The following is a 72089-nucleotide window of genomic DNA, read 5'->3' on the forward strand; positions in this document are numbered from 1 at the left end:
TAAAATTTTACAAATAATAAGGATTTTGAAAAGGATATTTAACCAGCAAACAGAGCATCAAACAGTAGCCAAAAAGTGAGATAAGCTAAAGCCAAGTATATTCCGAGTCAGCAGTATCTAGAATCACTTATTGGATAAGTTTTTTCCCGCAAAAACAACAAACACTACACAACCACGGCTTTTTTTCTTTAGTGGGACCCACACGTTCCACTTTCTTTGTATAAAACCAATGCTAACCCCAATTTCATTTCTCATTCCAAATCATAACTAATCCTCATAACGAACTTTTCCCATCACAAACATGCTTTCTTCAATATCTCTCCCTTCTTCTCTCTACGCTGCCGGTAACTTCACCGGCACCGCTGTGACACCACCGCCGTGCCGTGTCAGATCGAAGCCGATAGTCATCACCGCCAGCGCTACAGCAACCGCGGAAGCTCGCTATACATGGACAGAACAACAAAGACCTTCATATCTTAACATGAACTCTTCTTCTCACTCTTCTCCAGCATCACTTTACCAGATTCTCGGTATATCAGCGGGTGCTTCTAATCAAGAAATCAAGGCAGCCTACCGGCGACTTGCTAGAGTCTGCCATCCTGATGTGGCGGCGATTGATCGGAAAAACTCATCGGCGGATGATTTCATGAAGATTCATTCTGCATACTCTACACTCTCCGATCCAGATAAACGTGCTAACTATGATCGGAGTCTTTTCCGGCAACAACGGCGGCCGTTGTCGTCGATGGTGTCTTCCGGCTACTCGAGTCGGAAATGGGAAACGGATCAGTGTTGGTAGTAAATTGACTAACAGATGAGGAAAGTGCAGTTATTAACAAAGCATCATGCCTCAAATGTAATTTATTAACTAATTACTAATTAGGGATAGTAACTACTGTAGTAACTAGTTCTTTTCACTGAAACTATATAGTGATTGGTTAGCTTTCAGATTTTGTGATTTTGTATATTACAAAGTAAAGTAGTATATCTGAAAATATTTAAATATGTATTCTGGGGAGTTTTTGCACTGCAATACAAGAGAAAATTACTGACCAATTATTCTTGTAGTATACCTTACTATATATAACCTGTCTTATCCAAATTTTAAACCTCATCAATTTTTGTTGATCTAATTTGGATCTCTTTGTCGGTCATAAGCAAGTTAATTAGATTAAATAGGTCATCTATTATTAGCAAACTCACATCCTATTTGTACTCCATGAAACTCACTTCAATCAAAACAACATTTCTTGAGCTTTCTCTTTCTCTCCTCTAATGGACTTTGTTATCATTTAGGCAATATTTTAAATATCATGTTGGTTAAATTTACTCTATTAGTGATCAATATAAAATCAAATAATAAAGATAACAGTCATGCAAACAAATTACCATAAAACATTTGTTAAGGATTTAAAAAAGGGTCTTGTTAACTTGTGCCTTAAGGGCACATGTTAAGCAATCCTAAAATAGAAATATTCAATTAATATTTGTGCATTCAACTAATTAAAAGTTAACAAATTAAATGCAATATACAAATTCCAACAAAAAGTTTCTACATTTGACTCATTAAGGCACAAGTTAACATTTCCCTTTCTTAATAAGTGTCTTAACATTTCCCTAAAGATAATAGTCTATGTAAGTATAATGAGTGGTGATACATGTACACTCTCATGTGACAATACACCTCTTACCTCCGCACAAAATTCTGACATGTGGTAACTTGGACCCCACACAAATAGAAGAGAAAGTATGGTTATGAGATGAATTTACCAAAATGTTCCTAGTGCCTGAGGTGTACAATGGAATGTGTGAATAAATGGTGTTCATGTAACATTTTCCAAGTATAATTGATTTGGTATGAACATTGCATAATGTATTGGCTGTGATTCGATCCACTTTGAATTTTTCACCTATTCACGTTAAGTAGTAAAATTTTAGTCCTTAAACTATTTGATCAAAAATTAAATAAAATAAAATAAAGATAACGTATTCTCCTCACTCACACTTTCTGCCTAATTTTATATAATTTATGGTTTCTATAAATCTTCTTCTAGAAGCTTTCTGCATTCCAGCACAATACTCCTTATTTTAAGGGTCAATGCTCAAATGTATGGATGTATATATACGTACTCGTACATCTAAACAATTATTTTCCACCGCAAATTTCTATAATTGTATTATAATATCAACTCTTATACAGATGTCAAACGTATATCTTCTTCTATAATTTCATTGGTTGAGGGATGGATTGTGGTGGAGATAAAATTTCAGTTCAATTGACACAATTTTGTTCAAATACGCAAAGCATTCCACCACAACGTGACGCTGAAATGCACCTCTAGAAGATAAGAATTATTCAGTGTAGTGGAATTTTGAAAACAATTTTTTTGTCATTGATCAAGACTAATGGACAGGGACTGGGGCAAATTAAAGACTTCGAAATTCATAATTGGATAAGCACGTATGAGGCAATTGGAACAGTAAAAATATTGTTTTAAACAATGACGTTGATTTGTGCTGCGATATCAACTCCTATTGTATACTATTGATGTCACAATCCTAAACATACACTGTTTGCCAAATTTTTAACTGTAAATTTCAGCAGCCGGTTTGTCTCATATGGATAGCAAAATTCTCTTTGAAAGACATACCATTATTGCATTTATATGATTGAATTTAAAGTTAGAACCTAACATTAGCCCAATATTCTTTAAACCTAGTTTACGTAAAACTTTAATAATCAACAAAACAAAATTGTAAGGTCGGTCATTTTTTCTGTTGAATTTTGTGTTGAACAATTTTGTCCTTATGTTAACATGGAAAGTGGAAACACTAGTTTACCAATAAATTATACAGTTTAGAGACTAATTTGTTGATAAAGATTTAATTTGACAGGGGGAGTTAATAAAAGGACCAAGTTATTTAACATAATTAAAAAATGCAGGGGTATAAATTCGCGGTCTTTTTTTTTTGGCCGAGGTTTGAATCTCTGACTTTACATATATTATGTATTGTCCTACCAACTGAGCTAAGCTCACGAGGACCGCAATCTCTTTAACTCCAGGAGGTTAGTTAGTGATTAACTCAAAATTCTTTTCGTTTAAACCAAAAATAAAACAAAATTTCAAGATCTTCACTTGTCTTAAAAAGAACAAATGTTTAATGTCCTCGTGAACTTAGCTCAGTTGGTACGGATAACGCAAAATATATGAAAGGTTCGAGGTTCAAACCCCAACCACCATAAAAAAAAAAGACCAAATGTTTAATGTCTCGTGAGCACAACTAAGTTGGCAGACATTCGTTTGCAAGAGTCCGGGTTCAAATTCGTGACTCTTCAATTATTTATATTTAAAAAGTGTGATAATTTATCCATAAGACTACTTTAGAACAAAAAGTTAATAAATTTGCTTGTAAATCACGTTTGCAAGTTTTTAAATGTGTTTTTATTGTGATTTTCAGATGCTCCAAATACCAGCTTCTATATTAACGTAATTTTTTGTTGCAATTTCTATCAAACTCCATTTTACAAAACACAGTCCCAAACAAACACAAAACTAAGTATCTTCAGATCAGCTTTATCACCTATAGTTTGTCACTGTGGCGAAGAGAACCCACAACAGTCACTACATAGTAAATTAAATATAGGTACATGGACTTGGAAGAAATAGAAATAAAGGGTTCTAGAAACTTAAATAAAAAAAAAATATTTCTAGAAAAAAAAAAGTCTTTAATTTAATCGCCAACGCATCACCTTGCATGTTTATTTATCATTTAGTTTTGTCCTTAACTAATGTGTTAACCCGTGCAATGCACGGGTGATAGACCATTATTTTTCAATCTCAACTTGTTTTATTTTTTTATTTTTCGATGAAAATTATTTATCCCGTGAATTTTTAAATATGTCCGTATCTTTTTTTGTCGCAATGATGTCAGATATGTGTATCATATTATATTTATGTTTATTAATGATAAATATATGTCTCGTGTCTTTATGCATAAAAGAAAAATATATTTATGGGTTTTAGTTCATCGTCGGTGAAGCGTCGCCCCGACTGTCCTCTCACAGTCTTGGTGTGAGTTGATTCTGTTGTGGTCATTGGTTTCATTCAACGTCGTCGTTGTCTTTGTACTGCTCTGACATCGACGCGATTATGAGTTAGGTTTTTGTGGTGGATTATGTCAAATCATGAGTTTTTCGATCTGGTTTTTGCCAAGTTTTTTTTCGTTTATGTTTTTGACATTTGTTTTTGTTTTGTTTCGTGGAGATGAAGATGGGTGGTGGCTTTGTTCCGGCTCTGTGATTTGGTCTGAAAATCTTGAATCTGGTTTTTTTGATTGAAAATCTGGGTTCTTTAGTTTTGGCGTTGTTTTGTTGGATGCATATCTTGATTCAACATGACTTGTTTTATATTGATGTTGCTCCAAAGGGCTAGGTGCGTAGATGCTCCGCATTGACGGTAGTAGTCATTCATCATACTTAAAAGATTTTATCTTCTATGGTTGCTTCTTGCGTCGTTGGTGGACTGTGATAGATTTCTATTGTTTGTTCATCCCTCGATCTGGACTTCGGCTGAAGTTTCAAGACCACCATGAATATGTGGATTCAGTTCGTAATTTGTTGTTTTCGCTCGAAAGGGCGTTTATGGCTTACTAATACTTTGAAGCTAGAGAGCTGTTGGAACTTAAGTCCTTTCTATGTTGGCAGACGATCCATACGCCTATTTAAATGCTTAGAAAATTCACACTGCGTTTATTTGCAATTTGGTTCCGCACCCCTACGTGCGTTTGTGGTAGTGGTTGTTTAGGTTATTCTTTTTTATTACCATCTTTGTACTGAATTGTTGGGTTTTGCTTTTGTGGTTGATTGGGTCATGTCCTTGCTCCTTAGTCTTGTACTTCTTTCTCTTTTTAATTTAATTTTTACTTTGATTATAAAAATGAAAAATATGTTCCTTCAAAAAAATTGAAAACTATTTGACTCATAATTTTTTATGTATCAATAATAAATATTTGTCATATGTTTTTTTCTTATAAAAACTTCATTAAAAATTGTGATAAATACTTGTCCCGTACTTTTTTATGTATAAGTTATAAATATTTTCTTGTGTTTTTTAATATTTGTCTAGTGTTTTCTTACTATTTATCAATTAATTCATATAGAAAGTAACTCATTTGCATAGAGGTTAGCTAACATTTGTTTAGCCCTTTATTTTTTTTGTTTGTTCACTTCTCTTCCTAATAACATTAACCTATATTACATAAGAAATAAGTTAGGCTTGCATAACTTTGGATTATTTCTTTTTGAAAATGTGTTGACCTAGTTTCCCTTTTATTTCTTCGTATTTCTATTTTTTTTCCTTAATGAATTTGGGTAATGCTTCTAGCATCACTTTTTTTAGGGAACATCTAGCATCACCTTTGTTTCATAAAAATAATAATATTTACCAATAACAAATATTTTTCCCGTGTTATTTTTTTAGGATTCAGTGATTAATTATTGTGCCGTATTTTTTTAGGATTCCCATGTTATTTTATTTATATTTGTAATAAAATAATTATTTGTATGGTTTGTACAACATAATGACATGTGTCATTGATTTAAATAGATGAAAGAAGAATGTCATGTTGATTATTTATTTAAACTATGCTCGAATGTATATATAGGAGATAGGAGATTTGAATTCATGAAATAGCGTCATATATGCCCTAAATACACTAATCAAAACTCTTTCACTCCACGATTATAAGAGTAGCATAACTTTTAATATACATCACTCTTTCGATCCATAGAATTAGAATTAATTATTAAATAATATAAACTGTTTTCCTTGTCAACTTCAATATACATCAGAGCAATGCACTAGGGCTATGCATTTGGAGCAACTTGTGACTTGTATCCCAATCGGGGCATTAGTGATATTATGAGATATTTATATGTCTTTGTATCTAGAAGGAAGACAATAAATGTGTTTGTATCTAGAAGGAAGACAATTCAGAAAGGTATTCATAGTAATGCATCACTTTGTTCAAAACAAAAATAGCTGGCCATTTTTCTTATTAATCGATTAATTTACTATTGCGATCATGTCGATATTTACCCCGGGCGTAGGAGTTAGGATTTTTTTTTTTGTCAAATAGCTTAGTGATCGGAACTCATACATTTTAAATGTGAAGAAGTGAGGTATCTAGGGTTCGAACCTCAGCTCCTGCATATTATATGTGATATCTCTACATACCGAGCTAAACTCCCGGGATGAGTTAGAATCCCTTTAGTTATCTAAATATGTTGTTTTTAGGCATGTATGATGGTTAATTGCATTAAAATTTGACAAAAATAAATTTATAATTCATCACAATTTCAATACAAAAGATTCATAATATCACGATTATTTGAACGGTGGGTTTATCTAAATTAGGGCTCAAAAGACCGTTAAAATAAATTCTTAACATTTGAGATCGGATGCATTGGACAAACGATGGGCATCACTTTGAACCTATCAAATATCAATGTCAGTTAGAAGTTACAACGCTCGTCAATGAATCTATAATCAAGTTCATATAAGGATTTTTACCTAACAATTGAAGTTGATAAAATATGAAAATGAATAGGGAATGACAGAACTCCCGGTAGTGGCATAATAATATTGCCCAGAAAGTGTAGCCTACAAACACTTAAAGAATTCATTCATTCTAATGAGTACAAGATTAATTTGACAATGGGTTTGATGACAAGTTAATAAAAAATACCTACTCCCTCCGGTCACTATTATAAGAAAAAATCAACTTTTTAGGTTCATTCATTAAATGACGTATTTGGTCAATACTATAGACCAAATACATAATTTAATGAATGAACCTAAAAAGTTGATTTTTGCTTATAATAGTGATCGGAGGGAGTAGATGTTTAACACAATTCAAAAACTAAGTTTTTTTTTTACTTGCAATTGCAGGGGTATAAATCCGCGATCTCTTTAACTCCAAGAGGCTAATTAGTAGTGATTAACTCAAAATTCTTTTTGTTTCAACAAAAAATAAAACAAAATTTCAAGAAGAACTCCGCTTGTGTTAGTAAAAACCGTTGAGAATTAATCTATAACTGTCAAGTCACAAGTTAGTTAGAGTTGGTTACAAAGTGCTTGTTAATTAGTTACTTGTGTATAGATAACTTGTGCTACAAGCAACTATGTAACACATAAATAAAGTCGTGTAATGTGTATATTCACAACTTAATGAAAATCATATTACAAGCAAATAACCTCTATTCTCTTCTCTCTCTCTCTCTCTCTCTCTCTCTCTCTCTCTCTCTCTCTCTCTCTCTCTCTCTCTCTCTCTCTCTCTCTCTCTCTCTCTCTCTCTCTCTCTCTCTCTCTCTCTCTCTCTCTCTCTCTCTCTCTCTCTCTCTCTCTCAGTTTTTCAGTTTTGTTTGTTATTCTTCATCTTGCTTAAACTAACTTATTGAGAAAAAGCACTTATGTTACGTTTAAAGATCATGAGTTTGATCAAACAAAAACAAAGGTTTAATGTCCCATGAGTATAACTAAATTAGCAAATATTCATTTACAGTCGGGTTTGAATCCGCGACTCTACACTTATTCATCCTTTTAAGTGTGATATTCTATCCATAAGTCTACTTAAAAAAGGTCTAATTTGCTTGTAAGTTAAGGTGACCTTTGGTTTAACACAAAAGCCTAAATTGCCAAAAAGACGTGAAGAGGAATTAAATTATGTCCTATTTTACTAAATTACTATCTTCATATATGTTTCATCGCCCACTAGTCACTGTAACAAAAAAACCCACACAACTAGTCACTACTCTACATAGTAAATTAAATAGGGTCATGTTAACTTGTGCCCTTAGGGTACAAGTTAAGAATCTAAAAAAGGAATTAAAACATAAATTTTGTATTGAAAAAATAAGTTTTTAAACTTTTAAGACATTGAATGCACGATTTCCAAAATTAAATTTCTACATTTGTCTTCTAAACTTGTGCCTTGAGGGCACAAGTTAACATTTGTCTTCGAAAAAAGAATTATAAATAGATAAAGGGTTCTAGAAACTTATATAAAAAAATTATTCTAGAAACAGAGTCCTGAATTTAATCGCCAAAGGCATCACCTTACATGTTTAATTATCATTTGGTTTTGTCGTTGATATATAGTGTCCAATTGGTAGTTCTAAATCGTTATTCTCTTGCATAGCTCTCTACGTTCTCCACTATACTTATATTACCTTTCCTATGTTTCTAGACTAGTGGTTAATGATGAAATGAAACAAATTAACTTTTCTTAAAAACATTATGTAGTATAAATTATTAAATTTGGATTGAAACTTAACATTAACCAATTACACTTATGAGTAACAAAAATATTACTGCAAGAATTTGTACCAAAGCTGTTATCAGATTTCGATTATTCTCAATTGAGACTGTTCAGCACAATCTCTTAATGCATTATTTTCCATTACATCCAAATTGATCTATTAAACTTGAGATGGGCTGAATATACATCATTTTTAGCATGCAGACATGTCGGTCACTTTCCCTTTCCTCCAAAATGTCTTCTTTTTATATCGTGAGTAGAAAACGTAAACAGTATCCTCCATACTTTATATTTTTTAATTAATTTATAAACGACAATTATTTGTGCCTGATACAGATAGCATGAGACATATTTAATTGAATCGATCCATAGAATTGGAATTAAATAAGGGTTTTGCTAGAAGACACATTTTATGAAGGTGTTTTTTAGCAAGTTATTCTATGGGCATTTGTTAAAAGACACCAACTAATTTTTATGAAGGTGTCTTTTAGCAAAGTTATAACTAAAAAGTGAAAATCACACCTTGAGGTGTGGATTGCTAAAAGACACTTTCATGGATGGCTTCTAGCAAAACCCATTAAATAATACAAACTGCTTTCCTTGTCAACTTCAATATACATCAGAGCAATGCACTAGGCCTATGCATTTGGAGCAACTTGTGACTTGTATCCCAATCGGGGCATTAGTGGTATTGCGAGATATTTATATGTCTTTGTATCTAGAAGGAAGACAATAAATGTGTCTGTATCTAGAAGGAAGACAATTCAGAAAAGTATTCATAATAATGCAAACAAAAATTGCTGGCCGGGTCCATGTCATTATTCTTAGAGTAGTGCTAGCAACACTCTCTCCAACATTCGCTTTCTAATTGACGTAATTCATGGTGGGTTTCACACTTTGGAAATGGGTTCCACTTGAAGTGGTGGGTCATACGTTGATTTTATCCTATAAGAGAATGAGTGTTTAAGAGAGTGTTGAAAAGAGAGTATCCCTAACATTTCTCTTATTCTTATTGTTATTATTATACTCCCTCCGTCCCGGAATAACTGACCTATTTTCTAAAAAAAAGTGTCCCAAAATAACTGACCCATTTCAATTTTCAATACAACTTTCATCATTCCCAATACAATATAACACTAAATAATACTACTTTTATCATTCCCAATACAATATATTCCACTTTCCCCTTTATTTATACACTTTTCTTAATCTGTGTGAAAAACCAAAGTAGGTCAATTAAACCGGGACAGAGGGAGTAATTGATTAATTTAGGCTTAAATGCACTTTTAGCCCCCTATGTTTCAAATAGTTGCGATTTTGACCCCCTATAAAAAAAATGGATATTTTGACCCCTTATGTTTTGGTCCTCTTTTGATTTGCTGATTTTGACCAGTCAACGCCCATGTGTCAAGTCACTTAACTGAGGTGGCATACATGTGTGTAATTATTATTTAAAAAATAAAAGAAAATTATTTTCGCAATTAAAAAAAATAAAAAAAGGATGGAAAATATAGAGACATCACGTGACACTCTTTCCTTCTTCTTCTTCTTCTCTCTTTCCTTCTTCTCCAACGGTAGCATCTCCAACAGTAGCAGATTAGGGTTTAAAAACCCCCAAATCCTCCCATTCCCCATTCACATCTCCTTGAATACGTATCGATCAAAGAAGAACCCATATGAACATCTGAACCCATTTTCAAATCCAGGCCGTTCTTCACAAGATAACAGTGAAAGCATCAGCAACACTATCACAACACACAGGCAAAAGACTCGCAACGATGAAAGCATCAGCTCTATAACCTTCACATTGCATCTTTCGAAAAAAATTCCACAAACCACCATCTAAACTAGTTTCAAAACTTCCCAAGGCAGCACGTCCAGAAATTATCAAAACTTCCCAAGGCAGCACGTCCAGAAATTATAACGTTAAACGAACCAACATTCCTATGAAGCATTTCATCAAACACCTTGATAGCATCACCAAACTCACCACATTTACAGTACATTGACATCACAGAATTACCAACAACAATATCCGACACAAACCCAATCCTCACACTCTTTCCATGAATCATTTTCCCTAAAACCAAGTCCTCAAGCTTACCAGAAACTTTGGAAATAGTAGCAAGAGTGTAAATCAGGCAACAAACAACTACCCATTTCGCGAAACAATGCAATGGCCTGCTCAAATTGATGATTTTTAACATACCCAAATGAGGGAGTTCCAAAGATAAACGTTGTTGGTCTGAACAGAGTCAAAGACGAACTTTGACATGGTGAACTCTCCAAATGTGGCGTATGCAGAGATGAGCCTGGTGGTGAGGAAAGCGTTTTGGGAAAACCCATTTGAGAGGATTTGAGAGTGACATTGTTGGGTGAGTTTGTGTGTGAAAGTCGATGTTGAGCTGAAGAAGATGAAGGAGATTCTGTGGTGAAAGGGATACAGTGGCGGAGGTGTGATATGTCTCTATATATTCCATCCTTTTTTTTATTTTTTTAATTGTGAAAATAATTTTCTTTTATTTTTTAAATAATAATTACACACATGTATGCCACCTCAGTTAAGTGACTTGACACATGGGCGTTGACTGGTAAAATCAGCAAATCAAAAGAGAACCAAAACATAAGGGGTTAAAATATCCATTTTTTTTATAGGGGGCCAAAATCACAACTATTTAAAACATAGGGGGCGAAAAATGCATTTAAGCCATTAATTTATTGTGGTCATGTCAAAGTATTCATAATACAAAATATTCATGATACTTTATATTCTTTACTTATATTTATTATTCATCACAGTTTCAATTCAAAATATTCATAATATCACGATTATATGAACGGATTATGTTGTTTTTGAATTTTCAAACTGTTGTATTTGGATTTCCAAATTCTATTATCTACCGAAGTTGTTACTAGGTTGAGTCACGACAGGTCGCTCTCTTTAAGAAGTTTCGTGGCACTTGTATTTGGATTTCCAAATTCTATTATCTACCGAAGTTGTTACTAGGTTGAGTCATGACAGGTCGCTCTCTTTAAGAAGTTTCGTGGCACTACCTAAAATTGTGCAAGACAGACTATCAACCACGCCTCCTCTAGGATAAAACAAATTCAGCTACAACTGTGCGGATAACTACTGCACTATAGAAATCCATTCGATATTTACACCCTCAAATATGGTACTAAGACCACTCTTTAATATTGAAACCACTTTAATATGGTATTGTTACCACTCTGTTATGGTGCTGAGACCACTCAAATATGGTGTTACCACCATTCTAACTTTAATTTCTCCAAAATATCAATATGGCATTACGAGCATTCAAATATGGTGATACCACAATTTCTCCTTAAATAGAAAAATACTGAAATAATTTTTTATATACCGTTAAGAACATTCTTAATTCCAATGAGACATTGTTATTCCAAATAGGGACTATGATCTTAAAAGTACTCTTTATTCCGAAGGGACATATATTATTGAAGAGACTATATTTTTCAGACCATTTTTAATTACGAAGGGACATTGAACCGAAAAATGGACTGTGGTCTTAAGAACACTCTTAATTCCGAAGGGACAGAAAAAGGAGATGAAGAGAAGAAAGACTCGTCAACACAAGTCAAGAAAGGGAGAAGAGAGAAAGAGTTCCCGACAACTTAATGAAACTCTTTGGTGTGATTTTTGAACTAAGTGGAGTCCTCTATTTATATAGAGATTTTGTAACTGTTTTAGCAAAATTTGTGACAGCAGTTACTCTAATAGATAAGATCAAAATGGAATTTATCCATTAATCAGTTCAACAACACTCGTTGATAGTATCAAAAGAAACAATTCTACAAAAGTGGAGGAAACAAACTATTGAATTTGAATGAAGGAAATATAAGAAATTCAATTAAATTCTTATTCTTATCACAACCACCATAAGCTAAATTTATGGGAAGTGATATTCACGAATAAAAATAATAATTATTATTATTTTTATCATTATCAAGTATTTAAAATTAAATACCGTAATTTAAACATTACTTATGTGTGTGTTCTATTTTATGTGAGACTCTCACACTATTTTTTCAATTCACACAACATTAGATCAAAGTATAATTACTTGGTGTTTAATCTTCCAATTTTTCTTCCAACATCACACTAATATTCCAACAGGTTAAAATAGGATTCAAAAGATGGTGAAAATGAATTCATAACATTTGAGATTTGATGCATTGGACAAACGATGGATATCACTTTGAACCTATCAAGTATCAATGTTAGGTAGAAGTTAAAACACTCTTCAATAAGCGCTCTCTATAGTGAAGTTGATGAAGTATGAAAATGATTAGGGAATGACAGAATGCCCGATAGTGGCATAATGCCCGGTAGTGGTAGATAATGTAGCTTGAGACTGTAGCAAAGCTAGCCAAAACTTTACGAGTGGACCAAATATATAGAGAAAATTAAATATGTTTTTAAGAACCTTATTTTTATTAGCGCAGCAATGGTTTCTTGGTGCACAAGCATTTTCAGAAAAACTAGGGTAGGGTTTAAATGGAGAAGATGAAGTTGGTTAAAGGTGTTGATGAGTTTGTTATGATTGTGAGAGAGAGAGAGAGAGAGAGAGAGAGAGAGAGAATATTGAAGAAAAATTGTATTCACACACTGTTATGAAAGAGTTACAAGTATTTATATATATACAATGACTTAGAGATTAAGTCTCTTGTAACTAACTATTAAATCTTTGTAACTAGCTGTTAAATCTTTGTACCAAACTAAACAATCTCTGTAACAAAACTAAACTCTTTGTAACAAACTAAACTCTTAAGTGTTTGCTAATCATGATTATGGATTAAAACACACAAACTAATACACCCCTCTTAATCCATAATCCTAACATTCAATGAGACCCAGTTTGTCTCTCAAGCAAGTGAACCTATCAATCTTCAGAGCCTTTGTGAAACCATGTGCCAATTGAGCTTCAGTAGGACAGTACTCCACTTCAATCATTCCTTTTGAGACTTGTTTCCTGATGAAGTGGAATCTGGTTTCTATATGCTTGCTTCTGCCATGTGCAATTGGATTCTTTGCCAAATTGATGGCTGACCTGTTGTCAATCTTCAGTTTCAGTGGTTTCTTAACTTCACAGTTAAGTTCCTTCATCACATTGTCAAGCCATATTGCTTGACAAGCTGCAAATGTACCAGCAATGTACTCAGCTTCACATGAAGATAGAGCAGTGACTGGTTGCTTCTTAGTGCACCATGAGATTGCAGCACCATTGAACTTGAATAGGTAGCCAGAAGTGCTCTTCCTATCCAATCTATCACCACACCAATCTAAATCATAGTATCCTTCTAGTTCAGCTTCTCCTCCTTTGTTAACAGTTGGAAATAGCAGGCCATACTTCAGTGTACCTTTCACATACCTCAGTATCCTCTTTGCTGCAGTGAGATGAGACTTTCTTGGATCATTCATGAATCTACTGATGATACTTACTGCAAAGCATATATCTGGCCTACTATTGCATAAGTATCTCAGTGATCCAACTATCTGTTTGAATTCAGTGGACTCTACCCTTTCTTCACTACTGCATTCAGCCAGTTTAGCATTTGTTTCATATGGATTTAATGCAATATTGCAATCAATCATTTGAAACCTTTCAAGCAGTTCTCCAATGTACTTCTGCTGATGCATCACTATGCCTGCTTTGCTAGTTGTGAATTCAAATCCAAGGAAATATGATAGCTTTCCCAAATCTGTCATTTCAAACTCACTCTTCATAGTGTGTTTGAACTTCTCAATCTCACTTTGATTACTTCCAGTCACTAGTAAATCATCTACATATAGGCAGATTATAGTTATGTTCTCATCAGCTAGTTTCTGAACATACATACATACCATATTCTGCTTTGCATTTCCTGAAGCCAGTTTGAAGTAGGAACTGATCAATTCTCTTGTTCCATGCTCTAGGTGCTTGTTTCAGGCCATAGAGTGCTTTATGTAATTTCTACACCATATGCTCCTTCCCATTTACTTCAAATCCTGGTGGTTGTGTAACATACACATCTTCATCCAAAGGTCCATTCAGAAATGCAGATTTTACATCCAGGTGTGATAGTGACCGGTTTTTGCTGCTTGCAAGTGCCACTACCAATATTATTGTTTCTAATCTAGCAACATGAGCAAATACTTCATTATAGTCAACACCATATCTCTGTAAGAAACCTCTAGCAACCAATCTGGCTTTGTATTTAGAGACTGATCCATCAGGATTCAGTTTTACCTTGAAAATCCATTTGACATCTATGGTTTTCTTCTTCTCAGGTAACTCAACAAGTTTCCAGGTGTTATTCTTCTCAATAGCTTTAATTTCTTCAATCATAGCTTTCTTCCAAACTTCAGTTTGAATCGCTTCTTTGTAGTTTAGAGGTTCTGCATCAGCTAATAATGCAAAGTGAATGAGTTCACCTTCATTATTCACTGCACTATTAGGCAATATCTCACAATCTTCTAGTCTTCTGGGAGCATGCATGTTTCTTTGTGGCCTCACAACTGGTGGTGTGGCTTGATCATCATTAGAATCAACTTCAGAATCAGCTGCAATCTCTATATCATCTTGAGCTACCTCCATGTCTTCATCAGATGCTTCACTCTGATCTGATTCAGTGAAGATATGTGAGTTCACATTCTTTATCTCAGTATTAGTCTCCTATTTCTAGGCTTCATTCTCATATACTATTACATCCCTGCTAATGTGAACTTTAGTACTTATTGGATCATACAACTTGTATGCTCCAGTTGAATGATAACCAAGCAAGATCATTTTCTCACTTTTATCATCCAACTTTCTTCTCTTTGCATCTGGAATGTGCTTATAGCAGATAGATCCAAACACTTTCAAGTGTATGAAACTTGGTTTTCTTCCACTCCAAGCTTCTTCTAGCACTTTGTTCTTCAACTTCTTAGTTGGACATCTGTTCAAAATGTAAGTAGTTGTACTGACTGCTTCTCCCCAAAACATATGAGGCATATTCTTCTGTTTCAACATACTTCTGGCCATGTCAAGGATTGTTTTATTTCTTCTCTTTGCCAAGCCATTATGTTGAGGAGTATAGGGAGATGTCACTTCATGAGATATACCCTCATTGCTGCAAAATTCTTCAAAACTCTTAAAGGTATACTCTCCACCACCATCTGTTCTTAAAGTCTTAATTGATTTTCCACTTTCCTTCTCAGTCAAGACTTTAAATTTCTTGAACACTTCTAAAGCTTCACTCTTTAGCTTTATAGTGTATAACCACAACATTCTGGTATGCTCATCTACAAAGGTGATAAAGTACTTGCTTCCACCTATTGTAGGTACCTCAAATGGGCCACAAATATCAGAGTGAACAACCTCTAGAGCAGTTTTGGACCTCTTAGGCTTCTCAGACACAAATGGGAGCCTACTTTGCTTGCCCTTCAAGCATGTTTCACAGGTTTTCTTATTTGCATCCAAAACTGGTAAACCAGATACTAAATTCTTAGTGCTTAAGTATGATAAGCTTCTAAAATTTAGATGATCATACCTCATGTGCCATAACCAGTTTACACCTTCATCAGAAGCAGCTGACATACACACATCTTTGGCATTTTGAATGCTGCACAGAAAGGTTCTATTCTTTGTTAACTTTGACTTCAGTATCAGATTCTGTTGCTTATCATATAGATTCAAGGTGTTGCCATGCATAGTGACTGAAAATCCCTTTTCAATCAGTTGCCCAATACTCAATAGGTTGCATTTCATTCCTGGAACTAGTAACACCTTCTCTATCAATGCATTTCTTCCATCCTTCATCTTTATAGCAATGTCACCAATACCTTCTGACTCAAGATTTCTGTTGTCTGCGAGTCTAACATTTCTTTTCCTTGAGGAATCAAAGTTAATCAGCCATTCTCTATGTCCAGTCATATGATTGGAGCACCCTGAATCAAGGTACCAATCTTCACAAAGTGGATTTCCTTCACATGTAGTAGTGATCAGCAAAACTACTTCAGAATCTGAACCATCTTGTGCTATGTTTGCCTTTTCTTCACCTTTCTGATTTCTCTTTCCATCTTTCTTGTGCCAACATTCATCAGCATAGTGTCCAAACTTATCACAGTTGTAACACTGAATCTTTCTCTTATCAAAATCTTTCCTTTTGTTCTGATTTTGACCAAAAGTTGCACCATACTTTGAATTTTCACCCTTTTCATCAGGCTTACCCCAATTTCCCTTCTTGGATCTTCCTCTCCCTCTTTGCTTTGAATTCTTGTCATTTCCATCCTTCTTGATGGCTTGTGCTTGCAGAGCTTGTTGGGTACTTCTTTCTGAACTTCTTTCTGAACTTCTTTCAATCACTAACATCCCATGAGCTTCAAGTGATGATTGAAGTTCCTCAATCTACAGAGTTTTTACATCTTTGGATTCTTGTATGGAAACTACTATGAAATCAAATTTAGATGTGAGGGATCTCATTATCTTACCCACAACTTGCTGATCTGAAACTTCTTCTCCACATGCCTTCATCTGGTTCACTACAGATTGCAATTTGGAGATGTAATCACTGATCCTTTGATCCTCTTCCATCAGCATCAACTCATACTTTCTTCTCAATGACTGAAGCTTCACTTGCTTCACATTGTCACTTCCTTCATAGTATTTTGCCAGAATATCCCAAGCCTCTTTGGATCTTGTTATCTTTGAGATCTTCTCAAAGTCGAATCCACATTCTATTGGATGTAGAACAACGCTTTGCAATCTTTCTTCTTCTCTTCCCTGAACGCAGCTCTTTGAACATCAGTTGTGTTTGCAGCAAGATCTTCATATCCATTCTCAACCAATTCAAGAACATCTTGCGCGCCAAATAGCGACCTCATCAATGCACTCCACCTTTCCCAATTCTTCCCATCAAGAACCAGTATATTTGTACCAAAACCTCCATTGTTGGCCATGATTGCTTCGCACGAAACCTTTGAATCTTCACACTTCACACGTGTTTCCCAGAAAATTCACCCCTCACAATGTCTCTCGTGTTTCCCATAATGAAGTACCAGAGCTCTAGATGCCAATTGTTAGCGTAGCAATGGTTTCTTGGTGCACAAGCAATTTCAGAAAAACTAGGGTATGGTTTAAATGGAGAAGATGAAGTATGTTAAAGGTGTTGATGAGTTTGTTATGATTGTGAGAGAGAGAGAGAGAATATTGAAGAAAAATTGTATTCACACACTGTTATGAAAGAGTTACAAGTATTTATATATATACAATGACTTAGAAATTAAGTCTCTTGTAACTAACTATTAAATCTTTGTAACTAGCTGTTAAATCTTTGTAACAAACTAAACAATCTCTGTAACAAAACTAAACTCTTTGTAACAAACTAAACTCTTAAGTGTTTGCTAATCATGATTATGGATTAAAACACACAAACTAATAATTTTGACAATTTTTTGTTGTTGATAACGCTCTTTGTCCAATACCTTAGCATACTAATCGAGTAGTTGTTGTAAATCAGTTACTAGAACATTCTTAGTTATCCTATTTTGATGGCTAAATTTGGGATATGTAACAAATACCCACAGTTGAGCTTATACCTGTGCGCCAATAACCTCTTGAAGATTTTTCCAAGATCCAAAGATCTCTATCTGATACAATACTCGATTGTAAACTGTAAGTCTAACATTTCCTTAATATACAATCAAGCCAACTTCTCTAGTGAATATTCCATATTCATCGTAATGAAATGCGCTAACTTAATCAAACGATCAATGATTATCCAAATGACATCAGATCCTGACAAATTATCCTATTGATCTAGTCAGGTGTCTTCAAAAACCTACCTTATGATTTCTAAAGTTCAATCTTCAATCTATGATAAGTTAAACAAGCATACACAAAGTTATCCATCTCTTTCTTCATTTCAGAATACCAAAATACACTCTTTAGATCTAGATACATCGTGGTAGGGTGTTCAAAACCGAACCAACACAAAAGTAAAACCGCAAATCGAACCAATCCAAACCGAAAACCGTAAAAACCGCATTTGGTTCGGATGAGTTTGGATCATTTTTTTGCTAAACCGCACGGTTTGGTTTGGTTTGCGGTTTTCATTTCATCAACCAAACCAAACCGAACCGAACCGCAACAATTAACTCATGCCTAACCAATATCCCAAGCAGCCCAAATTACCCTCTCTCACTTGTCCCAGTCCAGCTCAATAATAAGTAATACAACACAACTTCATCGTAGTGAACATTATAAATCATTGTTAATTGATTTGTGTTGTTTTTTGGAACAAGTAATTGATTCATTTATCTACATGTGATTGTATTGACTGATCTTTTGCTAATTCTGATTATATAGTTGCTGATCTTTTGCAAATTATGTGTTACTACTGCTAAAATATGAACGTTTCCTTTCTCGAACTACAAGTTTTTTTTTCTTTTTAGAGGAGAACTACAAATTGTTATTCAGTAATGCTAAAAAGGATTTGAATGTTTGGTGCTAGTATTGAAACATCAACATTATGCATGGCCATTATGAATGGAATGCGATGTTTTTCATTGTGTTTGTTAATATGAATGAAATATTATGCTGCAAAGTTGGTAATTAGTGTACTAAAACATGACATTAATAATATTTTTTTGTCTTGCGTAAAACCGCATCAACCGAACCAACCCAAACCGCATCAGTTTGGATTGGTTTTGTTCAGATTGCTTTTTAAAAGTCAACCGAACCAAACCGAAACGCATGCATTTTTATATTGCGGTTAGGATGACTTTTATGCTCAAAACCGAACCAAACCGCACCGTGAACATCCCTACATCGTGGTGGATCCGGAATAAATACTTTAACTACTATGTGTGAATCTTTAAAAATCATCTTAATTTTAAGAATATTAAAGACATAATATATCCTTGAATCATAAAATTTCACCATCACTTTCTTTAAATTCATTCTCTTTTCCTTGAGCAATGTGTTTTATGTGTTTTATTCACTTCTTAAGGTATTGGTCATACGTAACAATTCTCAGTCTAAGGACAATAAGCAATGGGACACATTATGGAAAATGAAGATTCCCCCCAAGTATACTCACCTAATCTGGCGTATTCTACATAAAGGGTTACCTGTTAAAAACAATCTATTCAACAAAGGAATGCTCAGTGATCCACTCTGTCCTAGATGTGCAGACTCTATAGAAGACATTAATCACACTTTCATGGGTTGTATATGGGTCAAACAGGTTTGGTTTGCGTCCCAATTCACCATCAATATGGACAACATCAATTTAAACTTCACAGATTGGTTAGAACATATTATACAGGCTATGGACAAAGAGAGTTTATGCAACATTTTTACCATTATCTACCAGATTTGACAAGCTAGAAATAATCTTATTTTTCATAACAAAAGTGTACATGTCTTTGAAATCATCTCCAAAGCTGCAAATCTCGCTGAAGAGCTCAAATCCTTTCATCAACAGTCTTCATCAATAGCTCCATCTGGCAACCTTAGTGCGCAGCGCTGCAACATCAGCTGGAGTCCTCCTTCAAAGGGTTACCTCAAAATCAACGTGGATGCTCACCGTATAGGTGATGGCCGTTGGGGTTTGGGGTTAATTCTGCGACGGGAGGATGGGGGCACGGTTGTGGTGGCCACTAGGGAAGCTCGGAGCGGCGAAGATGTGAAGCTGGCAGAAGCGCTTGGAGTACTCGAAGCTCTTCATTTTATCAAGCAAAACGGGTTGAGCTCAGTTATTGTTGAAACGGATTCTCAGGTTTGTGTCAAAGCGATTGCCTCTAGATGCTGGTCTAGATCTTACTGGGGAAAAACGATAGAGACTTGTGTTTTGTTATGTGATTCTCTGGATAAGATAGAGATCAAGTGGACCAATAGGAATAGTAATCATGTTGCACATGAGATAGCTTGTTGGGCTGCAAAAGAGCCAGATAGGTATTGGACTTCTAGGTTTCCTAAGCCCATCTTTGCTCATATCCAAAAAGATATGAGTTTGTAATCTCTCCTTTTTTAATGAAAGTTTATTTTCAAAAAAAAAAAAGGTATTGGTCATACTCTTGATCCTTCTTGATGTGTTCCATCAAATTATTCGTAATGTATAACACCCCAAGACTTGTACATGCATGATGTTAGTTCAAAGCCTAAACTTAATCCATAATTACGCTTAAACTTAATTCAAAGTCTTATACATGCATGCAGTACGCTTAATAACGATGGATACCCAATATAAGGCAAGTGGGACGCGAAAAGTGTAAACCGAACTCGGTTCCATCCCCCGTGTGCAATTAGATTCAGCCTAAAATTAAATTTAAAAATTAAATCATACGTACAAAATGATTAATGAAACTTTATCTCACACCATGTCGGTGAATAGATGCACAGATGTTTTATTTTATCAGAGTTGGTATCTTTCAAATTAACCTTTCTTTCTCTATTTCAATTATATTGGAATGTCAAAGCAAAATAAATTTTACGATTGTAAACATATCAATTTTACACTTCAGAATCAATTTTGATCCTTCTAAAATGAAACCAAACTTACACTATTTTGTAACGTTAATTTGAGTGATAAAATAACTAAATGATTCTTTTTTTTTTTTCTTTTAAGAAAAAAAATAACCAGTTGATTCATTGCTAAATATGAAAAGGATGTTTAGTTTAATTAGGAATACTTAACCAGCAAACAAAGCATCAAAGTGTAAAAAAAAGTAAAATATTCCAAAGCCAAGGTACAATCTGAGTCAGCACGTATCGCCCATTGGATAAGTTCTTTGTGTGCTCCGCAAAATAAGTACAACAAAATGAAACCACGGCATTTTTCCACTGTGGGACCCACACGTTCTCCTTTCTTTGTATAAAACCAATCCTAACCCAAATCTCATTTCTTATTCTCATATCTCATAACGAACATTTTCATCACAATATGATCTCTTCAATATCTCTTCCTTCTTCTCTCTACGCCGGAAAATTCTCCGGAACCGTCGTAACACCACCGCCGTGCCGTGTCAGATCGAAGCCAATAATCACCACAGCAAGCTCCACAGCCACCGCCGAACCTCGCTCTCGCTCTACATGGACAGAGCAACAAAGACCTTCGTATTTAAACATGAACACTTTTCCTCACTCTTCTCCTGGATCACACTATGAGATCCTCGGTATATCAGCAGGTGCTTCGAATCAAGAAATCAAGGCAGCGTATCGGCGACTTGCTAGAGTCTGCCACCCTGACGTGGCGGCGATTGATCGGAAAAACTCATCGGCGGATGATTTTATGAAGATTCACTCTGCATACTCTACCCTGTCGGATCCAGATAAACGTGCTAATTATGATCGGAGTCTTTTCCGGCAACAACGACGGCCGTTGTCGACGATGGTGTCTTCCGGCTACTCAAGTCGAAAATGGGAGACCGATCAGTGTTGGTAGTGAGTTGACTCATCCGAGTGAATTTTGAATTTACTAACAGATGAGGCAGTTGCAGTTATTAATGAAGCACCATGTCTCAAGTGTAATTTAACTCATTGGCGATTCTAACTATAAGTAATTAGGGGTTTTACTGAAGCTACGGTAATTAACTAGTTAGTGTTTCAGAGTTTGTAATGAGTTTTTCCATTATAATACAGTAGAAAATTATTGACAACTTTACTCTTCTTAGTCCGTGATTGCATCAAAATTTCAGATATAAACAAGAAATGTGAAGTTTATAATTATGTTACCAAAAAAAGAGTGGTAATTTTTAACCAGCTAGAACAGAGTAAAGCATATTACCAAAAAGAAAGCAGTAACATAAGTCAAATTAGAAAAGTACATTTTTTTTTAAGAGGCTAAAATAATTAGAAAAATACATTGTTCTAGTTTGGTGATTAATTGAGACATGTTGTGATGTTGATTAGTTTGGGGGTGAACTTTTTTAACTTAAAGTGCAAATAAAGTTAGATTCAGACTAGAATATGCCACTCACATCACTCATAATACTTCGATGAATGATTGTTTTCAATGTTAGACTATGTGCAATGGGAGTGTTTAACCTGACAGTCAACAAGGAAAACCAGTGCAATGGCATGTTGAACCTCTGTTGAATGAACTGCTGGATGAGAGAGAGGATTAACGGATTCAACACCAATTAATCTGCCACAGAATGCCACGTGGCGGCGTGCAATTGGACCGCACAGGATTGCCACAGAATGCTCGCCATTTCACATGGCATGCAAAAAAAAAATTAAAAAAAAACCAAATAGTGCTCGCCATTTCACATGGCATGCAAAAAAAAATTTAAAAAAAAACCAAATAGTGCTCGCCATTTCACATGGCATGCAAAAAAAAAATCTAAAAAAAAAAACCAAATAGTATGTGTTACCCACTTTTGCAAATCATGTGCGTGCTAGATCCGAGTTGCGTGATCCAAATGTTCATCACGAATTGCAAGCAGATCTAGTGAAGCACATATGGACAAAGTTTGGAATGTTTCGTGATTGAAGATGATTTGTATCGTACTAAATAAATTGCTTGTGTGTTGTGTGCTTTTTTTTTTCTTGCATTTTAAGTTATTTGTGTGTTGCGTGCTTAGTTTGTTGTATTGCATTTTAAGTTAAGAAAATAAAAATAAATTATTTAAATAAATTTTGTTTTTACAAAAATTTTTTTTAAGTGTTTCTTTATTTTAATTTAATTATAATCGATAATTGTAATTTTATGTAATTATAAAAACAAAAATATAAAATTAAATAAGAATAAGAAATAAAAGGTGGTGGGGTAGAGTGTTGAATGAAAAAAAACCATTGGAGAGGTTAAAGTTGAATGAGTGTTGAATTAAGAGAGAGAAGATGATGTGGAGTGTTGGGAATTGAAAAAGTGGGTGTTGAAGGGTGTTTAATGTTGATGACCATTGTAAATGGTCTTAGGAACTTGTAAAAGAGATTACACTTATTTTTAATATAAATATATATATTATTAATCAAAAATAGACCACATATGCTCCTACTATATAAATAAATTCAATTAAAAATTTTGCTAACTAAAGATTCAAAGTTTATTGTAAACGGGGAGAATCCTAACTTTTAGTTTGAGTTTAACATGAGAATATTGTACTGGTGCCAAAACTTTTGAGGAAAACTTTGTTGTTCATTTTGAAGGTGAGAAAAACAGAAGAAGGGGGGTTGAATTGTGTTTTGAAAAATTCTTCGTTTCTCCTAAAACTGAACACACTAATCAGAAGCTAAGTGAAACAGCTTCTGAAGTGATAATCAGAATCTACACGCAGCGGAATAAAACAGAGAGAGAGAAGAAGAACGACACAAAGCAATTATACTGGTTCCTTCCACAATCCGGAAGTAGTCCAGTCCCCCTTGCACTTCCAAGGAGATTTCACTAAAAGTAATATCTGATTACAATTGCTCAAGCACACCTGCAAGAGACTTCCTTTGCTCAAGCACACTTTGCAAGAGTCTTCCTATGCTCAAGAACACAATCAAGAGACTTCCCTGCTCAAGCACAACTGCAAGAGACTTCTAACAAAACAAAATTACACAGAAAATTGTTTAAGGTTGAACACTTGATATACAATCAGAGGTGGTCACAATACAAATCAGATACAGACTCAATAACTTAAGAATTTCTAAGATGAAACTTTGAGACACAGAAATTCTAAGTGAATGCAGAACAATTTCAGCAGAGGTTTGACACTTGTAAAAATGTTGTGAGTCTTTCGTTCAGCATTACCAAATCTCTAAGTCTTCACTCCTTTATATAGATGTGTGAAAGAGACGTTATGAAATTGCCAGCACATCAAAGAGTCGTTGTTGAAGCTTGATCTTTCACCAATGATCTTTTGCCTGATTTGGTTGTTGTCCTATGAAGAACCAATTTGAAATCCATTCCTTATCCAAAGGAACATCTATGCAGGCGAAGCCGTATTCTGGAGCTGTTTTCTTGTCTTGTAGTGTGGACACAAAACAGAGTAGTGGAGAAGGTGGTTGTACAGTTCGTACACAGTACAATGTCAACGCTTTCGTCCAAAATTGCAAGCACATGCCTTCAAACACCTTTGAAATGACCGTTGTAGAATTCCACTGATCTTTTGTTGTCCTTTGATGAATTTCGATCCATGACACAGCTCTTGAATCCTTGAATTTCTCAAATTCAGTTGATCTTCAGCTTCTGGTGAAATGACTTCTGATGAGGCAGCTTCTGATGATGCAGCTTCTGATGATACAGCTTCTGATAACGCAGCTTCTGATGATGTGGCTTCTGGACCTCTTGTCTTCAGGAGCACTACTCTTCAGAAGCACTTTACTAACTTCAGGAGCGGCTTTACTTCAGGAGCGCTTTTTCTCTTCAGGAGCGAGTTGCCTTCAGGAGCACTAAGCTTCAATTTTGTTGATTCCTTTTGCTCTTTATTTGCTCATTCAGAACCAATAAATGATGTAACTCTTTAATTATGGTCATGTACACTTGAACAAATATTAGCTAGTCCAATTTACAATTTTTAATACCTTGTTATCATCAAAACTCTTTAAGGTTCATTGTTAAACACATTTTGTTCCAACACATTTTATTATTATCTTGTTTGAGATGTTAGTCATTTTAGTTGTGCGTGGAGATATTACAGTTACATTTTCTAACATACATGAAAAGAACATGTTCTAAAAAAATGTCTCTCGTGTTCCTTAAAAAAAAAATGTCTCTCGTGTGTTTGTATTGTCTGTCATAGTGAACAGTCATAACAAATATAATTCGAATCAAAGTTTAAAAGAAGAAATAAAATAAAGTTTTCAAAGTAACATTTTGAAAGTAACTTTTTTCCATAGACGGTAGTTTGTTCTTTGTTCTCTTTGTTTGTTTGTTTGATTAGCATTGTAAACAAAAAAATTGGCAAAGGTTGGTAATTACATAGAAGAAATTAGTCCTTAAGAGAGTTTATAAAAGTGACAATTATCACGTATATAGAGTTCGGATTACCCAATAAGTTATAGGTTATATATGTATCAAGTTATAGTTGTTAAAATGAGTCGGACCTGGTTTTAAAATTGCCGCTTTATTGTTAAAATATAGACATAATTGATTGAACTTTGTCATCAAATTATGTCTTTTTGTATAAATTTATCGACTTCTCTATAGATTTACAAAGAAAATTAGTTATTAACATGAAAATCAAAATATAGAGAGAAAATAAAAACATAATATAAATATGAGAAAGAAAATTGTCACAAATTAGTTGTATAAATATCATTTCTCTATTTTTATTGCATTTTCAATCCTTAGAAACTTCACTAAAATTGCGAAGAAGAAGAAACCTAGATGGTGAAGAGTTTCTAATCTCATCACTGAAAAATTGAATACAAACACCACCAATATGGATGATTTTTTTCACTTATTATTCAAAGGTAGTGTTAATTTGTGTCTTTAGGGCACATGTTAAGAAACTCAAAAGAAGAAATATTATCTAAAATTTTGTGCATTCAATTCATTAAAAAATTAAATAAAATACATGCATTCCAATAAACTATTTCTACTTTTGATTCATTAACTTATTCCTTAAAGACACAAGTTAGCATTTTCCATTGGAAAATGCTAAAAGCCACGACAAAAAATTTCGTTGAAATTGCACGAACCATTCTTCCTTGTAATTAATCTTGTTAGAGAGTATTTCTTTGGCATTTGGCACTTGATCTTATAATGAGTTAAGCTTAAAACATGAATTTGGAGCATCTTTATGTGTTCTGATTCTTTTTATCGGTGCAACATTGACAATGATGGTGATGGTGCTACCGACAACAACAATTTTAGATTATGAGTAATTTATAACTTATTATATTATATTTTATATATCTTAGTTGATCTTTTATTTTATAAAACCATAAGCCAACAAGGAAAATGTCACTAACTAAGCAAATTGTGTGTTTAGAGCACGTCGTGCAAGAGTCGTGCAACAAATCTCTCGTACCATATAGCAAGACTCTTTTCCATTATTCAATTAAATAAACAAGACTTCTACAATGTAACAAACCAATATTCAAATTATAGTTGGGAGAACATTCATATTTATGTTTTACAACTCCTCAAATATAATTACTTTCAATAAAGAGAACCTACGAAAAAGCAAAAGGAAAACATATCATTTCATTTATTTTCTACTCGGTATATGAATTTATTTGGTTTTCTTTATTTGTGTTTTTATCTCAAATTATTTTCTCTGCATCCAGACAAAATATACTCAAAGAATTGCAAACAAATTTGACAATCTCATACACACAGTCACACAGTATCACACTTAGCATGGACCAGATAAACAAGTTGTCTTTAATTTGGCTACTCAAAAGAATTTTCAGATTGAAGATTTTCAATTCAAATTATTTGACATGTAGGAGAAAATATCAGTTATGTGGGTGGTCAGGAAACTTTGATTAATTCATGTTTATTTTATGTGGTTCCATTTTACATATAGCTATGTACTTCTACTTCTAGTAGATTTTATATAGAATTTAGGGTTAAATATGATTTTGGTCCTTATAAATATGTCAACTTTTCGTTTTAGTCCCTTTAAAATTTTCCTTCAACGTTTAGTCCCTATAAAATTTTCAATCTTCATTTTTGGTCTCTCTTTTAAAGTAAACTCATATGTAGAATGCATATTTTTTAATAAAATTTTTCAGAAAAATTCAAAATATTATAAGAATCTCTCTCAAAAAAATTTAGAATTTTTTAACAAAACATGAATTTAATATAAATTTTTATATTTTTCATGGTTAAAAATTCATATTTAATTTGTGTTTTGTTAAAAAATTCTAATTCTTTATAGGATTTTTTTTAGAATATTTTACACATTTCTGCACAATTTCATTATAAAATACAAAAAGGGTAGTGTTAACTTGTGCCCTTAGGGCACATGTTAAGAACTCCAAAAGAAGAAATATTCTATAAAATTTTGTGCATTGAATTCATTAAAAAATTAAAGATTAAATGAAATGCACACATTCCAATACATTATTTCTATATTTGATTTCTTAACTTGTGTCTTAAGGGCACAAATTAACATTTCCCATACAAAAATTAAATTAAAAATAGGGATCAAAAGTAGTGATTGAAAATTTTATAAGGACTGAAAGTTGAAGGAAAATTTTAGAAGGGTTAAAACGAAAAGTTAACATATTTACATGAAACAAAAACATATTTAACCCTAGAATTTAATTGGAAGAAAGAAAGAAACAAAACAAACCACACATAAGGAAGAAAGAAACGAATTGAAGAGCACATTGTATTCTTCAACGTGGAGGTGACTTTTTAGCAGCCTTGGAAATTAGTTACTTCTATTATTGTGTCTTTTTGTACATCTAGAAGAAATATCTTGCAAACTCATCAATATGATGTGAGTTGTGGGCCTAATGGGACAGATTAAAAAAGACCTTCTTTATATATTCAATGTAGTAGACTCGACAGCATCTTCCAGAATCTAGATTATAGAATTAGGATTAGGAGTAGATACACTCTGAGCGAGAAGATAACCTTCTAGATAAAAAGGCATTCGGACAAAACGTACGTAAGATTATTTTTCTTTGGAAATGCTTTTTCTCTGGAATACCTTTAAAAAACATAAGAAAATGTTAACAAATGTTGTTAGGAATGTTTGTAAAAAATGTTCTCAGGTATTTTTAATGAGTTTAAAAAAAAAATATCTTAAGAATGGTGCATTTTATTTGAAACTTTAGAAATTGATTTATATTTTTTGGGTTAATTAAGTTTTTGGTCCCTATAAATATCTGCAGTTTTGTTTTTAGTCCCTATAAAAATAAATCACACTTTTTAGTCCCTCCAATTTTTTCGTTAGTGTTTTTAGTCCCTGTTAAATTAAAATTTGTTTAATTATGCTTAAAATTTTAAATTTTTTAATGATTTTTTTACATACTTGTTTAAAACATTATAAAACGTTCAGCCGCAATAAGTTAGCTCAAAATTTTATTTTTAGGTCCAAATTTTCGTTAGTTTTATCTTCAATTTTTGGTGTTTTAAAAAAATTATATTTAATTCATTACATGTTAAAAAAAATTTAATTTTTTATAAAAGAGATTATTATAACTGATAAATGTAAATTGCCATAAAAGGACCTTTTTTATTCATAATAATTTTTTTTGAGAGGTCATAAATATTTAAGATATTTAGTCATTTAAATTTATTATTCTACTCAATATATATTTTTGGTTAAAATTTTGTTTTTTTTATTTCATTCAGTTTGTATACTTTATGAATGAATAAAGTATAAAATTTTATTTTAGAGGCAAAGTAAAAAATAATCTATCAATAGGATTAAAAATGATAAAACAAAAAAGTATTAAAAGAATAGCAACAAAAAATAAAATACGTAATCTATTTTTTTTTTTACGGTAAAATACTAATCTATATATATATACCTATAAAATCATAGGTCACTTTTTTTTTGAGGAAAATAATGTCCCTATACATCAGCGTTGTTGCACTGAACGTGTTAAACAAAAAGCATAAGCCGTCCAGTAGCAATTTAAGTATAATAAATGATAAAGGGTAAATATGACTTTTAGTTAAAATAATAAGGGTAAAAATGGAACAAATAATGATAAGCTATAAGCTATAAGCTTAGACGCTAAGTTCGTGGTGAAAGAACATTACCAAACGGAGTTTTTTTTGTCAGACGAGCTTATAAGCTATCCACTATAAGCTATAAACTCGTTCAGTGGTCTTACCAAACAGACCCTTCAAATATCTAGAAGCTTGTCTTCTCTCTCATCTATGATTGCGTCTGTTTAAATAATTTTAAAAAATTATTGAATAAGCACCTCAATTTCGTTTTTGATCTAATTGTAAAATTTAATCAAGTCATAACTTTCAAACAATTATTTTCAATCAAGTGTGTAACTTTTATGTGCCTATCCGGCAAACTATCAAAGGGTCCGTTTGGTTCGAGAATTAAGAGGGGAGGGGAGGGATTTTAACGGAGGCGAGGGGAGAGATTTTAAAATTATTTTACTATTTTACTCTTAAACTTAATTAAATAAGGATAATAAAATAACGAAACAATAACGATGTAATCAATAACAATACAATGCAGACGATACAATAATTGATTACTAACAGGGTTGTTACAATTAGTAATAAAAGTTGTTCAAGGATAATATAATCTAATAATAATAAATGTTGTTATAAGGATAATATTGAGATTTTAAATTAATCTAAGGATAATTTTGGCAATGCAATAAAATTTGCTCCCCTCCTCTCCCCTCCCCTTCTAAAAATTGAACCAAACACTTCAAATTAAAAATATTCCCTCCCCTCCCCTCCAAAACTTTCGAACCAAAAATCCATCAGTACAAAAGAATTAAAACCTCGAACAGATTGAAGACAACAAATCTTACCATCAATCATAAAAACTAACACTTGCATTTTTCTCCACCCTATTTATGAACCATCAAAATTTTATCATCCATTCTAGAAGGAAAATTGCTCTTCTCCCATCAAATAACACTCACTCCCAACTGAATGTACGAAAGTACCCCCTTGTGAATTAAGTCACGTACGGTTCTTTCAACGTGAGTTAAGTCACATTGCGTGGGTTAACTCACGCAAGTTATAAACCCAGCGTGACTTAACTCACGCTGCGAGTTTGTACTGTTTTGGTACAAAACCCATCCGTCTCAACTTCAATCACCATTTTCTTTCCCTCTCCACCTTCAAAAACCCAAAAAGTGTGAATTTTTTGGTCAAAATCTTCATTGCAAATCATCAGAAAGCGACGTTGATTACATGTTTAGGTTAATGGTTGAAAATAACATTTTGCATCTTTATGTTCGATCCATTGAAGTGTAATATTTATTAATGTGTAATAGTGTAATGCGTTCAAATTTGTGTCTGTAATGTTGAATTTTAATAAATTTGTGTTATGTGTAATTTAACGACGGATTTGTGTAATTTGGATCGTTTATGTGCGATTATGTGATTTTGGGAATTTAAACACGAAATTGTGTAATTTGGATCGTTTATGTGTCATTAAGTGTGATGAAGTGATTATGCATCATTAAGGACGAATTTTTGTAATTTGGATCGTTTACGTGTGATTAACGACAAATTTGTGTAATTTGGATCGTTTATGTGCGATTATGTGATTATGTTGTTAAACTGACGTAATTCGGTTTAATTATGAGTGTGTAAAGATTACGGGTCATTAAAGACTTGATTCTCATGCATTCAATGTTGTCTGCTGATATATTTGTACTCAACGTGAGTTAACTCATGTTGACCTGTAATCAACATGACTTAACTCACGCAGAATGTGACTTAAGTCACACTGAGTTCAACGTAACTTAAGTCACGTTTCATTTAACACATGCATGAGTTAAATCACGTTGAAGGTACTTTAGTCATTTTGTATGGGGATGAGCAAATCTTGACGAGAGAAGAACAATTTTCTTCTAGAAGATGCTGTCAAGTCCACTTCAGCAAACACATAAAACAAACAGATCTTTCTTATTTGTCCTGTAAGGCCCACAAGACCTACAACTATATCATCATATTGATAAGTTGAAGGCTTAAATGCAATTTTGCCCCCCATATTTTGACTCAATCGGAATTTTACCCCCCCTATTTTAAAACTCGGAATTTTGCCCCCCCAATTTAATGTTTTTCGGAATTTTACCCCCCCTATTTTAAAACTCGGAATTTTACCCCCCCAATTTAATGTTTTTTGGAATTTTACCCCCCACTACATTATCTTATTATCCACCTAATTAATTATTTAAATTAAATAATTTTTAATTACAAAAAATAAATAACTTTTTAAAAAAATCGAAAAACACTTTAAAAAATACCTTAAAATGCAGGAAAAAATTCTAAAAAATAATAGAAAATAAAGATAAAATGTAGGAATTACAAAAAATAAATAACTTTTTTAAAAAATCGAAAAAACTTTAAAAAAATACCTTAAAATGCAGAAAAAATACCTTAAAATGCAGAAAAAATACTAGAAAAAATACCTTAAAATGCAGAAAAAATACTAGTATTTTTTCTGCATTTTAAGGTATTTTTAAAAAAAAATTCGATTTTTATAAAAAGTTATTTTTTTTTGTAATTCCTACATTTTATCTTTATTTTCTAGTATTTTTTTCTGCATTTTAAGATATTTTTTTAAAGTTTTTTTCGATTTTTATAAAAAGTTATTTATTTTTTGTAATTCCTACATTTTATCTTTATTTTCTAGTTTTTTTTCTGCATTTTAAGGTATTTTTTTAAAGTTTTTTTCGATTTTTATAAAAAGTTATTTATTTTTTGTAATTCCTACATTTTATCTTTATTTTCTAGTTTTTTTTCTGCATTTTAAGGTATTTTTTAAAGTTTTTTTCCATTTTTTTTAAAAAGTTATTTATTTTTTGTAATTAAAAATTATTTAATTTAAATAATTAATTAGGTGGATAATAAGATAATGTGGTGGGGGGGTAAAATTCCGAAAAATATTAAATTGAGGGGGTAAAATTCCGAGTTTTAAAATAGGGGGGGTAAAATTCCGAAAAACATTAAATTGGAGGGGCAAAATTCCGAGTTTTAAAATAGGGGGGGTAAAATTCCGATTGAGTCAAAATAGGGGGGGCAAAATTGCATTTAAGCCTAAGTTGAAAGATATTTCTTCTAGAAGGACAGAAAATATAATAATAGAAGTAATTTTTTTCCAAGGCTGCTAAAAGTCACCTCCACGATGAAGAAAACAATGTGCTCTTCAATTCACCTCTTCCACAATTTTGATTCGTTTTTTTTTTAATATGGAAAATGCTAACAATCTAAGGGCATTGTTTAAGCATCTAAAAGTAACAACTTTTGCATTGAAAATTGTATGGTTATGGCTTTAACATGTGTTTGACTTGTATTTTCAAGACATAATTTCTTTTTGTGGGTTCCTTAAACAATGCCCTTAGTGCACTTGTTAGCAAGACCCTTTTAATATACGTGGCTTTCTTTTGTTCTTTCTTCCAAATACATGGCTATATGAAAAATGTAACCACATGCAATAAACATGTATTAATCAAAGTTGGGAAATTAGTCACTTTAGTCCCTGAATGTGAAAGGAGTAGTCACTTTAGTCCATGATTGCAGAGAAATTGCAAAACAATCCCTGAATGTATGCTCTGTTGGTCAATTTTAGGGACTAAATTGACTAACGGAGTCTACATTCAGAGATTAAATTGACTAACGGAGTCTGCATTCAGGGACTAAATTGACTAACAAAATCTACAATCAGAAACTATTTTGCAATTTATCTGCATTCAAGGACTAGAGTGACGACTCTTTTCCTATTTATGGACTAAAGTGACTAATCTCCCATCAAAGTTTCCTGACCACCCACATAACTGCTATTTTCTCATAACATGTCAAATAATTTGAATTGAAAATAATCAGCCTGAAAATTCTTGAATACCACAAATTAAAGACAAATTTATTTCAATAGCCTTGCTATACTAGTAGCTTCTCGGTCCATGCTAAGTGATACTGACATACTGTGTGATTGTGTCTTTGAGATTGTCAAATTTGTTTACAACTCTTTGAGTATCATTTGTTTGGATGAAGAGAAAATAATTAAATTGAGATAAGAAACACAAATAAAGGAAACCAAATAAATTGATATACTGTATAAATAGTAAATAAATGAAAAGAATAAATGTTGATTTTATTTTGGGTTATATGTTCAAATTGATATCGTAATATACACGAAATTTGAAAAACGACATTGCAATAATTAAAAAAAATCTTCTACTATATAATTTCAGATTCTTCATATATTAATTTTTCAATAGACATAAAGTTTAGAAAAAAAATCTAAAGGTTTAAATTTTTTCATGGTTTTTTCGGGCATGTTTAAGACGTTAAAACATAGTTTTCTACAAAACATTAGAAGTTTTCGACTAAGAAATAATTAATTATGAATCTTTAAAGCACAAAAAAACTCAAAAAACAAAACAACGGAAATCATGATCTGGAAAATAAATTATGGGTTGGTTTTTTGCATACACTTTTATTAAAATACATAGAGATGGATCATCTGCAAAGTTTCGTAGCATTCCGACTATGCCTCAATTTATTTTGATTTTTTATCCAAAATGTGCAAAATTACAATTTTGCTCCAAGTAAGCATAACAGGTCAAATTTTGAGCCCTAATTTTGCTAGCATAATTATAACATCATAAGAACTTCCGCACCACTAAATTTTGGAGCTTTTTAAATGAGGGATACATTAATTATGAATTTTAATTCCCATAATTATGAATCTCTTAAACAACTCATATTTAATTTGTCCCTAATTTAAAAACTTCAAAATTTAATGGTAAATATTCTTATGATGTTCTAACCATGCCTACAAAATTAGCGAATAAAATTTGACTCTTGAATATATGCTTACTTGAAATAAAATTGCAATGCCGCACGTTTTGGTTGAAAAAACAATATAAATTGAAGTGTGGTTGGAATGCTACAAAACTAACAAGATAATAACACGAGGGATATAATTTAGAAGCTCTCGTTACATTAACAACTACCAAATGACCAATCTGAGTCGGACAAACTCATAATAAACAATAGCATTACTCAAAAGAGAGACCAAATTAACTAATGCGTCAACACATTGATTAGCTTTACCGTATGAGTGATGAACCACAACCTCCCGCTCCATCTCAAGCAAGCAACAAATTTTCACCACTAAAGATCTCCCACAACGATTGCCTTTATTATTACTTGTGAGGACATTTCCAATCATCAGGGAATGAATATGCAATTCTACAGAAATTACATATTGCTCTTGAATTCTAGATTTGCTTCCACCTCAATTCCTCTGGCTGTTGAAAATCGCAAAGGTTCCTATATGTATTTCCAATAGAAAAACGAACTGCTAACACAACTACACATATCTTTGAGATCATCATTTGCAGGTTCATGTCTGAAATTCTAACTCCATGCTCTATCCACATATTACTACTCCACACATCCACACTTCTACCATCACCCAAAGACCAAAAGTAAAACTATATATGGGCCACACACTTTAACTATAGACTTCCATAAACTAGAATGATTTTTCTCTCCACCCAGCACATTTTGCTCGCGCCCTGCAGCCATGTCGAAAATGTCCATGCGCTAGTTAACTTGCGCAAGTGTAAATTACTGCGCAAGTTAAGTCACGTGGCGCAAGTTAAGTGGCGCAAGGGTACTTTTTTTTAATTTATTTACTGTTTTCAAATTATGTTATTAACTTATTCAAAATTATTTTGTTTATATTAACTTTATTCAAATTATGTTATTTTCTTAACTTTATTAACTTTATTCTAAATTATTTTATTAACTTTATTTTGAAATTATTTTGTTTACATTAATCTAAATTATTTTCTTAATTTTATTCTAAATTATTGATTCGATATTATTCTTTAAATAAATACAAATATAAATAAAGGTAAATACAACATTAGAAACTAAAAGCAAATATAAAATAAAGGAACAAAATTGAGGCATAAATAATTGTTTTATCTTGGTTTTCGGATGTCAAACATTGATTACGTTTGAACCTTTTTAACCGGTGATATCTTATTTTTTCTTGGGAAGGGAAAAAGTAAGCAAAACCCTTGAGAATCGAGGTCCGGGAGTTGTTTTCGCTACGGGAAGGTGTTAGGCACCCAAGGTTTATTAAGAAAAATATTTGAGTGATGTTGTTTATATTTTTTTTGAAAATGATTTTTCTAAGTATAAATCCTAAGCATTCATCTAAACATTGTTATACCCTAATTTTGGACCTAAAAATACTTGTTCAATTCCTCTTATCTTGCATTTCAAGCCATTTGAACTGTCTCTTATCAATTACATCTTCCTCTGCATTTTATTTCAATGTTACTTGCAAAATTCACATGTAAGGGCATTTTAGTCATTTCCTATGTCAAAATTTCTTTCAGTCTTTTAAAAAATTTGTTTGAGCTCTTTCAAATAGTTTGAATAAGTCTTCATTTCAATTTTATGTCAAAATCCATTTCAAAAATTGCATTTGAAGTCATTTTGAGTCAGTTTTGCCCCTAGGGGCATTTTAGTCTTTTCAAGAGTCAAAACTCTGTTCAAATCTAAAAAATTGTCTCTGAGTCTTTCAAATTGGTTTAAATAAACTTTTGTTTCAATTCTCTGTTAAAAATCCATTTTAAAATTTCATCTGAGTCATTTTTAGTCGTTTTAGCCCCAGGGGCATTTTGGTCATTTCACACGAAATTTCGGCAGAGAGAGGTTACTTTAAAGTACCTCATTTAGGCCATTGGTTCGTTTTAGTCCGTTTTTGTCAATTTTAGTCGTTTCACTTTACGTTATTTTCCGGTTACCAATTTTAATTCATTTTATTTTTATTTTTATTTTTAAGTCCTAAAATTCCTAAAATTTGCATTTTAGTCCATTTTTGTCCAAGTCATTGTCCAGTCCACGTGTCTTTCTTTCATTAGTCCAAAAGTTTGTTAAGTCCAGTGCCATGTGTCAACAGTCCATTGGTCCAGTCCATACATGTGTCAGCCTATAAAAGGCCAACTCATCAGAGATCCATTCAGAATGGTACAACTCATCAAAAACACTATTACCCTTTCTCTCTCCACCTTTCACAGATCAAAACGCAGAAATTTCCAGAAAAGCTCAAGAACCTTCATCCCCAATCCCAAACCCTAACCGTAAAATCCTTCACAGATTCAACGAATTCACATGGATTCTCAGAAATTCGCCATTGAATTCACATAACCGAATCATCATCATCACCAAATTCCAGTACCAAATCACACAGGTTCGAATTCAATTCCAACACCAAGAACACAGAATTTCGAATTCAATTCCAGCACAAGAACGCAGAAATTCGAATTCATTCCAACACAAGGACACAATTTCGAACCGTAAATCACTACTCGAATTTGTCACAAGATTGTAACAAACTCAACTGATTCAAGGTTCAACAACACAGTTCGCAGCAAGATTCAGCATTAACAGAGAAAGGAAGGATCAACGATACGACGAACATAAACGGTATCATCTTCTCCGTTTCCTTTTTTAAATTTTCGAAACTTGCATGTATAGATCTAGGTAGTTTTACGGTGTTGTTCTGAAAACTAAGTGTGGATCTGAAGAGAGAAGAAGTAGACGATTGTTTTGATACAAAAAGCTTCAAAAAAGTGCAAGAAAAAGTCTCCGGTGCGGCGGCGCTCCGAGCAACCACCGTATCGGAAGACGTTTTCGATCGTCTTCTTCGTTCGCTCATTTTCAGAGCTTCTCTCTCTAGGATCAAGTTAGAGAGAGAAACGTTTTAGAGTATGAGTGAATCTGGCTGTTGTTTGGCTTTTATACCCTGGCTTAACTCAGTACATGTTCGCCTACGCCATTACCGTGTCCTTTCGAGTGTTGTATGTTATACCCTAATTTTGGACCTAAAAATACTAGTCAATTCTTCTTTTCTTGCATTATAAGTCATTTGATATGTCTCTGATCAATTGCATCTTTCTCTGCATTTTATTTCAATGTTATTTGCAAAATTTACATGTAAGGGTATTTTAGTCATTTCCTGCATTCAACTCATTTTAATCCTTGAAAATTGTTTGAGTCTTTTAAATTGGTTTGTACAAGTCCTTGTTTCAATCTCATGTCAAAATTCATTTCAAAAATATCAGTTGAGTCATTTTTTAGTCAGTTTAGCCCCTAGGGGCATTTTAGTCATTTCCTATGTCAAAATTTCTTTCAATCTTTTAAAAATTTGTTTGAGTCCTTTCAAATAGTTTGAATAAGTCTTCATTGCAATTCCATGTCAAAATCCATTTTAAAATTTGCATTTGAAGTCATTTTGAGTCAGTTTTGCCCCTAGGGGCATTTTGGTCATTTCAAGTGTCCAAGTACTGTTTAAATCCCAAAAAAACTGTCTCTGAGTCTTTTAATTTTGCTTGTATAAGTCTTTGATTCAATCTCTGTCAAAAATCCATTTTTCAATTGCATCTGAGTCATTTTTAGTCGTTTTTAGCCCCAGGGGCATTTTGGTCATTTCACACGAAATTTCGGCAGAGAGGTACTTTAAAGTACCTCATTTAGGCCATTGGTTCATTTTAGTCCGTTTTGTCGATTTTAATCGTTTCACTTTACGTTATTTTCCAATTACCAATTTTAATTCATTTTCTTTTTATTTTTAGTCCTAAAATTCCTAAAAGATTGTATTTTAGTCCTTTTTGTCAAGTCATCAGGTCTGTACACGTGTCAGTTTCCCATTTGTCCATTTGTCCAAAAGTTTGTTACAAGGTCCAGCGCCACATGGCAGTTTGTTATTGGCCCAGGCAGTTACACAGTCAGCTATAAAAGCTGACTCAACAGTCAAAGTCAGGGATCACCATTCATTTTTTTCCACATCATCACAAACACTTCACACTCTCTCTCTCTCCACTCAAACAAATCAAAACCGAAAATCAACAACAAATTCTGGAAAATCTGAAGAACACTGAAGAATGAAGATGAATCTTCATCTTCAACCTCAACAGGAAAGTCCAGAACCCTAACTTTCTCAACAGATTGGATCCACAATTCCTACAACAAAAACGCACAACAGAAAATTCCAGAACACCACAGTCATCATCACCGACTTTCCCTCATCAAAATCCATAACCAATTCAGTTACAGATTCACCGATTCATCACTGAATCACAAAGTTTCAACACATCAGATTCAAACATAGCAAGAACGAACAACACCGAAGCCAATCGAAGCAAATCAGAACGGAAAGAGGACGAATCCAAAAGAAAAGAATCGCAAAGCTCTAAAGAACGAAGAAGAAGACGAAGGCGCAGAAATCTGAAAGTTCCAGTCCTCTTTCGTCCTTTTCAACCGATCCAATCGAAGGTACGTGCTCTTTTCTATGTTTTACACCGTTTCTCTGTGATTTGAGAACAAGAACCATAGGATCTCAAACTCGTAGATCTGCTCCGATTCGAAAGCTTTTACTAAAAACTGAGTTCGAATTCAAAGAAAGAAGAAGAAAATATGCTTAAATCTGTGTTTGTTCGTCGAATCGGAGCAAGATTGAGCTCCGACGCGGCGGTGCCGCCACCGGCCACCGCGTCGGAATGAGGTTGAGGTTCGCCGGAATGTTGTGATCTGGTCGGAGAAGAAAGGCTTGTTGCAGAGCTTCTCTCTCTAACTTAGGTTAGAGAGAGAAACGAGTGAATGTTTGTGGTGTTTCATTCTTGTTTCTTGTTTATATATCCCCTGTAATCCTATGCATGCGCGTACACCGTAACTGTCGTACACCTTAGCTTCTTGACTGTTTGATCTCTGCTGTTGCTACGTGTACGCTTGCGATGTGAAGTTGCTGCGTGTTTGTTTTGCTCTGTTGTGTGCCATGCGATCTCAGCCGTTAGATCTAGGGTTTTGATAGGCTTGGATCAATCCAACGCCTCTAAGGCATTTGGATAGTCCAAGATCCATCTGTAGCTTTGGGCCTGGACTGGATCTTTGTGCAGCTTCTTTTCCTTTATGATTTCTTGCTATTCCTATACTGCCTTTTGCTATTTGAACCTTTTACGTGTCCAAAACTCCGTAAAAATCCTAAATAATTTTTCCATAAGTTTTGATGATTTTCTTGATGTTTTTATGACATTTTTACATAAAAAATTTTGATAAAAAATATATATAGCTTTTTCCTTGTTTTTGTTAGAATTAGTAATTTTCTTGCGTTTTTTAGTCCAAAAAACTCTTCAAAAAATTCCAAGAAAATTCATGTAGACTTCTTGATACTTTTGTAGCATTTTGTGATAATTTTCACATGTTAAAATTGGTTAAAAAATGAGGTGTTAATTTTCTTGGTATTTTCGTTATATTTTGTGCTAAAAATGAATGAAAATTTACTTGATTTTAATCCAAGTTGCTTGATGAATGTTGGTGACCTATACTACTTGAGTTCATAGAATTTTAGCTACTGTTTGTGCTTAATTTTGTTGCGTAATTGTGAATTTTGCTAGGTTACTTAGCTTACAAGTCATTAGGTAGTTAAATAATGTAAATATGCTCCAAATTTGTTTTAAAAATGTCAAGTAAATCATGTAGCCTTAATTCCTATTCCAAAACTTGTTTCTAACCCTTTAAAATGTAATTGGAATGTGAGAATTATAGGTCACTTGGTTCTTGCATTTTATGAACAAATTTTAGCCATGTTTGCACTTATTTTCTATCTTTTATATTCTAGTATTTCTCTTACTTCACTTCTTTGATATTGTCATGTCCTACTAACTCCTTTCATTTCATGTTTCATCATTTCATAAGCATCTCCATTTCATCCTATATTCATCTCTTTTTCTTTCTTGCAACTTAATTTGTACCAAAGTTAGAATGTAAACACTTAGGAATTCTTGTAATATTTTTCCTTTATGCACTTTAATTTTCTTGGCAAAGAGGCCATAGAATGTATCTAGGGTATGATGTAAAGGACAATGGACTCTAATGATGTACACCGACACAAGCACCGACACATGCACACACACCACTATATAGCTAGAATATGCATGTTTAGATGTATGCTTAGGATTGTATGTTTAGATGAATGCCTAGGACTTATACTTAGAAAAAAAACCCAATTTTCCAAACAAATGTGAACAACTTCACTCAAACCTTTTCCAAATAAACCTTGGGATCCAATATCCCATTGTATTTTCTTTTCCATTTTCTTAATCAAATTTCAATGAAAATAATCAAACTTTGACTTCTTTTGCAATTCACTAATTCAACCCCACTTTTTACAATCTCATGCCCTTGAGGCCTCTTTCTATTTTTCAAAATCCCATTTTCAAATTTAAAATCAACCAACAAAAACAAAAACATTTTTGGAAGAGAACTACGGTGGATTTGATCCCTTAAACGGGTACGTAGGCAAGGAACAAAATTCCTTCAATTCAACTAAAATAAAAATCCAAAAAACATTCTTCTCCCTCCAATTCTTCATTTAGTAAGTCTTAGGCTTAATATTCTCTTTTAAAATAGCATTTAAAAATAAAGCGCGCGCGTAGAAATTAAAGACGGTTCCTATAGATTACTATAGTCGTTATGGGTGCCTAACACCTTCCCGTAGCGAAAACAACTCCCGGACCTCGATTCTCAAGGGTTTTGCTTACTTTTTCCCTTCCCAAGAAAAAATAAGATATCACCGGTTTAAAAGGTTCAAACGTAATCAATGTTTGACACCCGAAAACCAAGATAAAACAGCTGGCGACTTCACTGGGGAGATTCGAGAGTTACGCCTAGTTTTTATTTCCACGTTTGCGCTTGTATTTTTACTTGCTTCTTTTACTTGCTTCCTTATGTGAATAAATGTTTAATTTCTTGCAAACGTGTGGGGTGAGAATATCAAAAGTCCTGCACCCGGGCTGAGTGAACTTAGGATTTAGGAGGGATATAATCGACAATTCATTCCGGGGGTTGCCTCGTGTTTTGGATTATGCGATCAATCCCACATAGCTGAGGCATTTTGGGGGTGATGTTGTCGGCGCGAGTTGTCGCGTTTAGGCACTTTGCTTCTAATTGTTCTATGACGCTATGAACCGTAGATAACCAAACCCATCCATGGCCATTTTCTAGGATGTAGTGCGGAGGCTAAACCGGGTGTTGTCTCGAGTTTTAGTCGTCACGCGATACTACACTCAAGTTAGACCTTCCACGTATAATCATGGAGCGAGGGTTGTCTCGTGACACCATGAGATACGTCGGAGAGGTTGCAACTTGGGAACCTTTTTAGAACCCGGTTACTATTTCCTAAAGCCCTAGTTTCACCGGACGCCGTGTCCACCCATGACTCCTCGCCTTTGAACTTCAAACCCACCATGTTTTCTCCGAACTTGAACATAATCATGCATTCATGCATACATGCATACATGCATAAACCTTTTTCCATGCATTGTTATCGAAGGGCTTAGACAAGTTGAAATTGTAAACATTGTAGGGATGAAGATGACTAAGTCCTACAAGTTCAAGGAAGTGGATTTGGCTAGTTTGAGGGATTTGGCACTCAAGATTGAGGATCCGACTGGTTTCCGACGCCGTTACGGGGCTTTACTTCCTATTCTCCATACTAATGTGGATGAGAAGCTTGTGCACACTCTAGTGCAATTCTATGATCCGGGGTATCGGTGCTTCACTTTTCCAGACTTTCAGTTGGTGCCTACTCTAGAGGCTTATTCTTCCTTGACAGGTCTATCTATTGCTAAGGGGATACCTTTCTCGGGACCTGAAGATCCTCCTCCTCCATTGGTTATTGCTAAAGATCTCTATCTCAAGACCACCGATGTCTCCAAGAATCTTGTCACTAAGGCACATATTCGAGGGTTCACTTCATAGTATCTTCTTGGGAAAGCCAACCTCAACACCACTTGTCAGGACACTCTCGAGGCTATTCTTGCACTTCTCATCTATGGGCTTATTCTCTTTCCGAATCTTGATGGCTTCGTGGACATGAATGCTATTATGATCTTTCACTCCAAGAATCCGGTTCCTACTTTGCTAGCTGACACATACCATGCTATTCACGATCGTTCCAGCAAAGGTCGTGGATACATTCTTTATTGTGTGCCTCTCCTCTATAGGTGGTTTATTTCGCACCTTCCGCAGTCTTTCCACGACAATCCGAGGAATTGGTCTATTTCACAGAGGATTATGGCTCTCACTCCTAATGAAGTGGTTTGGCTCACTCCCGCTTCTAGGGTCAAGGAAATCATCTTTGGTGGTGGAAAGTTTCTTAATGTACCTCTTCTTGGTACCCGGGGTGGAATCAACTACAACCCGGAGCTTGCTCTGCGACAATTTGGTTTTCCGATGAAAGATAAGCCCATCAATCTTGCTACAGCTCCTTACTTCTTTCACTACTCCAATGCTCCCACAGGCATTAGAGAAGATTTCATGCAAGCTTGGACCAAACTTCGGAAGAAAGAGGTAAAGCATATGGGTGTGAGGTCCGGTATCGCTCATGAGGCCTATACACAGTGGGTGATAAACCGAGCTGAGGAGGCTGGTACGCCTTACCCCTCTATGAGATATGTGTCTGCATCTGTCCCTACCATGCCTTTGCCTCTACTCCCACCTACCCAGGAGATGTATCAGGAGCACCTAGCTATGGAGAGTCGGGAGAAGCATCAGTGGAGAGCTAGATACTATGAGGCTGAGAACTTGATCATGACTTTGGATGGAAAGGGTGAGCAGCAGACTCATGAGGTCTTGACACTGAAGAAAGAGTTAGCTAAGGCTAGGAGAGAGATTGAAGAGAAAGATAGGTTGCTTATGAGGGACTCCAAGAGGGCTAGGAGTGCCCGTAACTTCTACGCACGATACTGCAGCTATGAGTCCGACTCTGAGGACGACGCTTCCACTTCCTATGCTTGAGGATTTCCATTTCCTGTTGTTATTTCCATTTGTTCATGTTAAAATTGTCTTGTAAAACTATATGTTAGTTGTTTGATTCCCGTTTATGTTAATTGTTGTTTAGTAATGTTTACGAGTTTTTAATTTGTCTAAAACCCTTCGATAACCTAAAAAGAGTCTTTTTTGCATATGCATTTACACATTTCATGCATCATATGCATCATTCATCGGTCACAAAAAACTTCTCTCGTGCTCATTGCCTCCTGGTTTTGTCCGCCGCAGTCTGAAAAGTGGCTCGTGTTCGCAAAGTCTACCAACCAGATAGAATTCATCAGACAAGATTTCACAAGAGAAGGATAATGGCTAACTTTGAAGAAGAAAATGCTCAGCTCCGCGCCGAATTGGCTGCTATGAAAGAAGATCTGGCTAAGGCTCATGACGCTATGTCCGCTATGATGGCTGCACAGGAACAACCAGCCACTTCTGTTCCAGTTACTGCTGAGGTGATTCCCTCTATCCCACTGTCTACTGTGGCTACTGATGCTCGTTTTGTTATGCCCAATGGCCGTCCTTATGGCCTCTCAGCTTACTACTCTCCTAATACTGCCGCTGGTGTCTCTGGTTTTGCTGGTCAGGGACAGATTCCTGTGTCTACTGCTATGCCTCAGGTGACCACCGTTGTTACCGACCCTATTGTACACACTGTGCAACAGGTGATTGATGTTGACACTCCGCGTGGACAAGATCCCGCAATGGAAGCTATGAAGAGACAGTTGAGGGAGTTGGCTGGAGAACTCCGTGAGGTCAAGGCTAGCCGCGGAAACAATAGTGCTCCTGCTAAAGCTCGTGATCTATGCTTGGTATCCCGATTTGAGGTTCCTAAGAAATTCAAAGAGCCAGAATTTGACAAGTACAATGGGACTTCTTGCCCACATAACCATGTTATCCGGTATGTCCGAAAGATGGCTAACTATGCCGACAATGATGCACTAATGATCCACTGCTTTCAGAGTAGCTTGACAGATGATGCAGCAGATTGGTACACTAGTCTGAGCAAAGATAACATCCATACTTTTGAGGAACTCGCTGCTGCTTTCGAAGGTCAATATGAGTTCAACACCCGTCTGAAGCCAAATAGGGACTCTCTTAAAGCCCTATCTCAGAAATCAGATGAGACCTTCCGCGAATACGCTCAAAGGTGGAGAGGGGCAGCTGCCCGTGTTTCTCCTCGACTTGATGAGGAAGAATTAACGCAGACATTCCTGAAGACTCTGAAGAAGGAATACAAGGAGAGAATGATAGTCTCTGCCCCAAACAACTTCTCTGATATGGTTACAATGGGAACCCGTCTAGAAGAGGCTGTCCGAGATGGTATTATTGTCCTCGAGAAAGGTGAATCTTCAAACAGTGCACCAAAGAAGTATGGTAATGGTCACCACAAGAGGAAAGAATCTGACGTAGGGATGGTGTCTGGTAACCCGTCTGCAGCAGCCATACAATTACCCCTGCCTTATCACTACATGCAATACTCTCAACACCCTTTCTTCCCACCATTTTATCAGCAATATCCTCTACCACCGGGTCAACCACCAATGCCCGTCAATGCTATCCCTCAGCAAACACAACAACAGCCTCCTGCTCAACAGCAACGGCAGCAACAACAGGGTCCCCGACCCAAGCCTTCTTTTCCAACAATACCAATGCGGTATGGTGAGCTACTCCCAACTCTACTGGCTAAGGGACACTGTGTCACTAGACCAGGCAAGCCTCCGCCTAATCCATTGCCTCCCAGGTTCCGACAGGATCTGGCATGTGAGTTCCATCAGGGCGCTCAAGGCCATGATGTTGAAGGTTGCTTTGCTCTGAAATATATTGTGAAAGACCTGATAGAAAAAGGACGGTTGACTTTCGAGAACAGTGTTCCTCATGTCCTTGACAATCCGCTCCCAAACCATGCTGCTGTTAACATGATTGAGGCCTTTGAAAGGGTTCCCGTTCCTCAAGAGGATCCCATGTTGGATGTCCGCAATGTCGTTACTCCCTTGGTGCCATTACATGTCAAGCTTTGCCAGGCTTCTCTGTTCAAACATGATCATGATTCTTGTTCAGAATGTCTGCAGAATCCTATGGGCTGCTGTGTTGTGCAAAATGATATCCAGAGCCTGATGGATGACAAGTACTTGATTGCCAGTGATGTATGTGTGATTGTGCCAGTATTCCATGACTCTCCTGTTGAAAGTGCATCTCAGGTAAAGAATGTTGAGCCTTTGGTAATCAGGCTACCCGGTCCGGTATCTTATACCTCTACCAAAGCAATTCCCTACAAATACAATGCAACCATGATTGAGAATGGAGTGGAGGTGCCTCTCGTATCCCCAGCTACAGTTGATAATGTTGCTAGTGAAGTTACAACTCTGAGAAGTGGAAAAATCCGTCCACCCTTGTTTCAAAAGAAGGTGGTGACACCTATTGCCGCAGTGACTCCACCAGTTGCTCCTCCTGTTGACAAGAACACCAGCCCAGCAGGCCAATCTATTGAAGAGTCCAATCTGGACGAAATCCTGAGGCTTATCAAGAAAAGTGACTATAAGATTGTTGACCAGCTGCTACAAACCCCATCAAAGATATCCATCCTGTCTCTGCTCATGAGCTCTGAGGCTCATAGGAAAGTGTTAATGAAGATACTCGAGCAAGCTTATGTTGACCACGAGGTCTCTGTGGATCAGTTTGATGGGATAGTGAGTAATATTACTGCCTGCAACAATTTGGGGTTCGGTGACGATGAGCTCCCCGAAGCAGGGAAACGCCACAACTTGGCTCTACATATCTCAGTACATTGTGGATCTGACCTGATATCCAACGTATTGGTAGACACTGGATCATCTCTGAATGTAATGCCCGAATCCACCCTAAGACAATTGAGTCATCATGGAATTTCTCTGAGGGGTAGCAGCTATCTGGTTAAAGCTTTTGATGGATCCCGCAAAGATGTTCTTGGGGAAGTAGACTTGCCAATTACCATTGGTCCAGAGACATTCCAAATTACTTTCCAAGTCATGGACATCAATGCTTCCTACAGTTGTCTCCTAGGAAGACCGTGGATCCATGACGCTGGAGCAGTCACTTCCACTTTGCATCAGAAGCTCAAGTTCATGAGGAATGGTAAGATTGTCACTGTGCATGGTGAGGAAGCATATCTAGTTAGCCAGGTATCATCGTTCTCTTGTGTTGAAGCAGGGTCCGCTGAAGGGACGTCGTTTCAAGGATTGACTGTTGAGGGTGCAGAGCCCCGGAGGGCTGGTGCTAGCATGGCTTCACTAAAGGACGCCCAGAAGGCTGTTCAAGCAGGGCAAGCTGCTGGCTGGGGCAAAGTGATTCAGATTCTGGAAAACAAGCGTAAAGAGGGCCTTGGATTCTCCCCAACCTCTGGTGTTTCAAAGGGAACTTTCTACAGTGCTGGGTTCATCAATGCTATTGCTGAAGATGCTGCTGAAAGTAGTCACGTGCCTACATTTGTTATACCAGGAGGCACTGTGAGGAATTGGGAGGCCATTGATGTTCCTTTAGTCATGCATGCTTCCATGTAATGTGTCTTGTTGCTCATGTTTTCTTTGTTTTCAAAATAACAATCCTTTCGCTCTGCCCAAGGCGAAAGTGATATCATTGTAAGGGCGTGTTTGTTTCGGCATTGCCGTTATCAATAAAAGTTGTCGTTTTTCTCACGACTCCTTGTTTTTTACTTTTTAGTGCCTTTTTCTTGGAAATAATGGTAATGCCAGAAAAAACCAAAACATCTGTATTTTCTTATTAATTTCAAAAATCTGCATGAAAAAACTTTTTCTAAAATCATCCCAATCATATTATGCAGATTGAACCATAATAAACCCGTTGAACACAGTGACCCTATGGTTCCTCCAAATTTTGAATTCCCTGTATATGAAGCTGAAGATGAGGATGATGATGAAGAGATACCGCATGAGATCACTCGACTGCTTGAGCAAGAAAGAAGAGCCATTCAGCCTCACCAGGAAGAGATTGAACTCGTCAACCTGGGTACTGAAGAGAACAAGCGAGAGATCAAGATTGGTGCTGCACTTGAGCCAGAGGTGAAAAAGAAGATCATTCAGCTTCTCCATGACTATCCAGATGTCTTTGCATGGTCCTATGAAGATATGCCGGGTCTAGATCCCAAGATTGTGGAACATCGGATACCGACAAGACCTGAGTGTCCTCCTGTCAAACAGAAATTGAGAAGGTCTCGTCCAGACATGGCTCTTAAGATCAAGGCTGAGGTGCAGAAGCAAATTGATGCGGGTTTCCTCATGACAGCTGAATACCCTGAGTGGATTGCCAACATCGTACCAGTACCGAAGAAAGATGGGAAAGTTCAAATGTGCGTGGATTACAGAGATTTGAATAAAGCTAGTCCAAAAGATAACTTCCCATTGCCTCATATTGACGTGCTTGTTGACAGTACTGCTCAATCTAAAGTGTTCTCTTTCATGGATGGTTTCTCTGGTTATAATCAGATACGAATGTCTCCTGAAGATAGAGAAAAGACGTCCTTCATCACTCCGTGGGGAACGTTCTGTTATAAAGTAATGCCGTTTGGCTTGATAAATGCTGGTGCTACCTATCAAAGAGGTATGACAACTCTGTTTCATGATATGATTCACAAAGAAATTGAAGTATATGTTGATGATATGATTGTGAAGTCAAGTGATGAAGAGCAGCATGTCGTGTATTTGAAAAAGATGTTTGAAAGATTGAGAAAGTACAAGCTGCGGTTGAATCCCAACAAGTGCACATTTGGTGTACGATCTGGAAAGTTGCTAGGCTTCATTGTCAGCCAAAGAGGCATCGAAGTTGATCCTGACAAAGTCCGAGCCATCAGAGAGATGCCGGCCCCTCAAACTGAGAAGCAAGTCAGAGGTTTCCTCGGACGTCTGAATTACATTTCAAGATTCATATCTCACATGACTACTACTTGCGGTCCAATTTTCAAATTGCTCAGGAAGAATCAGCCTGTTGTATGGAATGATGAATGTCAGGAAGCTTTTGATAGCATTAAAGAATACCTGTTGGAACCACCTATCCTTGTCCCGCCAGTGGAAGGGAGGCCTTTGATTATGTATCTGTCAGTGCTAGATGATTCAGTGGGTTGTGTTCTCGGTCAACAAGATGAGACTGGTAAGAAAGAGCATGCTATCTACTATCTGAGCAAGAAGTTCACCGACTGTGAGACTCGGTATACAATGCTTGAAAAGACTTGTTGTGCTTTAGCTTGGGCTGCCAAACGCCTGCGTCATTATATGGTGAATCATACAACTTGGTTGATATCCCGAATGGATCCAATCAAGTACATTTTTGAAAAACCTGCTGTTACTGGAAGGATCGCACGTTGGCAGATGTTGTTGTCTGAATATGACATTGTATACAAAGCTCAGAAAGCAATCAAAGGAAGTGTCCTTGCTGAGCATCTTGCTTGCCAACCTCTTGATGATTACCAGCCAATTAAGTTTGATTTCCCTGATGAAGAGATTATGTATCTGAAAGCAAAAGACTGTGAAGAGCCACTGATCAATGAAGGGCCCGATCCCAATAGCAAATGGGGATTGGTGTTTGATGGTGCTGTTAATGCTTACGGTAAAGGAATTGGGGCCATCATTGTGACTCCGCAGGGGCACCACATTCCTTTCACTGCTCGAATAACTTTTGAATGCACGAACAACATAGCTGAATATGAAGCATGCATCTTGGGCATTGAAGAAGCCCTCGATCTGAGAATTAAGCACTTTGACATCTATGGAGATTCTGCACTTGTTATTAATCAGATAAAGGGTGAATGGGAGACTCATCATGAGAAGCTGATCCCTTACCGTGACTATGCAAGACGTCTGTTGACATACTTTACAAAGGTTGAGCTGCACCACATCCCTCGGGATGAAAACCAGATGGCTGACGCTCTTGCTACTCTGTCTTCCATGTTTCGGGTGAACCATTGGAATGATGTGCCTGTAATCAAAGTGCAGCGTCTTGATAGACCCGCTCATGTGTTTACTATTGAAAATATGCCAGATCAAGCTAATGAAGATGTGAATGACAAAAAGCCTTGGTACTACAACATCAAACAATTCTTGCAGAATCGTGAATATCCACCTGGTGCTTCCAATAGGGATAAAAAGACTTTGAGACGATGGGCTAGTAGATTCTTTCTGGACGGAGAAATCCTATACAAGAGGAACTATGACATGGTCTTGTTGAGATGTGTTGATAAGCAAGAAGCTGAGAAATTGATGCATGATGTACATGATGGTACTTTTGGGACCCATGCTTCGGGTCACACTATGTCAAGAAAATTGTTGAGAGCCGGCTATTACTGGATAACTATGGAACGTGACTGCAACAGACATGCCAAAAGATGCCACAAATGTCAAGTTTATGCTGACAAGATTCATGTGCCTCCACATGCTCTCAATGTCATATCCTCCCCATGGCCTTTCTCTATGTGGGGCATTGACATGATCGGAAGAATTGAACCAAAAGCTTCCAATGGACATCGTTTCATTCTAGTGGCAATTGACTACTTCACCAAGTGGGTTGAAGCCGCTTCCTATGCTAATGTGACCAAGCAAGTGGTTGTCAAATTTATCAAGAATAATATCATCTGTCGATTTGGTGTTCCCAACAAAATCATCACTGACAATGGTTCCAATCTGAACAATAGTATGATGCAAGCTTTATGTGAAGAATTCAAGATTGAACATCACAACTCTTCTCCTTATAGACCTCAGATGAATGGTGCAGTTGAGGCCGCTAACAAGAACATCAAGAAGATTGTTCAGAAGATGGTCACTACTTACAAAGACTGGCATGAAATGCTACCGTTTGCCTTGCATGGCTACCGTACTACAGTGCGCAGTTCAACCGGGGCAACTCCCTTCTCTCTGGTATATGGCATGGAAGCAGTTCTCCCTTTGGAAGTGGAGATTCCATCTCTTCGAGTGATCATGGAAGCAAAATTAACTGAGGCTGAATGGTGTCAAAGTCGGTACGATCAATTGAATCTGATTGAAGAGAAACGTATGGATGCTATGGCTCATGGACAGTTGTATCAAGTGCGAATGAAGAATGCTTTTGACAAGAAAGTCCGACCTCGAGAATTCAAGGAAGGCGAACTTGTATTGAAAAGAAGGATAAGTCAGCAGCCCGACCCAAGGGGCAAGTGGACACCTAACTACGAAGGTCCTTATGTTGTCAAGAAGGCTTTCTCTGGTGGTGCTTTGATTCTTACACAAATGGATGGTGTTGAACTCCCAAATCCTGTTAATGCCGATATAGTCAAGAAATACTTTGTCTAGAAAGAAAAGAACAGCGTGGTAGGTCGAAAACCCGAAAGGGCGGCCTAGGCAAAAATGCGCTTCCCGGTGGATCGAAAACCCGAAAGGGCGATCCAGGCAAAAGTTAGGGACAAAAAAATGAATATGAAAGAGCTCGCTGAGATTGTACGCAACTCAGGCAAGAATGAGCGCCTCGATGAGCCGAAAACCCGAAAGGGCGGTTCATGCAAAAATGAGGTTGATAAAAGACAAGTAACTATATCTGGCAAATCACCATCACCCTTTGGGGCATCTGCAACTGTCAATGGTCGTCTTCATCAGAGACTTCTGTACTTGTGAATTCAAAATTTCTATGAAATGTAGCGGTCATCGTGTTCAATGTATCACCAACCAATAAAATTACCATTTTCCAAGCTTTGTAAATCCGTGGAGTCATGCCTTTGGCTGACTATCACTCTTCTACATCAATTTGAGCCTTTCTATTGTTTGAAACTCTATTTTCTTTCTACTTTCAATGCTATATACAAAACATTTTCTTTCTATTTTGATAATGTCAATGTCTGAAATAAACATTTTTGAAAATTAAAAAATCTTTTTCTGTCTATTTTGAAAACAAACTTGAGCAACGGGGTACATTTCAATGAAACATGCATGAATGAATGAGTGTCAATGTCTATTTCAATACATGTTACAAGCAGGTTACTCCCCGGGATGATCTGTGGTCAATGGCAAGAATGAAAAACAGAATGGAAAAATTGAAAAAGAATACAAATAAAAAGCTCGCTAAGTTGAAAACCCGAAAGGGCGACTTAGGCAAAAATGAGCACCCCGCTGATTGACAACCTATGAAGGCAATTCAGGCAAAAATGGGGCAATGAAAAGAATCTATTCCCCGGTGAATCGAAAACTCGAAAGGGCGGTTCAGGCAAAAGTGGGGTTTGAAAAATGAAAAATGAAAGAATGAAATATTGAAAAAGCATTGACCACAGATGCGAACATCCAATGTTCACCCAGCACTGACACGCCTAGCAACGGCGACCTGTATCCAAGGACTTTCCAAGGGTCCCTCCTCTACAAGTTTTATTGCCCTCAGCCATGGTTTTGATACGTCTCCCAACGACGGTCTCTCCAAAGAGGTTTTCCCCTGTGAATATGTTGCAGCACGAGCCACTACGTGCCCAATCTTCCAATGTCTTGTCCATCTCTGTGAAACTTTCTCTGTCCAACTGCCAGCCAATCATGCATTTCAAGCATTCATACATGCATAATCATGCATTTTTATGTGCTCATACATCCAATAATCTTGCTATACCATACATACATGTTGCATATCCAACTGTCAACTGTCAAATTCAATTTCAATTTCAATTTCAATTCCAATTCCAAATTCAATTCAATTTCAACCTGTCAAATTCGAAGCAATTTCCAATTTCAATATCAAACTGTCAAATTCGAAGCAATTTCCAATCTCAATTTCAATTTCAATTATCAAATTCGAAGCAATCTCAACTTCAATAACAATGTCAATGTCAACATTCAATGACAACGTCAATGTTGACATCCAATGACAATGTCAATCTCCAATTTCCAATTCCGATGTCAATTTCAATGTCAAATTCCAATTTCAATCCAATTCCAATGTCAATTTCCAATTTCAATTCCAATTTCAATGTCAATATCAATATCCAATGTCAACGTCAATTTTCAATCCAATTTCAATCCAATTTCAATGTCAATTGCAACTCTCCAATCCAATGTCAATGTCTATGTCTCAATCCAATTCCAATTTCAATGTCTATGTCTATGTCTCTGTTCAATCTCAACTTTCAATCTCAACTTTCAATGTCAATTTTCAACTCAAATCAATGTCAATTTACTCTCAATTTACTCTTGGGCCAACAAAAATGGTCATGTCTATTTCCAAATCAAGTCAATAACAATTTACCCTCAATTGGTATCTTGTTAAACCAGACTTTCAATTTGTATCTTGTTACTGGTCAAGTGCCAGGTTCGATCCAAAAAAAAAAAGAACCACTTGTACCTGTTTATATACCTATGCTTCCGGACAAACGGCAAGTTCGATTTGAAGAACAGTTTGTACCCAGCTCATGCTTTGTTATCAGTCGGACGGCAAGTTCAATCTGAAGAACAGTTTGTACCCAGCTTATGCTTTGATTCGGTCAAACGACAAGTTCGATCTAAGAGAACAGTCTGTACTCTCCCACATGATGTGGTGATAATCCAACAAGCAAGTTCGATCCAAAGAAACAGCTTGTATCAACCCTTTTGTCTGTGTCTCCAGCCAAACAGCCAGTTCAATCCAAAAGAGCAGTTTGTGTCTGTCTATCTGTTTGTATTTTCAACCAAGTGTCAAGTTCGATCCAAAGAACCGCTTGCATCTGCCTATATGTCTATGGTTCCGGTCAAGTGCCAAGTTCAGTCCCAAGAACAGCTTGCACCTATCTCTTGTTTTGTATTCCTTGGCCAAGTGACTAGTTCGACCCAAAGAACAACTTGTACCCTATTTTCTACTCCCTGGTTTGTCTACCCTGTCAATGTCCACCTGAATCCCCAATGACATGATAGGTTCCATAGACTCCAGTTGTTTGTCTTGCATTCATAATCAAAGTATTGCATAACACTCATATCTTTGAAACTCTGAAAGCGTATTTTTATGTCCAAAAGCAGTGCAAATGTTAATATTTAAGTATCTTCGTCCCGTCAACTCTAAGACTTCGTCTCTTGACTCTCCGGACAAAGAAACTTAAATAGGGGCAGCTGTTATACCCTAATTTTGGACCTAAAAATACTAGTCAATTCTTCTTTTCTTGCATTATAAGTCATTTGATATGTCTCTGATCAATTGCATCTTTCTCTGCATTTTATTTCAATGTTATTTGCAAAATTTACATGTAAGGGTATTTTAGTCATTTCCTGCATTCAACTCATTTTAATCCTTGAAAATTGTTTGAGTCTTTTAAATTGGTTTGTACAAGTCCTTGTTTCAATCTCATGTCAAAATTCATTTCAAAAATATCAGTTGAGTCATTTTTTAGTCAGTTTAGCCCCTAGGGGCATTTTAGTCATTTCCTATGTCAAAATTTCTTTCAATCTTTTAAAAATTTGTTTGAGTCCTTTCAAATAGTTTGAATAAGTCTTCATTGCAATTCCATGTCAAAATCCATTTTAAAATTTGCATTTGAAGTCATTTTGAGTCAGTTTTGCCCCTAGGGGCATTTTGGTCATTTCAAGTGTCCAAGTACTGTTTAAATCCCAAAAAAACTGTCTCTGAGTCTTTTAATTTTGCTTGTATAAGTCTTTGATTCAATCTCTGTCAAAAATCCATTTTTCAATTGCATCTGAGTCATTTTTAGTCGTTTTTAGCCCCAGGGGCATTTTGGTCATTTCACACGAAATTTCGGCAGAGAGGTACTTTAAAGTACCTCATTTAGGCCATTGGTTCATTTTAGTCCGTTTTGTCGATTTTAATCGTTTCACTTTACGTTATTTTCCAATTACCAATTTTAATTCATTTTATTTTTATTTTTAGTCCTAAAATTCCTAAAAGATTGTATTTTAGTCCTTTTTGTCAAGTCATCAGGTCTGTACACGTGTCAGTTTCCCATTTGTCCATTTGTCCAAAAGTTTGTTACAAGGTCCAACGCCACATGGCAGTTTGTTATTGGCCCAGGCAGTTACACAGTCAGCTATAAAAGCTGACTCAACAGTCAAAGTCAGGGATCACCATTCATTTTTTTCCACATCATCACAAACACTTCACACTCTCTCTCTCTCCACTCAAACAAATCAAAACCGAAAATCAACAACAAATTCTGGAAAATCTGAAGAACACTGAAGAATGAAGATGAATCTTCATCTTCAACCTCAACAGGAAAGTCCAGAACCCTAACTTTCTCAACAGATTGGATCCACAATTCCTACAACAAAAACGCACAACAGAAAATTCCAGAACACCACAGTCATCATCACCGACTTTCCCTCATCAAAATCCATAACCAATTCAGTTACAGATTCACCGATTCATCACTGAATCACAAAGTTTCAACACATCAGATTCAAACATAGCAAGAACGAACAACACCGAAGCCAATCGAAGCAAATCAGAACGGAAAGAGGACGAATCCAAAAGAAAAGAATCGCAAAGCTCTAAAGAACGAAGAAGAAGACGAAGGCGCAGAAATCTGAAAGTTCCAGTCCTCTTTCGTCCTTTTCAACCGATCCAATCGAAGGTACGTGCTCTTTTCTATGTTTTACACCGTTTCTCTGTGATTTGAGAACAAGAACCATAGGATCTCAAACTCGTAGATCTGCTCCGATTCGAAAGCTTTTACTAAAAACTGAGTTCGAATTCAAAGAAAGAAGAAGAAAATATGCTTAAATCTGTGTTTGTTCGTCGAATCGGAGCAAGATTGAGCTCCGACGCGGCGGTGCCGCCACCGGCCACCGCGTCGGAATGAGGTTGAGGTTCGCCGGAATGTTGTGATCTGGTCGGAGAAGAAAGGCTTGTTGCAGAGCTTCTCTCTCTAACTTAGGTTAGAGAGAGAAACGAGTGAATGTTTGTGGTGTTTCATTCTTGTTTCTTGTTTATATATCCCCTGTAATCCTATGCATGCGCGTACACCGTAACTGTCGTACACCTTAGCTTCTTGACTGTTTGATCTCTGCTGTTGCTACGTGTACGCTTGCGATGTGAAGTTGCTGCGTGTTTGTTTTGCTCTGTTGTGTGCCATGCGATCTCAGCCGTTAGATCTAGGGTTTTGATAGGCTTGGATCAATCCAACGCCTCTAAGGCATTTGGATAGTCCAAGATCCATCTGTAGCTTTGGGCCTGGACTGGATCTTTGTGCAGCTTCTTTTCCTTTATGATTTCTTGCTATTCCTATACTGCCTTTTGCTATTTGAACCTTTTACGTGTCCAAAACTCCGTAAAAATCCTAAATAATTTTTCCATAAGTTTTGATGATTTTCTTGATGTTTTTATGACATTTTTGCATAAAAAATTTTGATAAAAAATATATATAGCTTTTTCCTTGTTTTTGTTAGAATTAGTAATTTTCTTGCGTTTTTTAGTCCAAAAAACTCTTCAAAAAATTCCAAGAAAATTCATGTAGACTTCTTGATACTTTTGTAGCATTTTGTGATAATTTTCACATGTTAAAATTGGTTAAAAAATGAGGTGTTAATTTTCTTGGTATTTTCGTTATATTTTGTGCTAAAAATGAATGAAAATTTACTTGATTTTAATCCAAGTTGCTTGATGAATGTTGGTGACCTATACTACTTGAGTTCATAGAATTTTAGCTACTGTTTGTGCTTAATTTTGTTGCGTAATTGTGAATTTTGCTAGGTTACTTAGCTTACAAGTCATTAGGTAGTTAAATAATGTAAATATGCTCCAAATTTGTTTTAAAAATGTCAAGTAAATCATGTAGCCTTAATTCCTATTCCAAAACTTGTTTCTAACCCTTTAAAATGTAATTGGAATGTGAGAATTATAGGTCACTTGGTTCTTGCATTTTATGAACAAATTTTAGCCATGTTTGCACTTATTTTCTATCTTTTATATTCTAGTATTTCTCTTACTTCACTTCTTTGATATTGTCATGTCCTACTAACTCCTTTCATTTCATGTTTCATCATTTCATAAGCATCTCCATTTCATCCTATATTCATCTCTTTTTCTTTCTTGCAACTTAATTTGTACCAAAGTTAGAATGTAAACACTTAGGAATTCTTGTAATATTTTTCCTTTATGCACTTTAATTTTCTTGGCAAAGAGGCCATAGAATGTATCTAGGGTATGATGTAAAGGACAATGGACTCTAATGATGTACACCGACACAAGCACCGACACATGCACACACACCACTATATAGCTAGAATATGCATGTTTAGATGTATGCTTAGGATTGTATGTTTAGATGAATGCCTAGGACTTATACTTAGAAAAAAACCCAATTTTCCAAACAAATGTGAACAACTTCACTCAAACCTTTTCCAAATAAACCTTGGGATCCAATATCCCATTGTATTTTCTTTTCCATTTTCTTAATCAAATTTCAATGAAAATAATCAAACTTTGACTTCTTTTGCAATTCACTAATTCAACCCCACTTTTTACAATCTCATGCCCTTGAGGCCTCTTTCTATTTTTCAAAATCCCATTTTCAAATTTAAAATCAACCAACAAAAACAAAAACATTTTTGGAAGAGAACTACGGTGGATTTGATCCCTTAAACGGGTACGTAGGCAAGGAACAAAATTCCTTCAATTCAACTAAAATAAAAATCCAAAAAACATTCTTCTCCCTCCAATTCTTCATTTAGTAAGTCTTAGGCTTAATATTCTCTTTTAAAATAGCATTTAAAAATAAAGCGCGCGCGTAGAAATTAAAGACGGTTCCTATAGATTACTATAGTCGTTATGGGTGCCTAACACCTTCCCGTAGCGAAAACAACTCCCGGACCTCGATTCTCAAGGGTTTTGCTTACTTTTTCCCTTCCCAAGAAAAAATAAGATATCACCGGTTTAAAAGGTTCAAACGTAATCAATGTTTGACACCCGAAAACCAAGATAAAACATTGTAGCCTTAGGATCTCAGATCTGATCCAATTGGATTGATCTGGTGGACCTTAGGCGTTGTGCTGACCCGTCTTCCCCATGGGTATGGGCCTGGGCATGTGTTTGTACATTTTCTTTCTTTTTACTCGTTTTCTTGCTATTTCCTATGATATTTGTGCTTTTCACACCCTGTAATGGCTAAAACCCCGTGAAAAAATTCCAAATCCTTTTCTATTAATTTTCTTGTTGGTTCTTGACTGATTCTTGATAACTCTTGCATGATAATTACTGGAAAATATGGGGAAAATATTTTGTATTTTTGTTAATTCAATGTGTCGAGTTGTGGTAAATTTTTCCAAGACTTGTGTGAACTTTTGGCTCATAATTGTGGATACTTGATGTTTGTTTGTGAAATGTAAACTCATGCTGAAAGTCACTTCAAAATCATCTGCAATCTTTTTGTGCTTTTGGCTCACTTTTTCTTGTAAAACTTTGTGCAATTTTGAAGAAGTTTTGGCTCTTGATTTTAGCACATAATAGTGACTGTAAATATGCTTTTTTTTGAGTAAGTTGGCCTCTTGATTTTGTATATACTTGCTGTTTGATTTGGTTTCTTATCATAGATTTTGTACTTTGTGTCAAATAAAGTGCAAATAGGCTTGAAAATACTATGATTGTATTGCATGCTAATGTCCCTTAATTTCTCACATCATGATGGACTTGAAACCTTTGGAATTTTACCATTAGTGTGAGGATTATAGGCCTTGGTTTTGCCTTAGAATTTTAGTAGTCTTCAAGTACAATTTCATCATGTTTTTGGGTTAGGTTTCTTGCTTTTTTTTCCTTGATTAAATCCTAACTACTTTACTATGCTCTTTTGCTTACTTCCATTTCACCTTACATCTTATACTACTAACCCTTTTGTTTCATGTTTCATAAGCATCTTATCTTGCATTCCCATTTCATTCCTTACACTTTAAATTCATGCAAGGCTTAGAATGTAAAGACTTAGGAATTTTGTACTATTTTTTTTACGCTTTAAATTTCTTGCAAGACCATAGAATGTATCTAGGCCAATGATGTAATAAGGACAATGGACTCTAATAATGTACACCGACACAAGCACCGACACATGCACACACACCACTTTAGATATATAGCTAGAATATGCATGTTTAGATGTATGTTTAGGATTGTATGTTTAGATGAATGCCTAGGATTCATACTTAGAAAAATCAATTTTCCAAAAAATATGAATAACATCACTCAAATACTTTTCTTAATAAACCTTGGGATCAAAAATCCCATTGAATTTTCCTTTTATTTTCTTAATCAAAATTTCAATGAACTTTAATCAAACTTTGACTTCCTTTCTCAAAATAACTAATTCAACCTCACAATTTCACAATCTTATGCCCTTGAGGCCTCTCTCTCTTATTCTTCAAAATCCCATTTTCAAACTTAAAATCAACCAACAAAAACAAAAACATTTTTGGAAGAGAACTACGGTGGATTTGATCCCTTAAACGGGTACGTAGGCAAGGAACAAAATTCCTTCAATTCAAATAAAATAAAAATTCAAACACTTTCTTCTCCCTCCAATTCTTCACTTAGAAACTCTTAGGCTTAATATCACTTTTCAAAATAGCATTTAAAAATAAAGCGCGCGCGTAGAAATTAAAGACGGTTCCTATAGGATACCATAGTCGTTATGGGTGCCTAACACCTTCCCGTAGCGAAAACAACTCCCGAACCTCGATTCTCAAGGGTTTTGCTTACTTTTTCCCTTCCCAAGAAAAAATAAGATATCACCGGTTAAAAAGGTTCAAACGTAATCAATGTTTGACACCCGAAAACCAAGATTCACCAGCTGGCGACTTCATTGGTGAGATTCGAGAGTTACGCCTAGTCTTTATTTCCACGCTTGCGCTCTTTTTACTTGTTTCTTTTACTTGCTTTCCTATGTGAATAAATGTTTAAATTCTTGCAAACGTGTGGGGTGAGAATATCAAAAGTCCTGCACCCGGGCTGAGTGAACTTAGGATTTAGGAGGGATATAATCGACAATTCATTCCGGGGGTTGCCTCGTGTTTTGGATTATGCGATCAATCCCACATAGCTGAGGCATTTTGGGGGTGATGTTGTCGGCGCGTGTTGTCGCGTTTAGGCACTTTACTTCTAATTGTTGTATGACGCTATGAACCGTAGATAACCGAACCCATCCATGGCCATTTTCTAGGATGTAGTGCGGAGGCTAAACCGAGTGTTGTCTCGAGTTTTAGTCGTCACGCGATACTACACTCAAGTTAGACCTTCTTACGGATAATCATGGAGCGAGTGTTGTCTCGTGACACCGTGATATACGTCGAAGAGGTTGCAACTTGGGAACCTTTTTAGAACCCGGTTACTATTTCCTAAAGCCCTAGTTTCACCGGACACCGTGTCCACCCGTGACTCCTCGACTTTGAATTTCAACCCACCATGTTTTCTCCGAACTTGAACATAATCATGCATTCATGCATACATGCATACATGCATAAACTTTATCCATGCATTGTTATCGAAGGGCTTAGACAAGTTGAATTTGTAAACATTGTAGGAATGAAGAAGACTAAGTCCTACAAGTTCAAGGAAGTGGATTTGGCTAGTTTGAGAGATTTGGCACTCAAGGTTGAGGATCCGACTGGTTTCCGACATCGTTACGGGGCTTTACTTACTATTCTCCAGACTAATGTGGATGAGAAGCTTGTGCACACTCTAGTGCAATTCTATGATCAGGAGTATCGGTGCTTTACTTTCCCCGACTTTCAGTTGGTGCCTACTCTAGAGGCTTATTCTTCCTTGATGGGTCTATCTATTGCTAAGGGGGTGCCTTTCTCAGGACCTGAAAATCCTCCTACTCCATTGGTCATTGCTAAAAATCTCTATCTCAAGACCACCGACGTCTCCAAGAATCTTGTCACTAAGGCACGTATCCGAGGGTTCACTTCAGAGTATCTTCTTGGGAAAGCCAACCTCAAGACCACTTGTCAGGACACTCTTGAGGCTATTCTTGCACTTCTCATCTATGGGCTTATTCTCTTTCCGAATCTTGATGACTTCGTGGACATGAATGCTATTATGATCTTCCACTCCAAGAATCCGGTTCCTACTTTGCTAGCTGACACATACCATGCTATTCATGATCGTTCCGGCAAGGGTCGTGGATACATTCTTTGTTGTGTGCCTCTCCTCTATAGGTGGTTTATTTCGCACCTTCCGGAGTCTTTCCATGACAATCCGGAGAATTGGTCTATTTCACAGAGGATTATGGCTCTCACTCCTAATGAAGTGGTTTGGCTCACTCCCGCTTCTAGGGTTAAGGAAATCATCTTTGGTGGTGGGAAGTTTCTTAATGTACCTCTTCTTGGTACCCGGGGTGGAATCAACTATAACCCGGAGCTCGCCTTGCGACAATTTGGTTTCCCGATGAAAGATAAACCCATCAATCTTGCTACAACTCCTTACTTCTTTCACTACTCCAATGCTCCCACGGGAATAAGAGAGGATTTCATGGAAGCTTGGTCCAAGCTTCGGAAGAAAGAGGTGAAGCACATGGGTGTAAGGTCCGGTGTTGCTCATGAAGCCTATACACAGTGGGTGATAAACCAAGCTGTGGAGATTGGTATGCCTTACCCCCCTATGAGATATGTGTCTGCATCTGTTCCTACCAGGCCTTTGCCTCTACTCCCACCTACCCAGGAATTGTATCAGGAGCATCTAGCTATGGAGAGCCGGGAGAAGCATCAGTGGAGGGCTAAATACTATGAGGCTGAGAATTTGATCATGACTTTGGATGGAAAGGATGAGCAGCAGACTCATGAGGTCTTGACACTGAAGAAAGAGTTAGCTAAGGCTAGGAAAGAGATTGAAGAGAAAGATAGGTTGCTTATGAGAGACTCTAAGAGGGCTAGGGGTGCCCGTAACTTCTATGCCCGATACTGCAGCTATGAGTCTGAGTCTGAGGATGATGCTTCCACTTCCTATGCTTGAGGATTTCTACTTCCTGTTGTTATTTCCAGTCGTTTATGTTGTTTTACATTTCAAAGTCTATCCCTTGGCTCCTGTAAAACTATATGTTGGTTGTTTGTTTCCCGTTTATTGTTGTTTAGTAATGTTTACAAGTTTCTGATTTGTCTAGAACCCTTCGATAACACAAAAAAGAGTCTTTTTGCATATGCATTAACACATTTCATGCATCATATGCATTCATTGGTCACAAAAAACTTCTCTCGTGCTCATTGCCTCCTGGTTTTGTCCGCCGCAGTCTGAAAAGTGGCTCGTGTTCGCAAAGTCTACCAACCAGATAGAGTTCATCAAACAAGATTTCACAAGAGAAAGATTATGGCTAACTTTGAAGAAGAAAATGCTCAGCTCCGTGCCGAATTGGCTGCTATGAAAGAAGACTTGGCCAAGGCTCATGACACTATGTCTGCCTTGTTGGCTGCACAAGAACAACCAGCCACATCTGTTCCAGCTTCTACTGAAGCAATTCCATCTATCCCGCTATCTACTGTGGCTACTGATGCTCGGTTTGTTATGCCCAATGGGCGTCCTTATGGGCTCTCAGCTTACTATTCTCCTAATACTGCTGCTAGTGTCTCTGGTGTCGCTGGCCAAGGACAGATTCCTGTATCCACTGCTATGCCTCAAGTAACCACTGTCGTTACCGACCCTATTGTCCACACTGTGCAACAGGTGATTGATGTCGATACTCCGCGTGGGCAAGATCCCGCAATGGAAGCTATGAAAAGACAGTTAAGAGAGTTGGCTGGAGAACTCTGTGAAGTCAAGGCTAGCCGGGGAAACAATGGTGTTCCTGCCAAAGCTCGTGATCTATGCTTGGTATCCCGATTTGAGGTTCCTAAGAAATTCAAAGAGCCAGAATTTGACAAATACAATGGAACTTCTTGTCCACACAACCATGTCATCCGGTACGTCCGAAAGATGGCAAACTACGCAGATAATGACGCACTAATGGTCCACTGCTTCCAGAGTAGCTTGACAGATGATGCAGCAGATTGGTACACTAGTTTGAGCAAAGACAACATCCATACTTTTGAGGAACTCGCTGCTGCTTTTGAAAGCCATTATGAGTTCAACACTCGTCTGAAGCCAAATAGGGACTCTCTTAAGTCCTTGTCTCAGAAGTCAGATGAAACCTTCCGTGAGTATGCCTAGAGATGGAGAGGGGCAGCTGCCCGTGTTTCTCCTCGACTTGATGAGGAAGAGTTAACACAGACATTCCTGAAGACCCTGAAGAAGGAATATAAGGAAAGAATGATAATCTCTGCTCCAAACAACTTCTCCGACATGGTCACTATGGGAACTCGTCTAGAGGAGGCTGTCAGAGAAGGCATTATTGTTTTTGAAAAGGGTGAATCTTCAACCAGTGCACCAAAGAAGTACGGTAATGGCCACCATAAGAGGAAAGAGTCTGAAGTAGGGATGGTATCTGGCAACCCATCTGCAGCTGCTACTCAAATACCTTTGCCCTATCAATACATGCAATACTCTCAACATCCTTTCTTCCCGCCATTCTATCAGCAGTATCCTCTGCCACCGGGTCAACCACCGGTGCCCGTCAATGCCATTGCTCAACAAGTACAACAACAGCCTCCTGCTTAACAGCAACAACAGCAACAACAGGGTCCCGACCCAGGCCTTCTTTCCCTCCAATACCCATGCGGTATGCTGAGCTGCTCCCAACTTTACTTGCTAAGGGGCACTGTGTCACTAGACCAGGCAAGCCTCCGCCTAATCCTTTGCCTCCCAGGTTCTGGCATGATCTTACATGTGAATTCCATCAGGGTGCTCAAGGCCACGATATTGAAGGTTGCTATGCTTTGAAATATATTGTGAAAGATCTGATAGAAAAAGGAAGGTTGACCTTTGAGAATAGTGTTCCTCATGTTCTTGACAATCCACTTTCAAACCATGCTGCTGTTAACATGATCGAGGCTTTTGAAAGGATTCCTGTTCCTCAAGAGGATCCCGTGTTGGATGTCCGCAACGTTGTTACTCCCTTGGTGCCACTACATGCCAAACTTTGCCAAGCTTCATTGTTCAATCATGATCATGCTTCTTGTTCAGAATGTCTCCAAAATCCTATGGGCTGTTGTGTGGTGAAAGATGATATCCAGAGTCTGATGGATGACAAACACTTGATCGTCAGTGATGTGTGTGTGATTGTGCCAGTGTTTCATGATTCCCCTACCAGAGGTGCATCCCAAACAAGGAATGTTGAGCCTTTGGTGATCAGGTTACCTGGTCCAGTATCTTATGCCTCTACCAAAGCGATTCCTTACAAGTACAATGCAACCATGGTCGAGAATGGAGTGGAAGTGCCTCTCGTATCTCCAGCTACGGTTGATAACGTTGCTAGTGAAATTACAGCTCTGAGAAGTGGAAAAGTCCGTCCACCCTTGTTCCAGAAGAAGGTGGTCACACCTATTGCCACCATAACTCCACCAGTTGATCCTCCTCTTGACAAGAACCCCGGCCCAACAGGCCAATCTATTGAAGAGTCTAATCTGGATGAGATTCTGAGGCTTATTAAGAAGAGTGATTATAAGATTGTTGATCAGCTGCTGCAAACTCCGTCAAAGATATCCATCTTGTCTCTGCTCATGAGCTCAGAGGCTCACAGGAAGGTGTTGATGAAGATACTGGAGCAGGCTTATGTTGATCATGAAGTCTCTGTGGATCAGTTTGATGGGATAGTGAGTAATATTACTGCCTGCAACAACTTGGGATTTGGTGACGATGAACTCCCCGAAGCAGGGAAACACCACAACTTGGCTCTGCATATCTCGGTACACTGCAAGTCTGACATGATATCCAATGTGCTGGTGGACACTGGATCATCTTTGAATGTAATGCCTGAATCTACACTAAGGCAATTAAGCCATCATGGAATCTCTTTGAGGGGAAGTAGCTATCTGGTTAAGGCTTTCGATGGATCTCGCAAAGATGTTCTTGGGGAAGTAGACTTGCCAATTACCATTGGTCCGGAGACATTTCAGATTACTTTCCAAGTCATGGACATCAATGCTTCTTACAGCTGTCTCCTCGGAAGACCGTGGATTCACGACGCTGGAGCAGTAACTTCTACTTTGCACCAAAAGCTCAAATTTATGAAGAACGGTAAGATTGTCACTGTGCATGGTGAAGAAGCACATCTGGTTAGCCAAGTGTCATCTTTCTCTTGTGTTGAAGCAGGATCCGCTGAAGGGACGTCATTTCAAGGCTTGACTGTTGAAGGTGCAGATCCCCGGAGGGCTAGTGCTAGCATGGCTTCATTGAAAGATGCCCAGAAAGCTGTTCAAGAAGGGCAAGCTGCTGGCTGGGGCAAAGTGATTCAGATTCTGGAAAACAAGCGTAAAGAGGGCCTTGGATTCTCCCCAACCTCTGGTGTTTCAACAGGAACTTTCTACAGTGCTGGGTTTATCAATGCTGTTGCTGAAGATGCTGCTGAGAGTAGTTATGTGCCTACATTTGTTGTACCAGGAGGCACTGTGAGAAATTGGGAGGCCATTGATGTTCCTTTAGTCATGCATGCTTCCATGTAATGTGTCTTGTTGCTCATGTTTTTGTTTTCAAAATAACAATCCTTTCGCTCTGCCCAAGGCGAAAGTGATATCATTGTAAGGGCATGTTTGTTTCGGCATTGCCGTTATTAATAAAAGTTGTCGTCTTTTCCGCGACTCTTTGTTTTTTTATTTTTTAGTGCCTTTTTCTTGGAAATAATGGTAATGCCAGAATAAACCAAAACATCTTTATTTTCTTATTAATTTCAAAAATCTGCATAGAAAACATTTTTCTAAAAATCATCCCCATCATATTATGCAGATTGAACCACAATAAGCCCGTTGAACACAGTGACCCTATGGTTCCTCCAAATTTTGAATTCCCTGTATATGAAGCTGAAGATGAGGAAGATGATGAAGAGATACCGTATGAGATTACCCGACTACTTGAGCAAGAGAGAAGAGCCATTCAGCCTCACCAGGAAGAGATTGAACTCATCAACCTGGGTACTGAAGAGAACAAGCGGGAGATCAAGATTGGTGCTTCACTTGAGCCAGAAGTAAAAAAGAAGGTTACTCAGCTTCTCCATGATTATCCAGATGTCTTTGCATGGTCCTATGAAGATATGCCGGGTCTAGATCCCAAGATTGTGGAACATCGGATACCGACAAGACCTGAATGTCCTCCTGTCAAGCAAAAATTGAGAAGGTCTCGTCCAGACATGGCTCTTAAGATCAAGGCTGAAGTACAGAAGCAGATTGATGCGGGTTTCCTCATGACAGCTGAATATCCTGAGTGGATTGCCAACATCGTACCAGTACCAAAGAAAGATGGGAAAGTTCGAATGTGTGTTGATTACAGAGACCTGAACAAAGCCAGTCCAAAAGATAACTTCCCATTGCCTCATATTGATGTGCTTGTTGACAGTACCGCTCAATCCAAGGTGTTCTCTTTCATGGATGGCTTCTCTGGCTATAATCAGATACAAATGTCACCTGAAGATAGAGAAAAGACGTCCTTCATCACTCCGTGGGGAACATTCTGTTATAAAGTAATGCCGTTTGGCTTGATAAATGCTGGTGCTACCTATCAAAGGGGTATGACCACTATGTTTCATGATATGATTCACAAAGAGATTGAAGTATATGTTGATGATATGATTGTGAAGTCAAGTGATGAAGAGCAGCATGTGGTGTATTTGAAAAAGATGTTTGAAAGATTGAGAAAGTACAAGCTGCGATTGAATCCTAACAAATGCACATTTGGTGTAAGATCTGGAAAGTTGCTAGGCTTCATTGTCAGTCAAAGAGGCATTGAAGTTGACCCCGACAAAGTCCGAGCCATCAGAGAGATGCCGGCCCCTCAAACTGAGAAGCAAGTCAGAGGTTTCCTCGGACGTCTGAATTATATTTCAAGATTCATATCTCACATGACTACTACTTGTGGTCCAATTTTCAAATTGCTCAGAAAGAATCAGCCTGTTGTGTGGAATGATGAATGCAGATTCACCGATTCATCACTGAATCACAAAGTTTCAACACATCAGATTCAAACATAGCAAGAACGAACAACACCGAAGCCAATCGAAGCAAATCAGAACGGAAAGAGGACGAATCCAAAAGAAAAGAATCGCAAAGCTCTAAAGAACGAAGAAGAAGACGAAGGCGCAGAAATCTGAAAGTTCCAGTCCTCTTTCGTCCTTTTCAACCGATCCAATCGAAGGTACGTGCTCTTTTCTATGTTTTACACCGTTTCTCTGTGATTTGAGAACAAGAACCATAGGATCTCAAACTCGTAGATCTGCTCCGATTCGAAAGCTTTTACTAAAAACTGAGTTCGAATTCAAAGAAAGAAGAAGAAAATATGCTTAAATCTGTGTTTGTTCGTCGAATCGGAGCAAGATTGAGCTCCGACGCGGCGGTGCCGCCACCGGCCACCGCGTCGGAATGAGGTTGAGGTTCGCCGGAATGTTGTGATCTGGTCGGAGAAGAAAGGCTTGTTGCAGAGCTTCTCTCTCTAACTTAGGTTAGAGAGAGAAACGAGTGAATGTTTGTGGTGTTTCATTCTTGTTTCTTGTTTATATATCCCCTGTAATCCTATGCATGCGCGTACACCGTAACTGTCGTACACCTTAGCTTCTTGACTGTTTGATCTCTGCTGTTGCTACGTGTACGCTTGCGATGTGAAGTTGCTGCGTGTTTGTTTTGCTCTGTTGTGTGCCATGCGATCTCAGCCGTTAGATCTAGGGTTTTGATAGGCTTGGATCAATCCAACGCCTCTAAGGCATTTGGATAGTCCAAGATCCATCTGTAGCTTTGGGCCTGGACTGGATCTTTGTGCAGCTTCTTTTCCTTTATGATTTCTTGCTATTCCTATACTGCCTTTTGCTATTTGAACCTTTTACGTGTCCAAAACTCCGTAAAAATCCTAAATAATTTTTCCATAAGTTTTGATGATTTTCTTGATGTTTTTATGACATTTTTGCATAAAAAATTTTGATAAAAAATATATATAGCTTTTTCCTTGTTTTTGTTAGAATTAGTAATTTTCTTGCGTTTTTTAGTCCAAAAAACTCTTCAAAAAATTCCAAGAAAATTCATGTAGACTTCTTGATACTTTTGTAGCATTTTGTGATAATTTTCACATGTTAAAATTGGTTAAAAAATGAGGTGTTAATTTTCTTGGTATTTTCGTTATATTTTGTGCTAAAAATGAATGAAAATTTACTTGATTTTAATCCAAGTTGCTTGATGAATGTTGGTGACCTATACTACTTGAGTTCATAGAATTTTAGCTACTGTTTGTGCTTAATTTTGTTGCGTAATTGTGAATTTTGCTAGGTTACTTAGCTTACAAGTCATTAGGTAGTTAAATAATGTAAATATGCTCCAAATTTGTTTTAAAAATGTCAAGTAAATCATGTAGCCTTAATTCCTATTCCAAAACTTGTTTCTAACCCTTTAAAATGTAATTGGAATGTGAGAATTATAGGTCACTTGGTTCTTGCATTTTATGAACAAATTTTAGCCATGTTTGCACTTATTTTCTATCTTTTATATTCTAGTATTTCTCTTACTTCACTTCTTTGATATTGTCATGTCCTACTAACTCCTTTCATTTCATGTTTCATCATTTCATAAGCATCTCCATTTCATCCTATATTCATCTCTTTTTCTTTCTTGCAACTTAATTTGTACCAAAGTTAGAATGTAAACACTTAGGAATTCTTGTAATATTTTTCCTTTATGCACTTTAATTTTCTTGGCAAAGAGGCCATAGAATGTATCTAGGGTATGATGTAAAGGACAATGGACTCTAATGATGTACACCGACACAAGCACCGACACATGCACACACACCACTATATAGCTAGAATATGCATGTTTAGATGTATGCTTAGGATTGTATGTTTAGATGAATGCCTAGGACTTATACTTAGAAAAAAACCCAATTTTCCAAACAAATGTGAACAACTTCACTCAAACCTTTTCCAAATAAACCTTGGGATCCAATATCCCATTGTATTTTCTTTTCCATTTTCTTAATCAAATTTCAATGAAAATAATCAAACTTTGACTTCTTTTGCAATTCACTAATTCAACCCCACTTTTTACAATCTCATGCCCTTGAGGCCTCTTTCTATTTTTCAAAATCCCATTTTCAAATTTAAAATCAACCAACAAAAACAAAAACATTTTTGGAAGAGAACTACGGTGGATTTGATCCCTTAAACGGGTATGTAGGCAAGGAACAAAATTCCTTCAATTCAACTAAAATAAAAATCCAAAAAACATTCTTCTCCCTCCAATTCTTCATTTAGTAAGTCTTAGGCTTAATATTCTCTTTTAAAATAGCATTTAAAAATAAAGCGCGCGCGTAGAAATTAAAGACGGTTCCTATAGATTACTATAGTCGTTATGGGTGCCTAACACCTTCCCGTAGCGAAAACAACTCCCGGACCTCGATTCTCAAGGGTTTTGCTTACTTTTTCCCTTCCCAAGAAAAAATAAGATATCACCGGTTTAAAAGGTTCAAACGTAATCAATGTTTGACACCCGAAAACCAAGATAAAACATTGTAGCCTTAGGATCTCAGATCTGATCCAATTGGATTGATCTGGTGGACCTTAGGCGTTGTGCTGACCCGTCTTCCCCATGGGTATGGGCCTGGGCATGTGTTTGTACATTTTCTTTCTTTTTACTCGTTTTCTTGCTATTTCCTATGATATTTGTGCTTTTCACACCCTGTAATGGCTAAAACCCCGTGAAAAAATTCCAAATCCTTTTCTATTAATTTTCTTGTTGGTTCTTGACTGATTCTTGATAACTCTTGCATGATAATTACTGGAAAATATGGGGAAAATATTTTGTATTTTTGTTAATTCAATGTGTCGAGTTGTGGTAAATTTTTCCAAGACTTGTGTGAACTTTTGGCTCATAATTGTGGATACTTGATGTTTGTTTGTGAAATGTAAACTCATGCTGAAAGTCACTTCAAAATCATCTGCAATCTTTTTGTGCTTTTGGCTCACTTTTTCTTGTAAAACTTTGTGCAATTTTGAAGAAGTTTTGGCTCTTGATTTTAGCACATAATAGTGACTTTAAATATGCTTTTTTTTGAGTAAGTTGGCCTCTTGATTTTGTATATACTTGCTGTTTGATTTGGTTTCTTATCATAGATTTTGTACTTTGTGTCAAATAAAGTGCAAATAGGCTTGAAAATACTATGATTGTATTGCATGCTAATGTCCCTTAATTTCTCACATCATGATGGACTTGAAACCTTTGGAATTTTACCATTAGTGTGAGGATTATAGGCCTTGGTTTTGCCTTAGAATTTTAGTAGTCTTCAAGTACAATTTCATCATGTTTTTGGGTTAGGTTTCTTGCTTTTTTTTCCTTGATTAAATCCTAACTACTTTACTATGCTCTTTTGCTTACTTCCATTTCACCTTACATCTTATACTACTAACCCTTTTGTTTCATGTTTCATAAGCATCTTATCTTGCATTCCCATTTCATTCCTTACACTTTAAATTCATGCAAGGCTTAGAATGTAAAGACTTAGGAATTTTGTACTATTTTTTTTACGCTTTAAATTTCTTGCAAGACCATAGAATGTATCTAGGCCAATGATGTAATAAGGACAATGGACTCTAATAATGTACACCGACACAAGCACCGACACATGCACACACACCACTTTAGATATATAGCTAGAATATGCATGTTTAGATGTATGTTTAGGATTGTATGTTTAGATGAATGCCTAGGATTCATACTTAGAAAAATCAATTTTCCAAAAAATATGAATAACATCACTCAAATACTTTTCTTAATAAACCTTGGGATCAAAAATCCCATTGAATTTTCCTTTTATTTTCTTAATCAAAATTTCAATGAACTTTAATCAAACTTTGACTTCCTTTCTCAAAATAACTAATTCAACCTCACAATTTCACAATCTTATGCCCTTGAGGCCTCTCTCTCTTATTCTTCAAAATCCCATTTTCAAACTTAAAATCAACCAACAAAAACAAAAACATTTTTGGAAGAGAACTACGGTGGATTTGATCCCTTAAACGGGTACGTAGGCAAGGAACAAAATTCCTTCAATTCAAATAAAATAAAAATTCAAACACTTTCTTCTCCCTCCAATTCTTCACTTAGAAACTCTTAGGCTTAATATCACTTTTCAAAATAGCATTTAAAAATAAAGCGCGCGCGTAGAAATTAAAGACGGTTCCTATAGGATACCATAGTCGTTATGGGTGCCTAACACCTTCCCGTAGCGAAAACAACTCCCGAACCTCGATTCTCAAGGGTTTTGCTTACTTTTTCCCTTCCCAAGAAAAAATAAGATATCACCGGTTAAAAAGGTTCAAACGTAATCAATGTTTGACACCCGAAAACCAAGATTCACCAGCTGGCGACTTCATTGGTGAGATTCGAGAGTTACGCCTAGTCTTTATTTCCACGCTTGCGCTCTTTTTACTTGTTTCTTTTACTTGCTTTCCTATGTGAATAAATGTTTAAATTCTTGCAAACGTGTGGGGTGAGAATATCAAAAGTCCTGCACCCGGGCTGAGTGAACTTAGGATTTAGGAGGGATATAATCGACAATTCATTCCGGGGGTTGCCTCGTGTTTTGGATTATGCGATCAATCCCACATAGCTGAGGCATTTTGGGGGTGATGTTGTCGGCGCGTGTTGTCGCGTTTAGGCACTTTACTTCTAATTGTTGTATGACGCTATGAACCGTAGATAACCGAACCCATCCATGGCCATTTTCTAGGATGTAGTGCGGAGGCTAAACCGAGTGTTGTCTCGAGTTTTAGTCGTCACGCGATACTACACTCAAGTTAGACCTTCTTACGGATAATCATGGAGCGAGTGTTGTCTCGTGACACCGTGATATACGTCGAAGAGGTTGCAACTTGGGAACCTTTTTAGAACCCGGTTACTATTTCCTAAAGCCCTAGTTTCACCGGACACCGTGTCCACCCGTGACTCCTCGACTTTGAATTTCAACCCACCATGTTTTCTCCGAACTTGAACATAATCATGCATTCATGCATACATGCATACATGCATAAACTTTATCCATGCATTGTTATCGAAGGGCTTAGACAAGTTGAATTTGTAAACATTGTAGGAATGAAGAAGACTAAGTCCTACAAGTTCAAGGAAGTGGATTTGGCTAGTTTGAGAGATTTGGCACTCAAGGTTGAGGATCCGACTGGTTTCCGACATCGTTACGGGGCTTTACTTACTATTCTCCAGACTAATGTGGATGAGAAGCTTGTGCACACTCTAGTGCAATTCTATGATCAGGAGTATCGGTGCTTTACTTTCCCCGACTTTCAGTTGGTGCCTACTCTAGAGGCTTATTCTTCCTTGATGGGTCTATCTATTGCTAAGGGGGTGCCTTTCTCAGGACCTGAAAATCCTCCTACTCCATTGGTCATTGCTAAAAATCTCTATCTCAAGACCACCGACGTCTCCAAGAATCTTGTCACTAAGGCACGTATCCGAGGGTTCACTTCAGAGTATCTTCTTGGGAAAGCCAACCTCAAGACCACTTGTCAGGACACTCTTGAGGCTATTCTTGCACTTCTCATCTATGGGCTTATTCTCTTTCCGAATCTTGATGACTTCGTGGACATGAATGCTATTATGATCTTCCACTCCAAGAATCCGGTTCCTACTTTGCTAGCTGACACATACCATGCTATTCATGATCGTTCCGGCAAGGGTCGTGGATACATTCTTTGTTGTGTGCCTCTCCTCTATAGGTGGTTTATTTCGCACCTTCCGGAGTCTTTCCATGACAATCCGGAGAATTGGTCTATTTCACAGAGGATTATGGCTCTCACTCCTAATGAAGTGGTTTGGCTCACTCCCGCTTCTAGGGTTAAGGAAATCATCTTTGGTGGTGGGAAGTTTCTTAATGTACCTCTTCTTGGTACCCGGGGTGGAATCAACTATAACCCGGAGCTCGCCTTGCGACAATTTGGTTTCCCGATGAAAGATAAACCCATCAATCTTGCTACAACTCCTTACTTCTTTCACTACTCCAATGCTCCCACGGGAATAAGAGAGGATTTCATGGAAGCTTGGTCCAAGCTTCGGAAGAAAGAGGTGAAGCACATGGGTGTAAGGTCCGGTGTTGCTCATGAAGCCTATACACAGTGGGTGATAAACCAAGCTGTGGAGATTGGTATGCCTTACCCCCCTATGAGATATGTGTCTGCATCTGTTCCTACCAGGCCTTTGCCTCTACTCCCACCTACCCAGGAATTGTATCAGGAGCATCTAGCTATGGAGAGCCGGGAGAAGCATCAGTGGAGGGCTAAATACTATGAGGCTGAG

At 36.5% G+C, this 72089-nt stretch overlaps 1 protein-coding gene and 2 pseudogenes across 3 annotated transcripts; all 3 read left to right on the forward strand.

The window, feature by feature from the left end:
- The first annotated feature begins 253 nt into the window (after positions 1 to 253).
- On the forward strand, positions 254 to 1056 carry LOC146920130 (chaperone protein dnaJ 11, chloroplastic pseudogene; annotated as a pseudogene). Its single transcript, XR_015011683.1, has one exon. The product of XR_015011683.1 is annotated as a chaperone protein dnaJ 11, chloroplastic pseudogene (transcript).
- Positions 1057 to 19395: 18339 nt separating this feature from the next.
- On the forward strand, positions 19396 to 20343 carry LOC146920131 (uncharacterized). Its single transcript, XM_085711113.1, has 2 exons — positions 19396 to 19631; positions 19740 to 20343. Exons 1-2 carry the CDS (start codon positions 19396 to 19398, stop codon positions 20341 to 20343), a joined length of 840 nt encoding a protein of 279 aa, XP_085567239.1.
- Positions 20344 to 21231: 888 nt separating this feature from the next.
- On the forward strand, positions 21232 to 21982 carry LOC146920132 (chaperone protein dnaJ 11, chloroplastic pseudogene; annotated as a pseudogene). Its single transcript, XR_015011684.1, has one exon. The product of XR_015011684.1 is annotated as a chaperone protein dnaJ 11, chloroplastic pseudogene (transcript).
- The last annotated feature ends 50107 nt before the right edge of the window (positions 21983 to 72089 follow it).

Source organism: Medicago sativa, chromosome 5, assembly GCF_051527215.1.
Source record: "Medicago sativa cultivar Bolivia chromosome 5, Bolivia_mono, whole genome shotgun sequence".
Classification (NCBI taxonomy): domain Eukaryota; kingdom Viridiplantae; phylum Streptophyta; class Magnoliopsida; order Fabales; family Fabaceae; genus Medicago; species Medicago sativa.

What these genes read in the sequence shown, in the direction of transcription:
- LOC146920131 (XM_085711113.1), top strand. Translation starts at nt 19,396, where the DNA reads ATGAAGATTCCCCCCAAGTATACTCACCTAATCTGGCGTATTCTACAT. An exon ending in AATTTAAACTTCACAGATTG is followed by an intron (nt 19,632 to 19,739) that starts GTTAGAACATAT and finishes TCATAACAAAAG; the next exon opens with TGTACATGTCTTTGAAATCA.